The sequence below is a fragment of the Rattus norvegicus genome, chromosome 17 (assembly GCF_021556685.1).
Source record: "Rattus norvegicus strain SHRSP/BbbUtx chromosome 17, alternate assembly SHRSP_T2T, whole genome shotgun sequence".
Classification (NCBI taxonomy): domain Eukaryota; kingdom Metazoa; phylum Chordata; class Mammalia; order Rodentia; family Muridae; genus Rattus; species Rattus norvegicus.
This window is the reverse complement of record NC_141550.1, coordinates 29,585,547-29,657,635: the sequence shown is the minus strand read 5'-3', so window position 1 is coordinate 29,657,635 and position 72,089 is coordinate 29,585,547. Positions and strand designations below refer to the sequence as shown.

The 72,089-nt window shown below is 41.5% G+C and overlaps 1 long non-coding RNA gene across 1 annotated transcript; it reads left to right on the top strand.

Annotated features, from left to right (window-relative positions):
• The first annotated feature begins 16,510 nt into the window (after positions 1-16,510).
• Positions 16,511-38,569, top strand: LOC148000095 (uncharacterized). Its single transcript, XR_015641575.1, has 4 exons — positions 16,511-16,753; positions 27,576-27,714; positions 31,165-31,255; positions 36,692-38,569. It is a non-coding gene; the product is annotated as an uncharacterized LOC148000095 (long non-coding RNA).
• The last annotated feature ends 33,520 nt before the right edge of the window (positions 38,570-72,089 follow it).

Sequence of the window (72,089 nt, the reverse complement as noted above, 5' to 3'; positions counted from 1 at the left end):
TAAGTGTATCTGAGAATGGGAAGTTTCTTCCCACACGACAAGGATCATCAAACTTCTTTGTGAAAGACCGTGGTGGGCTGACTGCAGTACCAGACAGCTGGGATGTTAGTGTCTGGAAAAGCAGGAGGCTCAGTTAAACATTCTAGGCTGTCTGTAAGGGCAACATCAGAAGAGGTTAGCAGGCGAATGGCAGGTAAAACAGGTGGCTGCCCAAGGTGGGTGAGCCCTTCCCAAACTGCTGAGGGCCGAGATTCAGAGCACCAGGGAAAGGGCTAGAGGATTTGCTTGAGCTAAATTTCTGCTGCAGTGGTTCTTAGACCTTCAAACCCTGACTTCAGTTTATACTACGTCACCAGCTGCCCCAGGATGTTACCAGCCTCCCGGGGATGCCGCCAACCCTTCTGGGAAACCAGCTTACAGGTGCTAGGTTGCCTGCATCATCACCACGGCAAATTCCTCATAATAAACCTTTTCCTCTCCATGTTATCCCCATTGGCTCTGTGCTACGGGCGAGCCCCTGACTAAGGCAGATGCTGTGGCTTCTGAGCTTTTCCATGTTGAGTTCAGCTGTCTCAGAGAGAGAGAGAGCAGACACACTGGACTGGTCGAAGCAAGAGTGTGGGAAGGAAAGGATGAAAAGGAGCCAAGGCAGAACTAAGGGTAAAGGTGATTCTGAAAAGGAAATTTATGTGAATGGGGAGGGAAATACGGTTTCCCAGCAAGTACAGGCTGAGGGAAATGTGAAATGGCTTTGCCTTCCCCCAGAGTAGTTTCATTTTTGTTGCTCTGATAAAATACTCAGACAACAAGCAACTGCAAGAGAATGAGTTTATTTCAGTTAAGATTTCCAGGTAACACTCATGTTTTGGGGAAGTCAGGGTAGAGCTTGAAGCAGTTAGTCACATCCCATCCTAAGCAAGAGCACCAAGAAAAGAAGGGGTGCATGCATAGTGCTTTGCAGCCTTTCACCCCTTATACACACCAGTGTTCCAAAATAGGGATTGTCTTGCCCACTCGTAGGCTGGGTCTTCTCCCATCAGTTAAGACCAGACTATCCTCCACAGATGTCTCCAGAAGCCAATCTGATTTAGGAAGCCCTTAATTAGGCTTACTTCCAAGATATTTCTACATTGTGTCAAGTTGAAAAAAAAAACCCAACCATTATAACACTTTAATTCTTTGGAAGCCATAGTGGTTGGAGGAATTTTGAGAAGCAATGGATTGCAGTACTATCCCCAAGTTTTCACCTAGAAATTTTCACCTTATGTTCAGAGGGAAAGATACAGTTTTTAATACATTGTAAATCCCAATGCTGTCCGGTGCTGTTTAAAGGCATTTCTGTCAACAAAGGGCCACATACTTGATGCTGGTCTGATAGGATTATATGACCTAGTGATGTCACTAATACTTCATTTGATGTAACTCTGTGAAGAAGACAGTCTCTGGGTATTGTATAAAATCTCTAGTCGTTGTGGATTTCAGGAGTGATAAGACTCATTGATAAGCACCTTCAAACACAAAAGGAAAGACACCTGGGAAAGAGAGGCTTTGGAGCAGGAGTAATAATCTGTGAGGAAACAGTTTACCCCTTTGTATAGCAGGACTTTCTTGAACCACTAGCTTTTTAATATTTTTAAAGTTTAGGCCTTTTTAGTTAGGGCAGTCTCTCAGACAGCTGTCTAACTTAATCTGACCAATCCTGGCACTATGTTCCGACATATGGCTAGCTCTACCTCTCTGCTCTGCTTTGGTCTGTCCACTAATGTGTCCACCGGCAAATCTCCTGTGTCTCATTTCTTCTTTCAGCACCCCTCACTGCCCCCTCTCTTTCTTCCCTCCACTTCATGCCCAACCATTGGCTGTCATATCTTTGTTATAGCCAATTAGATATAATTCTAGATTCCTCTAGGCTAGTGAGGAAAGATGAAAATTTACAAGGTAAGACACAAGTAATTGGTCATAGAAATAACAATATCATGATCCTGCCAGCACTTAGCTCTCTGCTGGTACAGAATTAACAATTGAATATACAGAGACACACCTTCACACAATGTACCCCAACACCTTCCAACCAGGACTTCTTTTAACTGCCTCTCACAACCAGAACTGCAATAACATCAGACAGTCTACATCTTGACCTGGGCTGAGTACCTCCTATCATTCCCTAAAGAAATCTGAAAGTTTTGGCTCATAAAACCATTTATCACTTCTTTGCAGGGTGGCCACGTTGATTCTCTCTCTACTTTTCAGTTGACACGTCAGGGTGGATAGCAAAACTGAGTCTGCTGTGAACTCTGAATCAGGGCTTTTACCCTAAAACATTAGTATACATTCCACTCACATGTCTATAACCTGAATGTCATGATTCCCTGTTATCACCAGCATAGCTAGACTATAATGAAGACTTATTTCAACATCCCTGCACCCTTCTTTCTTTATTCATTCCAACCCTGAGGAAGGTTATCCTACCTTAGACTCTTGTGCTTAAGGGTCTGGTATGGTTGACCCTATCTTAGTTCCCCATAATAAATATATTCATATTAGTTAAATGAAGATTTACTCTTAATACCAACTTTGCTCTGAATTTGGTTTTCACTACCACATTGGCTAAATACCACCTTGGGTAGAGACAGGGGCCATTGTGAAAAGGACCATGATCCTGTACTATCTAGGTTGTCAAGGTGGTGCCACTGCCATTTTGTACTACTTAGGTTGTCAAGGTGATCCTGTACTATGTAGTTTATCTGGCTGAATTTTTTCCTTTTTACCCTAATCTTTCCTATCTTTGAGACAGGATCCTAGAGGTCAGAAATCCATTTTCAGGATTACCTGAAACTGGTTAGGTACAAAATAATACAGAGTGATCTCCAGACAACCTTTCATTTCATAATAATTTTGCAAGCTGAATGATACATGGCTACTGCTAAGACTGCTGACAATTTGCCATGGAATAACAATGAAAAGAAGAAAAGAGTTAACATCCAAATTCTTGGGAAACTCCACTATTCCAAGAAGACTTAAATATTATCCCCACTTAATCCATCCCTGTATTTATTTTACTTTTTACACAATCTACAACTTCCTGCTCTCTTGTGAGTTGAGAAGTTGATCTGAGAGTTTCTCTCACAGATCTTTTATTCTCAACCAAGATTGGAAGGTTCAATGTTGTTCACCCAGCAGCTAATCTTGTTGATTCCAGGAGGAGAAAGGGCTCATTTTAGTTTTCAAAAATTGATAAGAAAGCAAGAGCAGGGGAGCCATCAAGTTTGTGTTGGAATAGACCATTTCAGAACAAGAATAAGGAGAGATGAATTACCAGCTCCAACTCTCCATTTCCCCATAGGCGGCTGCAGCTTTGCACACCAGTGCTTCTCCTTTGGCCATGGGAAAACCAGACACCAGGCATCAGGTTCCTTCAGCTTGGTCCCAAAGATTACAGAATCGAGCTGTCCCAGTCAGTGCTTACCACAAAGATGCAGAGCACCAAATGGAAACGTGAGCCTCTCTCTAGAAGCCTAGAAGTCAGCCTCTCCTTTCCTGAGCCTATAACTGGAACAGGGAGAAAGGTGATGAAAAATGTCAAAGATGGTGTAACCTGCATGCTGGGACATGCTCAGTATCTGGCTCATAAGTGTCTGTCTGTGGCAGGCATGGCTAACACCATGACCTATTGGCAAACACTGACTCTCCCTCTACCTGTGTATAACATCCTGTCTCCTTCATAAGCAGAAGGCAACAGAGTTCATAGATCAGTGACTTAATAACCCAAGCAGATACTCCAGATGTTCTGAAGATGAGTGAGGCAAGGCCATAATGAGCTGAGGCTCTAAACACCTTGAATTATATCAGATTTCACTCATGGCACATCGTTAAGTCAAATGTGGGCTCCATCCCAGTGCAGGGCCATGATCATGTGATGGGCAGTCAGTTTTAACCTGCCCAAATGCACCCTGTGGCTTTAAAAGTGACTCCACCTATCCCAGTTATCTCAGTTTCAGTGAGAATAAATGATAGCTAATGGATACCACAGAATTTGGTGTGTGTTGATCGACAGCTTTGTTGTAGCAACAAAGGGGAATGGCACAGATTTTATTCTGAGAGCAGTGGTGCCTGAGGCAAAAGGCTTCCAAGTTCCAGACCTGCATGGGCAACTTAAAGACATTTAAAATCAAGGGCGTGTCTAAGGACGTAGCTCAGTGGTAAGGTGCTTGCTTGTCCTTCATGAGGCCCTGAGTTTGACTCGTCCAACATTCTAAAATTAAAAAGAAAAAAATGTACTCACCAATCTAAAGTATGTCTTTCTTACAGTGACTCTCAGCCATTAACCCTTGTAAAGTCTGCATCCCCTCAAGTGCACATGTAGCTCAGCTTAAGGACTACTGGTCTAGAGACCAAAAGCTATGGCATTTGGAGGGAGTATGTGAGAGAGGTTTATGGACAGCTCCAGCATCCTTGAGTTGGCCATTGTGGTGGAAGAACAAGTTCATAAACGACTATGAAAGACAACATCAGATATAGACTGGAGAATGGAAATAAGAAGTCATTACTAAGTCAGAAGCTTTCTAGAATCACATGGATTAGATGACACGCATTAAGGACAGTGCCACCTAGTGGCTATGCACATAGGCTTTAGTTATACAGTTGACTTGGTTGGACTCTCATTCTTACCTGTGGAGGAGACATGGGCCTGCTGTGTATCCTCTGGGGCCCTGTTCCATCTCATTTATAAATAGGGACATGAAAATACCTATTCTACAGTTTCTTCTGAAGGTCATCTAGCTAATCCATGCAGAAGACTTAGCACCTTGTCAGCATCTGATGAATATTAGTTATTACTATGTAAGGTGTTGGGAATCAGGTTTGCTATGACTACGATAGACAGTTGACATGACCTAGGTGACTTCAAATATATCATCTCATGGCACCAGAGATCAGAAAGCCAAAATTACAGTGTCAGTAGGATGTGCATCTTTGAAAGTTCAAAGAAGAATCTATCTTTGCCCCTTCCAGCTCCTGGTATTCTTTGGCCAGTGGTCACATGATGGCAGTCCCCCTTTTTGTGGTCCCACTGCCTCTTCTTCTTCTTCTTTTTAAAAAATATCATTTATTTAATGTATTGTACACTGTCACTGTCTTCAGACACACAAGAAGATGGCATCAGATTCCATTACAGATGGTTGTGAGCCACCATGTAGTTGCTGGGAATTGAACTTGGGACCTCTGGAAGAGCAGTCAGTGCTCTTAACCACTGAGCCATCTCTCCAGCCCACCTCCTCCTCTTCTGACTCTGTAATCTCCCTGTTCATTCAGATAAGGACACTTGTTAATGGGTGTAGAGATGAACTTTATCCTGTTCAAACTTGCTCCATATTGTATAAAACAAGGGCACTCAGTCTGTGCCTTTCCCTGAGTAACTCCATTAAAAAAATAAGCACATAAACAGCAGGTGTTGGGTCCAGTTCTACTACAAATCCGAGGCAGAATGACTCTAACTTGTGTGTATGTGTATGTGCGGGTAAATAATCACAACTTGTCTAGCATAAACCACACCACAGACTGATAGATAACTTGCTAAAATACCAAACTGAGTCAGGAGCACATGAACACATGGATGTGCCAAAATCATATGGAAGAATCAAATGAATCTATAATTGCCTATGGCCACATCTATCAGGCAAATTTACAAATACTTGGTCTATTATAGTCAACAAAACTGACATAATTGTGACTTTATTGATATTTTGACATTAAGGGAATTCACAATTGTGTTCATCTACATTTTTGACAGAGAAAACAGCACTAGGTTTAGGGGTCCATCTGGCCAACCCTCAATGACTTCCTCATCCCAAGATTCTTTATTATACCTGCAGAGACCCTTTGTCCAAATGAGGTCGTGCCCATAATTTTCAGGGATTGGGAAGCAGAAATGTCTTTGTGGAGGCCAACAATGAGTGCACTGGAAGCTCAGATGGAAAATGTTCTAGCTTTATTTCTATTGTTGTGATAAAATAGCCCAACCAAAAAAACATTTACAGAGGAGTTTATTCAGCTCACAGTTTCAGGTTATAGTCCATTACTGGGGAGATGTCAGGCTGTAGCTTAAAGTATCTGACCACACCACATCTACATGCTTAAGTAAAGAGAAATTAATGCATCATGTTACTTTCTTTCAGGTTTTGCTCAACTAGTTTTTTCCTCTTAAACACAGTTAATAGCCCAGCCTAGGGAATGGTGCTGCCCACAATGGGCTGGATTTTACTATCTTAATCAAAGATTAAGAAAATTGGACACATACATGTCCATAGACCGGCCTGATAGAGTCAACTTTTCAATTGACTATAGATTTTTGGATTCTAAGTTGTAAAAACATAACATTTAAAACTAATCATTGCATAAGTACAGTAGAAGCTATACTGACAGAAATTCCTACAGAAGAGAAGGTCCCTGGAATGGGAACAATGTGTGGAATGAGAGGTAGCATGTTCTACCTCCAAGGATATTGGTTTTTCCTTATCAAAGAATTGTGACAGGAAGTTCAGATTCTTGACCAATGACTTCAGAGAAATCACTTGAAAAAATGACTGGCTGATCACACCAGTTATTGATTTCCATTAACAATATACAATCGTTACTGCTGATGTTGTCCATATTTCAGATAATTTATTTTGTATTTTTTCAATAAAACATTTGTACATTCCTAATGCTGAATGCAAAAGCCATAGATTGTGTCCTGATTTCAAGTCAAAACACTTGGCATTTATACTATGATTCTGTTACAGTCAGGAATACAGTGCTGGCACGAACGGATGGGATGTTCAGAAGCAGCCTTTCCGTGGAATAAGAATAACTTTATACAAAATAGAGAAGTATCTAATTGTGTGACAACCTTTGTATAATAAAATTTTGTTTAAAGTTAAAAAAAAGACATAAAAGGAAACTAGTCATTACAGCACAGAAGGGCAGAAAATGTGGTAGACGATAAGGGGGCTACTTTGTACTAATTGGGAAGGTGGACGGACAATGGTACATTTCTCAGATGTATTGGGTTTGACATAGTCCATCCAAGTAGAGTGCTCCATAATGGCTCTGTCCAGGGGAAAGCCACATATTACCCAGGACAACATGACACCACTGAGTGGAGAACAGTATGTGATAAGTTCAAAGTTGGGGGGAGTGTAGCCAACAGAAGAGGCTTCAGATACCGGGAGTGTGAAAGCTTCCAGACATAAAAGGCTGCCAGGATGCCAAGGCTGGGCATCCAGCATCCTCACTACCTTCATCCACCTTACTGCTCTTGAGCTAACTTCCTGGGGATATCTCCCCAAATCAATCAATCCTTTGAAGGCTTCCTCTTCACACAAGCTTCATGGGCATCTGGGTGGGTCTGTTTCTGGTATTTGGAGAGTAGTTGAGCCTTTCCCATTCCTCCTCCACCCCCTCCCCCACATGTAGTATCATTATGCAGTTCTTACAGGTGAGAGTATGACTTTCTTTTCATAGTCAGAACACTATCTGTCAAAGTGGTTAAATATCTACTCAGTTCTTCCTCTGCTTTGTCACACAGGACCACTGTGGTAATAGGAGGATGTAAATCAACTCCGAAGGGAGTGATTAAAGTTTACGGATAATTGTGCTATCAATTGAGATAAGTTATCACATGTTATTTGCATATGTAAAGGCCACCCTAGGAATAATCCGGCTTCTCCATTTTTGAATTAATATTTGGAAAGAAGAGAGCAATTAAACTATTCCAGAGAGGGAAATCTGCCAAGTCCCAATGACAGTGTTTGGCTTTAAGTTCTGAAGAGAAATTAAGAAGCATAGTATCAGGTAGGTCAGGAGGACTGAGAAGGACATTTGGAGCAAGAGAAATCATCCATGGACTTGATTTCCAACCTTTTATTTGTGTTGGGGTGGGGTGGGGGTGGTGAATGTCACGAGTCCTTTTCAAGGTCTGTTCTTCCCTGGCAAACACACAGAAGCACATGGAATCCCCATAACACCTTGCAGTGTACTCTGCCTCCCTGAAGCCCACTCACAAGTTCCTGAAGGGACCTGGGGATGCCAGCAAAGCTCTGGGGAAGGCATACTCAGAACACTGGGACCACAAGCTTAGTCGGAACAGATGACTGGTATACAAGAAGAGTCTATAGAGGGAAACACTAAACAAGCCCTCTTACTTCACATGCTCTTGGTTATTTCTTTTACTACCAGGATTGGAAGCTGTATAGCCAAGCGACACATGACTGTTAGCATTGTGTTGGTCACACTCTGAACTTGAGGTGTAATGCTAAAAGTTGTCTAAAATATTTTTCAGAAACTTGGAGGTTAGTTCAAACCAACTGAAAATATCAACCCTGTCCCTGACACCACACAGGTGTTCAATGGGAGACTCTTGACTTGAACAAGCCAGACAGAACTATATCTCCATTAGAGCTTGCTAACGAAGCTTTCCCTGGACAATGTCTTATGAAAAACTAAGGGGTGTGACTAAGGATGTGTGCACCACTAATCTCCACTCTTTTCTCTGCACCTCCAATGAGCTCTCTCTACACCTTGGAACATGCTGTTTCTTTACCCCCATAAGGACTCCTGAACTGCCCTTAAGGAGGCTTACTTTCTCATCTCCACTCAGTTGGCTACCTCATAGAAGAGCTCTTTCTCTTATGAAATTATTTATTTCAATGACTAGTATTATGAAAGACAGGGTTAGTAACAGTTGGGAAGCAAGCTAGAGAAGCTTGGATGCTAGGGTAAGGGGCTATTGCCGTGTTCTGTATTGTTTTTCCAAGAAAGGCTGCTAAATATTTTGAGAAGAAGGCCCACCCAAGAATTGATCCTAGATCTGGGGGATGCTACCTTTCTAGCTTTAGTATCTCATCTTCAATAATGGGGATAATAAGACCTTGCTTTCCTATTTCAAGGGAATGGTCTCACATCAGCATGAGAACACATTGAGATGCGTTGGTAAAGGTCTTTGTGGGAAAAAACCTTCCAGGTTAATAAAGGATAAATGATGTTTTTAGAACATTAACTAGGTGAAACCTGATGGGTGTACTCACTTAAAGCCCTCAATTATGGGGAGGGAACTCTTACTGGTTTGATGTGATTATTCAAGGCAAGAGAATGAAAAATTCTGCAGACAGATAGCAAGGCCAACCAAGTGGTGAGAACTCGTTGGTTCTGAAGCACAGAAAAATAGTCCAGGCAGAGCATCGCCTTTGAATGTGAATGGAGAGGCTCTGGTTAAATGTATCAATAACACATACACCCTGCAAATTCTTTCAGTGGTCTTTTTTTCCAAAACCAGATGCTGAATAAATTAGGATCTCTGTGAATTATAGAATATTAAATTTTATGTTGGTCAAGTTGGTCTCTCATGCCTGGAATGAGTGAATGATTGGATCTATTGGGAGCAATGTAGATGATCTTCACCATGGACTCGCGAGAAAGGTTTGGGCAAACAATCTCAGGTAAGAACAAAAACCAGCAACAGCCTTTGTCATACTCTTTGAATGGGAAAATTTACCTGTCTGTTTCCCTGAAAACTGCCAAGTATACGGGACGTTTCTTATATTATATGTCAAGAAATGAATATCACTTGTTCACCACTGTTGCTTGTGAGGGTGTCCTCAAAGATACTTAATAGGACCTGTTGAGACTTCCAAAGGTCATATTTTTGGAAGAAGACAGGAGAAATTGAACCTTTTCCCCCTGGGAGAAAGAAAGAGGTTGAAAATATGCTACACACAAGAGTCAAGTGAGATCATCCTTGTAGTGTAGTGAGAGCGCTCATTGTTTGGGGTCTAGAGGGACCTTGATGTTGGAAACTAAATCATAAACTTGGGGGTTGCTGTCTATGCAGGTGAGGGCAGGCACAAGATAAGGCTAGAGCTTGTGATTGGGCAGTGAAAAAGGAAGGCGGGCTGAGAAGTTTACAGACGGCGCAGAGAGACAAGAGATCAAATGGAGGAATATGGAGGAAAAGAAAGATGATCCAGATTCTGTGTAGCTTTAAATAGCCATAGGTAGCTATGAGTATCTTATAAGGGATGGACAATTACAGGAAAATTTGTCTTATCTAGATGGGTAATTTATATCAATATCAATTGGCTCTGAGTTCAATGTGGGGATGTTTTGTGGTGTGAGAATTTACTGATATAAATCTGATTGATAAATTATAAGCCTCTAGAGTTTTGATTTTTACTGGGTTACAGGGATTTGTGACCGCTAACCATAGGGGGCAGATGGCTGGGAATGTGAGCTGAATCTGCAGCAAGAGAGCCGAGGGATGGGCAGACAAGACATGGGGTTAGCCATGGAAGCAGCAAGACTGCTGGGGTTGGACAGAAGCAAGTGTTAGTGTGGGATGATGCCCTTATTTAATATTTCTCACAACATAAACTAAGAAGTTAATTGGGCTCAGTTTTGATGATTGCTTTGCCCCCAAATTCCTGTAGCTAGTCCACACTTTATTCAGCTAAACATTGCCTCTAAAGGTCCCTGAAGCTCTTAAGTAGGTCCCCCTCTACCCAGGGACATTCTGCCACATTGCCCAGAATCACTTGTTTCTGTGTGTGTGCATGTACGAATGCACATGTGGAGAACAGAAGGCAACTTTGGATATTGTTCCTCAAGTATTTTGAGACAGAATGTGTAGAGGCCTAGATCCCACTAAGTAGGCTAGGCTGACTAGCTGAACCCCAGAGATATACCTGTTCACCTGTTTCTGCCGCCCAGTGCTGAGTTTTAATAGAATAGCATCACACAGACTGCTTTTGTTTTTGTTTTAACAAGGGTTCTGGGGATTGAACTTAGAACCTCCTGCTTGCAAGAACAGCACTTGGCCACCCCAAGTGTACTGTACCTCTAGTGCACTCAGCTGTCCAGGCAAAGACTTTTTGTTCTACTCAAAATGTGAAAACCAAGCACAGCCCTCTTCTTATTGACAGCAGATCTTACTGGCTGGGAGAGCCCCCAAGAAGTAGAGATAGGTCTTTGACGTCTTAGCCTTGACGTCAAGCCTATAAATTTGATGCTACATCATGAGCACAGCAAGGAACTAACTGTACCATGCCTGCTGTTAATATTGAATGGGGAAGTGCAGAAGTTTAATCAAGGAAAACTGGCAAGAAAGTATGGAACATTAATTATTGATAGATCTGAAGAGCCTCAAAAATATTTAAAATGAGGATTTTCATCAGGTCATTCTGGTGTCCATGCCCTGGATGAATACTTGTGGCAGGGCACTTGCAAATGTCACTGAGTTGAGAGGACTCTGAAGACCTAGAAGAGGACATGATCCCTAAGTGGACAAGATCAAGGCTCACCATTGTCACTGAGTAATTTCTCTGCCTGTTCTTAGCTGTGCAGTCTTCAACCACTGTGTCTCACACTGTTGAAATTATGTGGTAAAAAACCTGGTTCTTCCTTGAATCATTTTCTTTCCCCTTAGGACCACAGAAGAAGCTAGAAACAGTCACAGGCCTGATTTAGGACAAAGGGACCTTATAGAGGGCATATCTGCCACAGCATTACCTCCATTCTTCTGTCCTCTCTCTTCTCATGCTTCTGGAGCGAAGAGGCTCTGAGGACCTCAAAGAAGGCAGAGCCACAGATGAAAGGAGTCTGGGTTCTGAAATGCCACATGAAAGGCAGCCACCCCAAAAACTGTCTGTGGTTGTAAATAGAGAATGCTCTTTCATTGAGATGAGCCATTGATCTGCAACTGAAAATACGTTAACGTGGCTAATATGGATTTCTTTTCTTTATACCATGAAGGCTAATCATGACAACTGCTGCAGATATTAAAATATCAGAGGAAATTGTACAAGAAATCACTTGAGGAGCAACACCTCCTCCTCCTCTGGTGAAGCATCCTGGTTGCAGATTCACTGACACTCAACTACTCACCCCTGTCTCCCCACATGGCGAAATCCTGTGATTAGCTACATTTCTTTTATTTGATTATCTAGAGTTTCCCCCTCAAATGTTTCATTTTTCTGAGAAAAATCCTATTTCTTACTGCCTTTTCCCCCCTGATACAGGGTTCCACTTAAGCAGAAAAGAGTCCAGGTTCCACTTTCCTTTCTGCTGCCTTCTGAGTGCTTAAATGACAGGCATAGTCCACTAAGTCTGCACAGATTGTTAGGCTTTAAGTGTAGTTTATTTCACCCTCAAATCTTACTGCAATTTGACTCCTAGTACAGCAGTAGTGGTGAGATGGAACCTTGTGCAAGTGGTCAGGTCATGAGGGCTCTGGCTAACAAATCAATTGGTGTATTCATAGATTAATAAAGCGATGGACTAATTAATGGATGTGGCTTCACAGGAAAAGGTAGCTCTCTTCAATATGTCTACTCGCTCTGGAAGTTGATGCCCTGGCCATGTTATGGTGTAAGAATAAGGACTTCCAGCATCCATGAATGTGACCTAAGCAAATCTCTGTTCTTTATCATATTCAGTTGTATTCACTATTCAAATATTTAGCTGTAGCAATAGAAAATGGGCTAAGATCCTTACTTAGGGGAAAAAAACCCTTAAAACCCATTGAATGGAAATATCTCCCCACTGGAAATCATTGTTACATTCCGTATCTTTCTCCCCACATTTGTTTTGGCATATATAATTCTATCCTCATTGAGAATATAATACACATATGGTCTGGAAGTTTGTGTTGTGCATTTTCTTGCACCCATCATAAACTTATCAGCAAAAGTGCTCTAGAGCCATGGCCTTTGAGAGTTCTATTCTATTTCATTGTAAGGACTTCTCATACTGTGTTTTAAAAGTCTATTTCAGGGTTATGTTTTTTTTAATTGTAAAAAGTATTGCAGTGCACATATTTGTAAGCTTTGAATTGGTTCCTTTGCAGTCTGAATTCATTGTGCTATTCTGATTCTGGGCTTGGATGATACATCACAGACCGTTTTGGATTCTTTGGGTACAGTCTGGTTCCTGGAATGTGTCCTAGTTAGCTTTCTATTGCTGTGATAAAAACTGGCCGAAGCCAACTGGGATAGGAAAGGATTTATTCTGCTTACACATTCCAGGTCATAGCATACTGAAGGCAGCCAAGTCAGGAATAAAATGCAGGAATCTGGAACTGAAGCAGAGGTCGTGGAAGAACGCTGCTTACTGGGTTGCTCTCTATTGATTGTTCAGCCTGCTTCCTTTATTTTTTCCCATTAACTTATTTACTTATTCACTTCACATCTCAATCACAGCTCCCCCATTCTCCCTCACATAGCCCCTCCCCATGTTTTCTTCCCCTTCTCCTCTGAGAAGGGGGAAGACTACCCCCCCCCAACCCACCCTGGCATGTCAAGTCACTGAAAGACTAAGTACATCCTTGTCCACTGAGGCGAGGCAAAGCAGTTAGAGGAACAGAATGAACAGACAGGTAACAGACAGGGACAGCCTCTGCTCCAGTCGTTTGGGTACTCACACGAAGACCAACTGTACCTCTGCTATACATGTGCAGGGGGCTTAGGTCTAGCCCATGTATGCTCTTCGGTTGGTGGTTCAGTCTCTTGGAGCCCCCGAGGGGTCTTCCTGTGGAGTCCCTATCCTCTCTAGATCCCTCAATCCTTCCCCTAACTCTTCCACAAGACTTCCTGTACTCTGCTAATGTTTGGCCGTGGATCTCTGCATCTGTTTCTGTCAGTTGCTGGTACAGTCCTCAGAGCCTTTCAGAGGACTGTTATGCTAGGTTCCTGATTGCAAGTATAACAAAGTATCATTAACAGTATCAGGACTTTTTTTTTTCCATTTCTCTTCCCCGTGGGATGAGTCTTAAGTTGGGCTATTCTTTGGTTGGCCACTCCCCCAGTCCCTGCTCTATCTATGTCCCTGCACTTCTTACAAGTAGGACAAATTTTGGGTCAGAGGTTTTCTGAGCAGAATGATGTCCTTATCTCTCCACTGGGAGTCCTGCCTGACTACAAGAGATGGCCACTTCAGGCTCCATATCCCCCACTGTTGGAAGTCTCAGCTAGAGTTACCCTCATAGACTTCCTGGAGCCTCCCCCATCCCAGGTCTCTTGCACATTCTAGAGACACTCCCACCACCTGCCACTGATTTCTTTTCATCTTCTGACTCTCTCTCTCTCTCTGGCTCTCCTAAGACCTTATCCACCTCCCCCCCCCCAAACTTCCCTCTCCTCCCCCTCCCACTCTGTTCTTTCCCTCCATCTACTTCTGATGACTCTTTTATTTCCCCTTCTGAGTGAGATTCAAGCATCCTCCCTTGGGCTAGTAATCTGTATTGTGGCTGCAGCCTGCTTTTTTATAGTACCTAGGATCATTTGCCCAGGGGTGGCACTATATACAGTGAGATGGACCCTCTCACATCAACCATTAAGAAATCTCTATGCCCCACAGACACTTGCCTATAAACCAATCTGATGGAGGCACTTCCTCAAATAAGATTTCCTCTTCCTAGATATTTCTAGGTTTATGTCAAGTTGAGAAAACAAAACAAAACAAAACACAGCACAGCATAGACTGTAACAGCATCAGTATCCAAGGGCTCCTGGAAAGAGTAGATGAGATGTTTGGAGACCAGAGTGAAATCCCTTTTCACACTGGCTTGTTAGGTACAGGTGCATAACTGTCTGAGGATGAGGGGTGTGGTGCTTAATTACAGGTGCCAGCTTAAAAACTAAGAGGTCTAGGAATGCCTGGAAAAGTATTATTTCTGGGTATGCCTATGAATGTGTTTCCAGAAAAGAAAAGTTGCCACTTTAGTCTATAGACCAAGCTAGGAAGAGCCACCTTTATTCAACGCCATGTACTCCATCTAATCCATGTAAGATCTGGGATGAAACAGAAAGTATAGAAAAGGTGATTATTTCTTTCTTTCACTCCCTCATCCCTCCTCCATCTTCTCCTCATCTCCTGCTACCCCCCCTCTCTCTTCCCCCTCTTCTTTCTCTTGGCACAATCATCTCCTGACCTTCAGCATCAGTGTTTGAGGTTCTCCAGCCTTCAGATCTGGGACTTGCACAACTAGATCCACAGGACTTAGGCATTTGAACATGGATTGAACCATTCTACCAACTTTTCTTATTCGAAACTTTGTAGATGGATCATCCTGAGATGTCTCAGTTTCCAGTCATCAAGCTAAACCCCCCTAAGAAGTTTCCTGATCTGTCTTCATATCTGTCATTTATGTATCAGTAGTCTATTATCTATCTGTCATCTATCAATCATTCATCTATCATCTGTCTACCTAATGACCATCCATCTATCCATCCATCCATCCATCCATCCATCCATCCATCCATCCATCCCATCATTTACTCAGATACATGATTCTGTCCTTCTAGAGAAGTTTGATTAATACATGGGTAACGGGGTATTCTCTCCAATTCTTAGTGAGACAAATGTCATCTTTTTCCAGAAGAGTCAGAGACCATGGGTCATGAGATGATTGCTGCACCATTTGGCCAGACAACACAGCCCTTAAAATATTCTCTCACTTTTAAAACTAACTCTGAGCATTTTAATCAAGACATAATTAACATAATGTGAAATTAACCCTTTAAAAATGTACAGTTCAGTGAATTTTTATATAAATACAAACTATCCAAATATCCAAATAGAGTGTTGTCAGAGAGAGAGAGAGAGAGAGAGAGAGAGAGAGAGAGAGAGAGAGAGAGCATAAGGTGATGTGAAATGGATGGGAATGATATAAAGTTCTTGGCACACATGAAAAACAAAACACTTCCCAATACTGTAAAACATCAAATGTCCCCTTTCTACCGAAAGGTACATTTATTTTCTAGCCCAGTGGAACTTGGGCCTGTATGTGATCCACAAAAGAACACAGTCACCCATTCTTCCTGATGACACACCTGTTTGCCATGTAGACACAGCTTGTAATTTGAATTCCCACCTGACTGTAGACTATAGAGGATGAACCCTCTATCTGTATGTAGATTTGGCCTGGATATGGACATAGCGCCCATACATGGGGGTGGGAGTGTGACTGTCTCCTCTCCCCTGCCCACAAGGTCAAGATTTTTGGGTACAGTCATCCCTACTGGCTTCTGCCAAAAACTGAGGTGTGTATCATCCACCCAGGCAGGGTCTTTTTCATGGACAGCCCTCCATAGAGACACTTGTGTTTAGGATGCCAAATGGATACCTTGCACTTCTGGTTCTCCACCATGTGGGTGCCACTGTGCTCCTTGTTTCTGACTGGCTGTGGCAGCAGCCCAGGGCTGACATGCATTCTGGTTGTGTTGTTCCCTCTCAGCACCTGCTCCAATGTGGCAAGCTCCCCCATTCCACAACTGGTGAGCCTCTGAGGTACATACAGCCTCTGGGACTGAAGACAGACTCAGAAACGGCTAGTCAGATTGTGGAAGTGGGTCAGACAGGTGGCTGGTAAGGGGTGTTGTGTGCAGAAGTGGTAGGTCAGGGGCCTGCCAGAATTTCTCAGTTCCTCTTTCGATTTCACAGCATTAGCAGCTGCAGCATGTTCCCAGATATGTGCTTGATGATTCTAGATGCCAGGATGAAGAATCAGAGGAAGGGCTCTGTGAGTCAGGTCTGGAGAGCAACGCCACCCACCATCACTACCACCACCACCACACAAATACACATCAGAATGACTCCGGAAAGTCAGAGAACTCACAATCACATTTGGGAGGCAGCAATGTGCCACATAATGACACACATGAGTGTGGTGCTGCTGCGGGAAGATTGTGAGTCACGCCGGGAGAGTGTGTAAAGCTTCGGAGAAGAGGTGAGAGCAATTTTACCTGGTAATCAAGAACTGGAACATTTTTTTGTTAGAGGAAATGGGTGGGAGGGGCTTTGGTATCACCCAGAATCTGCTTCAGCATCCTTCAGGACCATGCTCAATTAGCATCCTGAAGTAAAAATAACGCATTTTGGCAGAGCAACTCCCAGTGGCCAGACAGCATTTGGGAGCCAGGAAAGGCATGTGGGAGAATTCAGATGAAGCCTACAATTGGGCCAGTCAGTTTGCATCACTCACCTCCACCCAGTTCTCCCTCCTCTGCATCTATTCTATCTTTGATAGCTCTCAGAGGAGGCCTTTCAGCTCCTCAGTGTTCTTGCCCTACACAGAGTTTTCTCACTGTGCCCTTACTCTTTTATGTTCTCATTTCCCAAAGAAGAAAGTCTGGCCTGGTTTGCAAAGTCCCCGAGCTTCAGCCTCCAGAGATCTGAGCATATTCTAAGTTATCTTCAGCACGCCTTTACCATCTCTTTCTTCCTTCTACCTTTCATTGAAATTCCCTCATGAGACACCTTTTTGTCTTAAAAGTCCTCCTCCCATTTATTTTCATATGGGTCTACTCTGGGTCGTGACTGTTACTGTAGACAACATTCTACTTGCAGAGAACTAGGGAGAGCCTGGTACTCTGAACACCTAACAGAGAAATGGCATCTCAATTGTATTACAACCTAGTTCTCCTTATGACACAAATGAAAGAAGAAACATGACTCAAATTAATAATACAAAAAATCAGCCAACAATCTCACTGTCTGTGCACAAATCCCGATATGAAAACACAACATGAAAAACCTAGATAACACATATTTCAAAATCTACCAATCCTCAAGTAACGATTCCTAATAGAGTGACTTATAGAAATTTTTTTAAAAATATGAAAGCATGAGAAGTTTGTTCAAAGAAATAAAAGGTGACAATGCATGCCTTAGAATCCAACAACAACAACAACAATAATAATAACATACAGAGAGAGAGAGAGAGAGAGAGAGAGAGAGAGAGAGAGAGAGAGAGATGAGGCATTCAATGTAGAATATAAAAATGAAATTCAACCAAGTAGGGAATACTGAAAAAAGAAATTTGAGCTGGATCATGGGAAGACAGACTATAAATGAAGACAACAAAGATTTAAATGTAGAAAGTGAAGAGTTGGCTCTTTGAAACAATAAACAAGACCGACAAAACTTTCTAATCGTATTAAAAAAAAAGAGAGAAAACCCAAATTTTAAAATGAGAGATGAAAAGAAAGACATTAATATAGATAACAATGAGAAATTATCAAGATGCATCTTTAAAACCTATATTCAGCTAAATGTTAAAATATTAGTGGACGAGATGAATTTCTAGACAGGAATGAAGAACCAAAGTTAAACCAAGATGAAAAATTATTCAAATAACAAGGAGCAAGATTGATACCATCATGAAAAGTCTGTCTGGTGAAAGATGTAAGCATAGATGGGCTCGCTACAGAATTCTACCAGGCTTCTGAGGGGGAACTAACACTAATATTTACCAAATTATTCCATAAAACAGAAGAAGCCACAGTTCAAAACAAAGTCAACATTACCCTGATACTCAAATTAGATAGGCATACAACAAAAAGGTGAAATTACAGACCAATCTCCTTAATGATGATAGAGGCATTATTTTTTTTCCAGCAGAATACTGGCAGACCAAATTTGAGAGCACATAAAAAAGATCACTCATCATGATCATAATTGCTTCATTTCAGAGATGTAGGGATGGTTCATTGTACGAAAATCAATAAATGTAATACATTACAGAGATGGACTCAAGGAAAGAAAGCACCTGATCATCTCAATAGATGTGGAAAACATATCTGGCAAAATCCAACTTTCCTTCATTATTAGCATCTCTTTGAGGCTAGTAATGGAGAAAATGTATGTCATAATAACAAAGCTATGAAGGTAGCTGTCTTACCAAGAGCAAATCTGTAGATCCAAAGCGTTTCCCATCAAAATTCCAACACTGCTTTCCCTAGAAATGAAAAAAAATGCTCTTAAAATTAATATCTGAGGCATAAAGACCTCAGATAGTTAGAGCAAGCCTCAACAATTGAGTGATGTTGGAAGTATCATGATATCAGACTTCAGAGGCACAGGAATGAAAATACCACATTGACACCACAACAGGAACATAAATCAGTGGAACAGAATGGAGGATCCACATATCAGTGCAGACAGCTAGAACCACTTGATTTTTTTTTTACAAAGAGGCCTAAAATTGTGCAAAATACAGTATCTTCCTCAAATGACTCTGGTCAGACTGGATAACTACATATAGAAGAATGAAACTTAGACTCTTATTTTTCATTCTGCATAAAACTTAACTCTATGCTGAGTGTGGTGGTACACTCCTTTAATCCCAGCACTTGAGAGTCAGCTCTCTGTGAGTTCAAGGAGAAATATTTGACAGTAATATATCTGACATAAGATTCCTATCCAGAATATAAAGAGAGCTACCCTCCTCCACTCAATAACAGGGAAACAATAATCCAATGTTAAAAATGGACTAAAGAATTGAATAAAATATTCTCAAAAGAAGAAATATAAGTGGCCAATAAACAATTTTTAAAAATATTGAACATTTTTAGCAACCAAGGAAATGTGAATTAAAACTACTTTGGGTTGACATCTCATCAGCAAAACAAATGACAACAAATGTTGCCAATGATGCAGAGAAAGGGGAACTTATTCACTAAATACATTATTTACCTGGTGGTGGAACTGTAGACTGGTGCAGGCTCAGATTTTTCAAAACCTGTTTAATAAGGGTTTTCAAATGTTTCCACTCCTCTTCTAGCCCACCACCTAAAGGAAGTGGAGAAACAATGGTCAATAGGACAAAGGGATGTGGACCTGCTTAGAAGTACTTTTTGAGGGGTGATTCCAATCTCTATCGTCAGGACACCAGCAGTCTAGTTCAGTAGTGTCAGGACACCAAAGATGAATCAGCAGCGGTGCACAATCCAGCAGAAACAACAGGGACTCTGCCAAATCAACATGAGTCAGCAGGAATGCCAGGAAAAGTTCTCTGCTGTGTCCCTCTCAATGACTCAAAGACATTAGACCAGTGAAGGGCTGCAAGACTAGCTATACAAGCATCCTGCCTCTTTAAACATCACAGGTCCTCTTATGGGTCTTGCTCCAGCAAAACATCACGCGAGTCTGCAACACATGACAGAACCAGAAATTTCTACTTCAGACTGATGCAACTGCTATAGAAAGCAGGTTTCTTGAAACCCAAAACATATAACTTCCATATGACCTTACTATACCATATGCTCAGAGGACTTCTATCCTACCAAGTAAACACCCATGTTTACTACTACGCTGTTCATAATAGTAAGGAAATGGAACCAGCCTGGAAATCCATCAGCTGATAAGTAGATAATGAAAAGGTGGTACATATGCACAATGGAATTTTATTCAGCCATAAGGAGACATGAAATTGTAGGAAAATGATGGAAGTGGAAATTAAATGAGGTAACTCAGACTTAGACAGGTTTAATTGGGACAGGAGGTCAGGGGAAAGGGGGTAAGTCATCCAAAACTAACAATGCATGTTAAGCCATAAGAAAATCATATTTGATAATTTAATAAAAAATAAAGTACCAAATTGTCTCAAGAAATATCACATGTGAGTGGGTGTTTTTTTTTCTCAGAAGCTATTGTAGGCTTAGATTTTTCAAGGCTAACTTTATTTAGGGTTCTTTAATGCTTCAACATTTCTTCTAGCCCACTGAGCAAAGGTAGGATAGAAAGATAGTTAATAGGACAAGGGAATGTGGACCTGTTTAGAAGTAGTTCTTTGGGGGCGATTCCAATCTTCATTGTCAGGATATCAACAGTCTCGTTCAATAGTGTCAAGATACCAGCAGTTCAGTTCAATAGTGTCACCAAACACAAATCAGTAGCAGTGGCTAGATCCAGAAGAAACCTCATAGCAACTGTATCCAGAAGAAACCTGTGGTTCTGTCTAATTGGCATGAGTTTGTAGAAGTGGCAAAAAGCAGTTGGAATACCATGAGAAGTTCTTTGGGGTTTTGCTCTCTATGAAGTCACAACAAATGAAGATCAAAGACCAGCAAAGTCTTGCAAGGTGTACCAGTGCAAGAGCGCTGTCAGTGAAGACCATCAAGGGTTGCAAGGAGAACAGATTCAAGAGCATATTCTCACTGTCTGTGGGGTGGTAGGTCTATATCATGCTTCCTCTCTAGTGTCCAATCTAGGAAAATATCACATGCCTTTTCACAAGACAACTTCCAGAAAAATATCATGTGTCTGTTCTTGGTAAAACATCCTCTCTGTGTCTGCTTCAGCAAATTATCCTCTCATAAGACAGCTGCCAGAAAAATATATGGCACACTGACTCACCAAAGTAACCAGAAATTTCCACTTCAAGCTATGTATTTTTAAATGAAAATCCCAGTGTTATAAATGGGCTACCTGGATACATATTGTTGGTCAAGAAGGCCTTGGAAGATGTTAATATAATACAAACAGTACTCACTACTATTGGCTGCTCAGTGGAACTAGGTTGCTCAAGGAGCCACATATGCTGACTGCAAGATATAATAAAGAAATTCATCTGGGACTAGGATGGGAGCTTCCTTTTTTGTTAGCTAGGCCTCTGTACTGGTTAGGTTTTATCAAGTAAGTAACTTGATATATAGAGTCATCTGGGAATTTCAATTGAGAAAAACACCTCCCTCAGATTGGCCTGTACATTAGACTGTGGAGATTTTGTTTTTCAGTATTATCTATTTTTTATTGTTTTATTTATTCACTTTGTATCCTGATCTCTGCCCCCTCCCTCCTCTCCTCCCAGTCTCACCTTCACATATCGCTTCTCCCATCACGCCCTCCCCTTCTCTTCAGAGAAGAAGGCCCTCGACCGTCATGTTTGCCTTGGCAATCAAGTAGAAACAGGACTAAGTACATCCTCTTCCACTGAGGCCAGACAAGGCAGCCCAGATAGGGGAAGGGAGGTGACATAGTGAGGCAACGGAGTCAGAGACAGACCCTGCTCCAAATGTTAGTGCACCTACACGAAGGCAAAGCTACTCATCTGCTTCAAATGTGTAGGAGGCCTAGGTCTAGCCCATTCAGGCCCTTTGGTTGGTGATTTAGTCTCTGTGAGTCCCCATGGGGGACTCTATAGGTCTTCTTGTGGTGACCTTGACCCCTCTGACTCCCTCAATCCTTACCCTCACTCTTCCACAAGACTCCTGGAGCTCTCCCTAAGTTTTGGCTATGGGTTTCTGCACCTAGTTCCATCAGCTGCTGAATGAAGCCTCTCAGAAGACAGCCATGCTAGGTGCATGTCTGCAATCATAACAGAGTACCATTAATAGTATGAGTGGTTAGCTCTCTCCCATGGGTGGATCTCAAGTTGTGCCAGTCACTGATTGGCTGTTTCTTCAACCTCTGCTCCATCTTTATCTCCACATATCTTGTAGGCAGGACAAATTTTGGGTTGAAGGTTTCGTGAATTGGTTGATGTCTTTCTCCCTACCCTGAAAGTCCCATTTGGCTACAGGAGGTGACCACTTCAGTCTCCATATCCCCAGCTGCTAGGAGTCTCAGTTAGGGTCACTCTGATAGGAGCCTCTGGTATCACAGGTTTTCAGCTAGTCCCAGCGATTTCTGTTCTCTCTCCCAGCCTGCTCCCCACCCCCACCCTGCTGATCCACCCACCCTCGTTCCCCTCCCTACCCGTTTTCCCACCCAGTCCTGTCCCTTCATATACCTCTAATGTGTATTTTGTACCCCTTCTGAGTGAGAGTCAAGCATCCTCCTACAAGCCCTCCCTGTTACTTAGCTTCCTTGGGTCTGCGAATTGTAGCATGTTTATTTAGTACTTTATGGCTAATATCCACTTATAAGTGAGTACATACCATGCATGTCTTTCTGGGTCAGGGTTACCTCACTCAGGATGATATTTTCTAGTTCCACTCACTTGCCTGCAAATTTCATGTCTTTGTTTTTAACAGTTGAGTAGTATTCCACTATATAGATGTACCATATTTTCTTTATCCATTCTTCTGTTGAGAGACATCTAGATTGTTTCCAGTTTCTGGCTATTCTGAATAAGGCTGCTCGGAACATAGTTGAGCACGTGTCTTTGTAGGATGGTGGAACATCTTTCGCATATATGCCCAGGAGTAACATAGTTGGATCTTGATGTAGAACTATTCACAATTTTTTGAGAAACCACCAAATTGATTTCCAAAGTGGTTGTACAAGTTTGTATTCCCGCCAGCAATGGAGGAGTATTACCCTTGCTCCAGAAACTTGCCAGTATGTGCTGTCACGTGAGTTTTTGATCTTACCCATTCTGATAAGATGGAATCTCAGAGTCATTTTGATTTGCATTTCCTACTGACTTGTGACATAAAACATCTCATTAAGTGCTTTTCAGCCATTAGAGATTCCTCTGTTAAGGATTCTCTGTTTAGCTCTGTACCCATTTTTAATGGTTTGTTTGGTTTGTTGACAACTAATGTCTTGAGTTCTTATATATTTTGGATATTAGTCTTCTGTTGGATGTAGGGTTGTGAAGATACTTTCCCGTTCTATTTACTGCCATTTTTTCCTATTGATGCTGTCCTTTGCCTTAAAGAAGCTTTTCAATTTCATGAGACCCCATTTAGTAATTGTTGATCTTAGTGCCCGATCTATCAGCATTCAGTTCAAGAATTTGTCTCCTGTGCCACTGTGTTCAAGGAAGTTCCTCACTTTTTCTTCTATTAGATTTAGTGTATCAGGTTCTATGTTGAGGTCTTTGATCTTGAGTTTTGCACAGGGTGATAAATATGGATCTATTCGTATTCTTCTACATGCAGATATCTAGTTAGACCAACACTATTTGTTGAATATGCATTTTTCCATTTTATGATTTTGAATTCTTTGTCAAAAATTAACTGTCCATTGGTATTTGGGTTTATTTTTGTGTTTTCCATTCTAGTCCATTGATCAACCTGTGTGTTTTTATGCCAATATCATGCATTTTTTATTACTATTGCTATGTACTGCAGTTTGAAATTGGGGTCAGTGATACATCCAGAACTTCTTATTGTACAGCATTGTTTTAGATATCCTAGATATTTTGTTTTTCAATCTGAAGTTGAGAATTGTTCTTTCAAAGTCTTTAAAAAATTGTGTTGGGATTTTGATAGGAATTACATTGAAGCTGTAGATTGCTTTTGGATAAGATGGCCATTTTCACTACGTTAATCCTATCAATCCGTGAGCATGGGAACTCTTTTCATCTTCTGATATCTTCTTCAATTTCTTTCTTCAAGGACTTGAAGTTCTTGTTACACAGATCTTTTACTTGCTTTTTTAGAACTAAACCAAGATTTTTTTTTTTATTATTTGTGGCTATTGTAAGGTGGTGTCTCCCTAATTTTTTTCCTCATCCTACTACTTGTTTGTATAAAGGGACGTTATTAATTTTTTGAGTTAATTTTGTATCCAACCACTTTCCTAAAGGTTTTTATTAGCTGTAGGAGTTGTCTGGTAGATTTTTTGGGGGCTTACTTATGTATATTATCATATTATCTGAGAATAGCAACATGTTGACTTCTTCATTTGCAATTTGTATCTGCTTAATTTCCCTTTAGTTACCTTATTGCTCTACTAAAACTTCAAGTACTATATTGAATAGATCTGAAGAGAATAGGCAACCTTGTCTTGTCCTTGATTTTAGTTGAATTGCTTTAAGTTTCTTTTCATTTAATTTGATATTGGCTATTAGCTTACTGTATGTTGCCTTTATTGTGTTTAGGTATCTACCTTGTATCCCTGATCTCTCCAAGACTTTTGACATGAAAGAATGTTGGATTTTGTCAAAGGCATTTACAGCATATAATGAGATGATCCTGTGCATTTTCCCCCTCATTTTGTTTGTTTATATGGTGGATTGCATTGATGGATTTTTTTATATTGAACCAACCCTATATCTCTGGAATGAAGCCTACTTGATTATAGTGGATAATGTATTTGATTTTTTAAAATTCAGTTTGTTAGTATTTTATTGAGTATTTTTACATCAATGTTCATAAGGGAAATTGGTATGAAGTTTTCTTTCTTTGAGTCTGAGTCTTTGGCTGGTTTAGGTATTAGGGTAACTGTATCCTTATAGAATGAGTTTGGTAGTGTTCTTTCTGTTTCTATTTTGTGGAAGAGTTTAAGGAATATTGGTATTAGTTTTTTGAAAGTCTGTTAGAATTCTGTGCTAAAACCATCTGGTCCTGGACTTTTTTTGTTTCGTTGAGAGACTTTTAATGACTGGTTTTATTTCCTTGGGAGTTATAGGACTATCTAAATTGTTTACCTGATCTTGATTTAACTTTGATAAGTGGTATTTATTGAGAAAATTGTCCATTTCATTTAGACTTCCAATTTTGTGGAGTTCAGGCTTTTGAAGTAAGACCTCATTATTCCTTGGATTTCCTCAGTGTCTGTTGTTATGTCCCTATTTTCGTTTCTAATCTTTTTAGTTTGGATTCTCTCCCCCCCCCCACCCCGCACCTGCGTTTTAGTTTGTCTATCTTGTTGATTTTCTCAAAGAACTAGCTCTTAGTTCCATTGACTCTTTGTATTGTTCCTTTTGTTTCTAATTTATTGATTTCAGCCATGACTTTACTTTTTGCTCTCTACTCCTTTTGGGAATGTTTGCTTCTTTTTGTTCTAGAGCTTCCAGGTGTGCTTGTAAGTTGCTAGTATGAGATCTCTCCAATTTCTTTATGAAGTCACTTAGTTCTATTAACTTTCCTCTTAGCACTACTTTCATTGTTTTTTTTTTGTTTGTTTGTTTGTTTTTTTTTTTTCGGAGCTGGGGACCGAACCCAGGGCCTTGCGCTCGCTAGGCAAGCGCTCTACCGCTGAGCCAAATCCCCAACCCCTACTTTCATTGTTTATGTTGTGCCTTCATTCTCATTGAGTTCTAGAAATTCTTTAATTTCTTTTCTGACACAGTGGTCACTGACAAGAGAGATGTTCAGTTTCTATGAGTTTGTACACTTTCTGTTGTTTTTGTTATTGTTGAGTTCCAGCTTTAATCTCTGGTGCTCTGACAAGATACAATGATTTATTTCAACTTTCTTTTATCTGTTGAGGCTTGGTTTGTGACTATCTATTTGGTCAGTTTTGGAGAAGGTTCTGTGAAGTGCTAAAAAGAAGGTATATTCTTTTGTGTTTGGGTGAAATGCTCTGAAGATATCTATTAGGTCCATTTGACTCTACCTTTGTTACTTTCCTTATTTCTCTGTTTATTTTCAATATTCATGACCTCTCCATTGTGAGAGTTGGGTGTTTAAGTATCCCACTCTTAATGTTTGGGGTTTGATGTATGATTTAAACTTTAGCAATGTTTCTTTTACAAATATGGGTGCCCTTGCATTTGGGGCATAGATGTTTAGACCTGAAACATTATCTTGGTGGATTTTTCCTTTGATGAATATGAAGTGTCCTTTTGCATCTCTTTTTATTAATTTTGGTTGGAAGTCTACTTCACTAAGTATTTTTGGGCCTCTTTGCTTGGAAAACCTTTCTCTGGCCCTTTACTCTGAGGTAATGTCTATGTTTGTTTCTGAAATGTCTTTCTGGTATGAAGCAGAATGATTGATCCTATTTTCACATCCATTCTGTTAACTAGTGTCTTTTTATTGGAGAATTGAGTCCATTGATGTTGAGAGATATTAATGATCAGTGACTGTTATTTCCTGTAATTTTTATGTTGTTGTTGGTAGTGCGTATACATGTTTCCTTTCCTTTGGTTTTCTGGTGTGGGGTTATTTTTTCCTGTGTTTTCCTGAGTGTAGTTAGCCTCTTTGGTTTGGAATTTTTCTTCTAGTATCTTCTGTAAGGTTGGATTCATGGGTAGATATTGTTTAAATTTGGTTTCATCTTGGAATATCTTGTTTTCTCCATCTATGGTGATTGAAAGTTTTGCTGGGTATAGTACTCTGGACTGGCATTTGTGGCCTTTTAGTGTCTGTAAGACATCTACCCAAGGCCTTCTGGCTTTTAGCATCAAGAAGTCTGGTACAATTCTGATAGGTCTGCTTTTATATGTTATTTGTTCCTTTTCCTTTTATATTCTTTCTTCAGTACATTGGTATTTTGGTTATTATTTAGTGGAAGGATTTTCTTTCTTGTTCCAATTTGTTTGGCATTTGGTAAGCTTCTTGTATGTTTATAGGCATCGTTTTCTTTAGGTTGGGGGAATTTTCTTGGGCCTTGTAATTTTGGGGAGGCCTTGTAGCTAGAAATCTTATTCTATTCTTATTATTCTTAGGTTTGTTCTTTACATGGTGTCCCAATTTTTGTGGATGCTTCATGCCAGGAACTTTTTAGTTTTAACATTTTCTTTGACTGATACATGGATTTCTTCAATCATATCTTCTACATCTGAGATTCTCTCTTCCATCTCTTATATTCTGTTGGTGATACTTGCATCTGTAGTTTCCGTTCTCTTTCCTAAGTTTTCCACCTCCAGGAATCCCTCAGTTTGTGTTTTCTTTGTTGCTTCTATTTCTATTTTCAGGTCTTGAGCAGTTTATTCATTTCCTTCACCTATTTGAATGTATTTTCCAGTATTTTTTAAGGGATTCATTAATTTTCTCTTTAAAGGCCTCCATCATCTTTATAAAGTCATCTTCTGGTGCTTTGGCTGTGTTAGGATGTCCAGGGCTTGCTGTATTATGATAGTGGGCTCTCGTGGTGCCATATTGCCCTGGCTCTTATTGATTTTGTTCTGACACTGGCCTTTTGCCATCTAGTTGTCCCTGGTGTTGACTGGATGTTCCTGATGCTGGCAGGACTGCTCGGGAAGGCAGTAAAACTGTGGCCCTGACAGTGGAGTTCAAGGAACATCAGTCCACTCACCTCTGCTGGATGTGTCCCAGGTGGACCCTGCAGGTAGGGGATTGGTGGGGAGGGATATAACTTGGATATTCCTGGAGCCCTACTGGTTACTTTGGGAAGGTAGACAGGGCCATGGACCAGATATGGAGGTCGAGAGACAGTATACAGCTCATCTCTGCTGGCTGTGCCCCAAGTAGGGAGAATTCTATTGATTAAAAATTGATGTGAAAGGCCCAGGCTACTATGGGTGGTGCTACTGGTGGTGCTCCTGGGTTATATAAGGCAGCAAATTAAACATTACTATGCATTGCAAACCAGTAAGCAGTAGTCCTTCATGGCCTTTGCTTCAGTTCTTGCTTCTAAGCTCATCTTTAGTTCTTTCTCTGATTTCTTTCAGTGATAGATTGCAATCTGAGAGTTGAAAGACAAAATAAATCCTTTTCTTCTCAAGTTGCCTTTTATCTCTGTGTTTATTACACCAATAGAAAGAAAAATAGAGCACTTGTATATTTCCAGAAGCTTTTATGCAGGCTACTGGGGAAGAACAGCCATCAAGAGTCTTACTCAGCTGTGGGCCTCACATGCAACAATACTGACTCATTCAAGCTCATGACATTGTCAAGATGAGCTTACTAGTACAATAGTGGCAAATATGTTGGGAGTGTCACCAAATACTTTATGATTAGAGCTGATGCTTGCTTTGCAGGAAGGAATACATGTCTGGTCCTATAAACCCAGTCAAAAGTGCAAGACCAGAGAGGTCATAGGCCCTAGTGGAGAAGCTAAGCCTGTTGTTTGCCAAATAGACATGTTATAGCTGTCAGAATACTTTCTTAATAACTATGTTTATTTTGTAGCATGATACCACTGTCATTTTAGTCAAAGGGGATCCTTTTATCAGTGGCCACCAGTGACGGCAGAAGCTCAAAAGTGGAGAGAGGGTAGTGGAGATGTATGTGAAGATATGTTTGGAATACATTATGTACTTGCACTAGAAGTCAGTAATGAAAGCCATTACTATATGCAATATGATAAAAATCAATGACACATTGCTAAGCACTCCACTTCAAGACTGTACCCTGGATTTGAATCCTGCACATTGTCTTGTCTGTCAGTTGGTATATGTGTGTGTTGAGGGGTAGGGGACAATGGAAATTGACTAGTAGTCTAGAAAAATTGGGACAGAAGCAAGACCATTTAAAGGTTTAGCTACAGAGGCAAAGACTTTGGCTTTGCCCTGTGTACCAGATGAAATTGTTATTTTAATCCTAGGGCTTTGTTTTGCCTTCTGTGGTCTCTAAGAAAAGAGGTGGAGTAGCACAGGATCAGGGTCTTCTGGGTTAGCATCAGGTTACAGCCGGCCAGTGGAAAACAGGCACTTGGCCTGGGTTGCCCCTTCTTTATTTGGTACCCCTGTTCAGCCCTCCCCTTTCATGCCACAGGAGACATGTAGTTTAAACAGCAGAAGGCTCTCCTCTTTTATACCCTTCTCCCCTTTTCTACCGTCCCCTCTTCCTCTTTTCCCTCCATTCCCTTGTGCTCTTTCTCCTTCCAGTGCTTAGAACAAAACTCAGGGCTCTGTGCCTTGCTAGGCTACTGTTCTACCAATGGACTAAATCCTTGGCTTCCTTAGCAGTCCTAAGATAACCTTATGGAGGATTTTTTTAAAAAAATGGTTTTCTTTTAGCCATGAGAAGGAAGTATAAATGCCTCTTCCCCAAATCCCTGCTTTTCTTATGCCCCTTAAAGCTAGGGTTGGTTGTGGGGTGAGCAGAACCTCAAATTCCTTAAAGGATTAAGTTTCACATAGACTTTTCAAGCTTCCTTCATGCCCATTCACCTCAGACTCAATGCAGTATCCTCAGCAAACACCGATTAATTAACCAGAAAGGAAATATTTACAAAGGGGTAATTGGGGAAGTGTTGTGGGAATGGAAGAGAAGGCATCCTCTCTGACCCCAGAACCGTATGTAGTCTACTATGGTCCTCTTATCTATTGTAATAACAGTTGGCAGAGGAGAGAAAAGAGAGACATAATGATTCCAATCTTAGTGCTAACATTTACATTCAGTGCACTGCTGGGTGACTGTGATGGCTTGAATAGGTTTGGCCCCCATAGACTCATGTGTTTGAATGCTTGGCCCACAGGAAGTGATGCTATTAGGAGGTGTTAAAGTAGGTGTGGCCTTGTTGGAGGAATTGTATCAGGCTCTACCTGGTCTGGAAGCAAACCTCCTTCTAGCTGTCTGCAGAAAATAGTCTCTGCTGGATGCCTTTGGATTACGATGTAGAACTCCCAGCTTCTTCTCCAACACTATGTTTAGCTGGATCCTGCCATCCTTCCCACCATGATGACAAGGGACTGAACCTCTGAAACTGTAAGCAACCCCAATTAAATGATGTCCTTATAAAAAGTTGCTTAGGTCATGGCATCTCTTCATAGTAATGAAACCCTAACTAAGGTAGTGACCTACCAGAGTGACTCTTGATCACCATTTCTGCAGCAGGACAGGATTGTGTAATGCTACTCCTCTGTCACACAGAGGAGACACGGGCAGTAGCATTTGCCTGGTGAGGAATCTCTTGTGCGACTGACGCCGATCACGGGCAATATGTTGCTCACTGATTCAGTTCATTCAACGCCACTTTTCAGCAGCTCACTTTCAAGTGAAATAATGCCCCTTTGCAGGTGTCTTGATGGCAGATGTCAACAGAAGCAGACACAAAGGCTTCCAATTTCCTGCTGAGCATTTGCTCTTATTGGCTCAGCACTTGTATGACTGCTGGCAATCAGCGGTGCTCCAGACTGAGTATAGTAAAGGGTGGCAGGGATTAGGATATAGTTTTACTCTTTTACTCAGCAAGTGCTTGGTCCAGTGCCTGCTCTCTGAGAAGCAGATGCTGGGTCCAGCATTAGAAAGCAAGAGTTGGTTGGCACCCTGGAAACCAGGAAGTAAAAGAACAAGGGGAGGCAGCCAACAGAGGGTGTGGCACTGTGGAATCAGCAGCCCTGGATGAGCTCAGCTGTACTTTAGCATCCAATCTAAAGCACATGCTGTTATCTCTCCTGAGAGGTGAGGGAGCCAACTTATATGTCCACCAATCACATCAATCTTTGTTTGAAGGCTACTTCCAGGGAGCATGAATTCTTTGAAATTCTTGTCCCGCTGCTAGAACTGTTCTAGAATGCAGGCTTTGGTGGCCAGAGGAACACTTTCAAGCAAGGAAGATGGATGCTGGTGGTTGAAGTTGGAAGAGATTGTCTCAAAGAGGAAAACATCCAAGGTTGTGATTGAAGCAGAGACAGAATACGCTGCATAGTCTTGTTCTGAGGGTGGGCAGGGGTTGTTTTGTTATTTTTGTATTGTTTCTCAAGGCAGGCCTGAAACTTACTATATAGCTAAGGATGGCCTTGAACTTCTGATCCCTGCTTCCAACTCCCAAGTGCTGCTGCATCCTCTCTGGGGACTTGCTGTGTGCTGAAATGCCTTATGACCTTTACAGAGATGGATTATTGTTTGTGCCGTCAGAGCATCTACAGCTTAGAAGAAACAAGGAGCCATGCAGAACCCCAAAACGGAGATATTATGTAATGGTAAGTAATGTTAAGGGGGATCTTCCTTTTTAGATGGGTCTAGGTTTCTGCTGTTCAATTACTTCTGTTCAATAAAATAATTGAAGCTGGATGCTTATAAAGAAAAAAAAACCACTTAAGCTCACAACTTTGGAGACTGAAACTCCAAGATCAAGGAGCTTCATTTATTAGGCTGCTAGTGAATGATCTTCAGCTATACACACCATAGAAGAGAAATGCAAAGGGAAACATCCAAACCCAGAAGAGATTACACTTGTAGAACAAGTTTTATCTAAAACAACCTGTTCTCATGAGAACTAACTTATCCCACAAAACCTGCATTCATCATTTCTGGGCTTAGGACCTCCAATGACCTCACCACCTTCCACCACACTATGTTAAGCAAAGTCTCCACTAGAAGGTAGCACCTAAGGTAGGTCTAAGTTAGAACCATAATTGCTTACTTATGTGGTGTGGGAGTGGCATGTACAAAGGTCCTGAGGAGAGTGAATTGCCTTCCATTTGAAAAACTACAAAAAAGTTTGCTATTCACAGATGGTAAAGGTCAAAGGAACAAGAGAAGAGAATAAGCATAAAAAGGGGGGCATAAGGATGGGATAGAAGTGTTTGAGGGGTCGGAGCAGAGAATGGGGAAGTCAGGAACAGTGTGAATAGTCCCTGGGGACTTTCTCTTTTTCTGACAAATTACTTCTGGTTATGATTCAGACCTTTAGATGATAGCCATGGCCTCACCCACACTCTTCACAGTATGGTCTTAACATTCCTTCCAGATAAAGAAGCTTTGTGTTCCTTCATGAGACTGGGTGAGGTGACTGCTCCAATGATGACACTAGACTTATGAAATATGACTTAGAGGCAGGGTCATGCAATGCACTGTGTTGTGAACTTGAGTTGAGTGTGCCCCCAAGGATTTGTGTGGGGGAAGCTTTGTCCTCTGTGGTAAAGTTCAGATGTGGTGGAAGCTTTAGGAGATGGGAATTGGTGGGAGGTGGTGAGGTCATTGGAGGATGATGAATGCATATCTTATGCATAAGTTAGTTCTTATGAGAACACATTGTTTTAGATAAAAGCCATTCTACAAGTGTGATCTATTCTGTGTATGGATGTTCCCTTTGCATTTCTCTTCCATGGTGTGTATAGCCGAAGAACATTCACCAGAGATCAAATAAATGATGTCTCCAAAACTGAGTCAAATAAATGTCTTTTCTTTATAAGTATCCAGCTTCAGTTATTTTGTTATAGCAACAGAAACCTGGACCTACCTAAAAATGAAGATCCTCCTTGTTTATTCTAGGGACATTTGTCTTTGGAGTCTTGGGTTTAGAATGTTTGAGATTGCCACACTTCGAGAAAGTTCAGGCCATACAAGGAGATCTTCTTAAATTGTTCAAGGCAACAGCTCAGTTGAGATTCCACCAGAAAGTTAACATCAGCTGTCAGGTACTCCTGCTTCCAGCTGTTGAGTCATCCTTGATAAAAGACTTACCCATCCATGATCCCTTCTGGATCCATATTCTGGAGCCCAGATAAATAATCCCCCAGTTTGCCTAAATAATCCTTGATCCATGGAATCCATAGTATATTGAGTTGGTGCTTTTAATGCATACTCTTACACTGAGAGAGAACATGCTTCATAGCCGAGTTACTTAAAAGATAGTCGCACACTCTACATGAAAGGACAGACATCTATGGCACACACATAAATACCATTTGGAAGGGAGGCCATGAAGTGGGAAATTTTGGGTTTGTTGGAGACACAGTTGTGTCATGTGATGTTTTTCTGGAAATGTCTTCTGATAGTATGTTTTACTGAAGCAGACAAAGTGAGAGGATATTTTGCTGAGAACATACATGTGGTGTTTTTCTGGAAGCTGCCTGGTGAAAGGGCCCATGATGTTTTGTTGGAGCGGACACATGAGAGGACACATGATGTTTGGAAAGAGTATAAGCATAACCCAGCAGACAGTAGATAATTCTCTTGTATTGATTCGCCTTGCAACTTTTTGCTTGTCTTTGTTAGGCTTCACTGATGCTGGTCTTCAGTGAGGACACTTTTACATTGGTTTGCTTTGTTTTCTTTGCTCATTTTCACTCGTCATGACTATGTAGAGAGAAATGCACCAAAGAACTTCTGATGGTATTCTGTTTGTTTGTTTGTTTGTTTTGGGGATTGTTGTTGTTGTTGTTGTTGTTGTTGTTTTTTTTGCCACTTCCACAGACTCATGCCAATTGGAGAAGCCTTGAAGTTTCTTCTGGATTGAGCCACTGCTGATTCATGTTTGGTGTTTTGCTAGTGGATTAGACTGCTGACAAGGAAGATTGTAATTGCCCCAAAGAACTATTTCTAAACAGATCCACAACCTCTGTTTCCTATTTACCTTTCTTTTCCCCTACCTCTGGTAGGTGGTGGGCTAGAAGGGAGGTTGAAGGATTAAAGAAACATAACTAAAGTAAGTTTTGAAAAATCTAAGCCAACCTATACATTCTGAAGGTGTGTCTGGCTGGAGTTTTCACGAGTGACTTCTTGAACTCAAGCAAGGTTAAAGGACTGTTGACCATATTGTATTAACTTCTAGTTGGAAGCTAAACCCTACATTTTACTAGGCATAGCACTGCTCTTGTACTCTCAGCCAGTTGGTCTCCCTGTCAGAGGCAGCCCAAGGATACATGATTGCATTAAACCATGATGATTGACAATGCCAAGCAACCAGAGCTTCCAGGGACTAAGCCACTACCCAAAGCCTATATACATGGACAGACCCTGGGCTCCAACCTCATAGGTAGCAGTGAATAGCCTAGTAAGAGCACCAGTGGAAGGGGAAGCCCTTGGTCCTGCCAAGACTGAACACCCAGTGAACGTGATTGTTGGGGGGAGGGTGGTAATGGGGGGAGGATGGGGAGGGGAACACCCATATAGAAGAGGAGGAGTAAGGGTTAGGGGGATGTTGGCCCGGAAACCGGGAAGAGGAATAACAATCGAAATGTAAATAAGACATACTCAAGTTAATAAAGATTAAAAAATAAATTAAAAAAAAGGAAAAACCCATGATGATTGGTTTAGAACCAATGGCTTTTGAGTTCACAGGAGTGAATTCTTGGAAAGAAAAGCCCCAAAGCTCCAGTTCTTGTCTGGATGCTTTGAGAAAACACTTAGGGAGTGTAGGGCATGGCCATTGATAGAAGTTATCAATGCCCTCAAGGAGGGCATACTTAAGAAGTAGCATGGAGTCAGGAAGAAACCAGGCCCTAGGTGACAGCTCTTGATTTGCTATATAAGCCCTTACCAGAAGACTGTCTTTGTTCTAAAAATTTCCACCCTTAGGCCATTAAGCTGTTCTATTGAATTTCTGTGGTTTGCATTAAGAAGAATCCTCATTGATGGACTGATAACAAAGGATAGACTTTAGTACCTGTCAATGGGTTACAGAATTTGAGGCAAAGGGAAAGGGGTAGTCAGTCAAGCATGCATACTGTAGAAAATATGATACAGAACTAAAGAACTGTAGTCTTATCTGCTTTCATGGGACTGAGAATCCAGTGGAAGACTGACATTAAAGTATCTATAAAGGGGATAAGATTATGCTACGGGAGTTATACCTAGAATCTTACGTAAGTTGGAGGGAGCTTAGGGAAGAGTCTCTGGGAAAGTGACATTTAGCCCAAGTCAGCTTGGAGGTGGCTCTGAGGATCCAAGGGAGGAGTTGGGGATAGTTTATAGGAATAACACACACTTAGCCCTAAGATATCTAAGGGCCTTCATTGTATAAGCATACATTGTGAACCCCACAAAGGCCTGAGATATGAAACATTTAACAAATTTAATAAGAAACACTGATTGGCTGGAGCTTAAAATAGGCACAAATGGCATAGTTACATAGTGTGATGACACACAGGAAGATAGGTAGAAAAGTGGATATGGTCTGAATGCAATTAAATTGCATAGTTATATAGCATGATGACATATAGAAAGCTAGATAGACAGACGAATGGATAGATGTTAGAGAGAAAGGGAAAGAAGAATAAAAAGGAGAGAATGGGAGTGATAGCCAGAGAACACATTTTCTGTGGCAGTAACTAAATACTTCTGTGTCATTTATAAAGCATAGAGGTTTATATAACTCATGGATGCCAAAGCTGGAAAGTCCAAAAATATAGTGTTGGTACCTGATGAAGGTCTTCTTCCTGAATAATTGCATGGTGAAAGGCATCACGTGACAGGACAGAGCAGGCATACCATGAAAAGCTGACTTTTAGAACAAAGCCATTTCCTGAACAATTCCTTAGACCAAGAATCTGTGAGCACCTCAGTCCACTCATAAGGAAAAGCCCTCATGACCTAGTCATTTCCATGAAGTCCTGCTTCCTTGTACCATTAGCATTGGTATTTCAGTGTTAGGTTTTGGCAGATGAAATAGGACAGACATGTTCATACCTCAGCAGAGAGCAACACTAAGAAGGCTGAAGAGTGGTCAAGAGCTGAAGGCTCTGAACGTCTCTGAGCATTGGAGCTTGCTGGTGTGCCTGTGTGACAGTCTGCTGCCGAGGTTGCTAGCAGAGGCCTGCAGCAGACAGGAAGCAGCCTGGCAAGAAAGCTAAGAAGTTAAAGTGCTGAGAGATAAAGGAAAGGGTTGCGGAGATGCACAAAAGGAATCAGAAGAGACTGTGAATGGATGGATTGCTCAGAAGGAAGCAAAAACCAGGAGGAGGAAAGTTAGAAATGGGGTTTGGGGAGGAAGCCCCATCCTTTAGGAGGAAATGAAAAGCTCCTCTCTCTCCACTGATTACTAGTTCACTGAAAAATGCCAGAAGATTTCGAAGTCACCAGAGCCAAATCATCAGTAGTAGAGCCCGGGGAAGCAGTGAGCAGTCACACACCGTGGTAAACAGAAGCTTGGAGGTTTCTGGCAGATTTTAATCACCCTGCATTATCCCTTTTGACCCCTGACTGCATCCTCATTTTCTGTTCACATTATCCCCACGAGTTCCACAATCTACCTTGAGCCTGCACAGAGACATTTCACTAATAAGAGGGGTAGAAATTTCCTATCAGGTCAGAGCATTGTGATGGATGAAAAGGAGAAGATATTTAAGAGAAAAATAACTCAGCAGTATACCATTAATCGAGTCCTCCCTCTGTCTTTCTCTGCCTCTCTCTTTCATCTTGCTGACTTAATCCCCTGAATCACATTCAATAAGAGAAGTGCAGGCAGTGTTGGAACAATGGCCTCACCAAGCATCTTCTGTGATTAATTTGGCCTCCACACTCTGAGGCTCTCATTCTAGAACCACTACTCTTTCCTTTGGAGGGATTGAAAAAGTGCAGCTTATAGGATCTGCCCTGTATGTACCCTTGGAAGTCCCTATGAGATGCCCTTGCCAGCCTTGAAAGAATGTTTGGACCCTCATGACCCCAATTTTTTTTTTGTTATTCCCTAGAAATTCCATAGGAGGATGACTGCTACCCTTTCCTCTTCTAACAAAGCATGATGCTGATGAACCAGAGTCACTCTGAATCTTGAGGATCAAGCCGGACACCAGACTACAATGAGCATTTATATTTAACGTTAAGATTCTCCATGGTACTCAGTACTGGCCACATGTAAACCAGAGTGACAGACAGTGACCACTACTAAAATCAGTCAGATTGTGGATTAGGCCTAGAGGGGGTGTGCAGAAAGAGGTCAGGGCATAAAGAGGGAGTTCTCAGCAATGTTAGCCTACCACACAGCTTAAGCCCATACCTTCACTTGTAGCCTCAGACTGTAATCGTGCTATGGAAGAGTTCCTCTAGAAACTCAACTTATAAAACAGGCAGATCCTGACTCACCCCAGGAATATGACTCAGTGGGTTCTGGAGAAAGGATACTGCTATGTGTTCAAAGACTTTCTGGGGTATTTAGATGATTGGTTCTACTCAAGGCAAGCTTTGTGGACCAAGGACTTTATTGGGGTTACTCTCAAGAATATGGGTTTCTCAAGTAGGTGTCTTAAATGCAGCTGTATCACTACAAAGTCCACCCACCATGGTATCATGAGAGTTCCCTCCACAACTTGCACAACTGGTGGCAATTGCTACCATTCATATAAGCTTAGGAAGGGGCCTGGTGAACCTTGTAACTGCCCTATGTGCTTTGTTGGCTTCCTCTATCCCTCTATCCACAAGGATAATAGCAAACGAATAGGTAGGCTTTGATGACAGAATTTACAAGTCTTAAAGGGCATTTCCTGTCTGCATTGACTGCAAAGCTCAGCTGTAATTTCAGTTCCCATCACAGCATAAGCAATGTTGGGTGGGACTCACCATCACAGAGCCTCTAAATCTGGCCCTATCATCAACTCAATGTCTGATTTTGGATGGCTTGAATGACCTGATTTTGTATTTTAATTCTTTGTGGTAGAACAGATGTCTCCTGAGACTGCCTCATTGTTGGTTCTTTCATTCATCAGTTCTGCTAAGCAATAGTTGAATCCCTGTTAATAGAGTCTGATGGGTTCAATAATAAAGATTAGAAGCCAATAGTAGCGGGCATGAGGAAATGGCTAACTGAGCAAAGTGCTTGCTGTGTACACATGAGACCTGAGTTTGGACTCTACCATCTATGTAAGAAGCTGAGTATGTGCTTGTAATATCAATGCTAGGGGTAGGATGAGACAGGGGGATCCCCAAGGCTCTTTGACCAGCCAGCCTATCCAATCATTGAGCTTCAGTTTCAGTGAGAGATCTTATCTCACAAAACAAAACAAATATACAAACAAACAAACACCAGTGTGAAAACAATAGGGAAAGACATATAGCATAAGTGTTTGGCTTTCACGTGTGAGTGCTTAGGGGAGAGAGTGCTTGCATATACATATGCGCGTGCGCGCGCGCGCACACACACACACACACACACACACACACACACACACACACACACACACACACACTTGTATTAGGAATTTAGTCCCATAAAACTAGATGTTTAGAAAGACAGAAATCAATAGTCTCTTATTTCTGCAGGCTAGATATTCAAAGCAAGGTATTGGCGGAGCTGGTTCCCTAACATCATAGGGAAGAAATAACATCAGAAGCACTGTGTAATTTGTCAGAAAGACCTCAAGTGAAAAGCTATCTCAAGCAACTTGCAGAGCTTCTGATGGTTTGCTGATAGTGTTTGACATTTTTTGGCTTGTAGTGTCACTACAATCTCTGCCTTGATCATCTTATCTTTGAATAAAGTCATACATAGGGTGTTTTAGCAATTTATTTTCCTTGACTATAAATGAATACTATAGGCTGGGTATTAATGAACAATAAATATTTACTTGTCTCAAGCTGGAAAGAACCCAGATGCCTCATGGTTCTTGATGGGAAGATCAAGAGCATGTTTCTCATCCATGTTGAAGATCACTTCAGGCTACATCATAATGAAACAGGGGTATTTCATGATGAGATAGGGCAAGGTGCTAGCTAGTCTCTCTTCCTCTTTATATATAGCCATTAATGTCATCACAGGGCTCCACCCTCATGATCTCATCTTACCCTAATTGGTTTTCAAAGGCTTCAGTCTCAAATAACATAAACATTTGACTTTGACAGTTAGGTTCCAGGACATGAAGTTTGGAGGGAGATATTCAAATCATAAAATAAAGTTTAGGGACCCACAACATTAATTTGGAATTAGATACTTAATAAAACATGTAACAAGGTCTAGATGAAAAACATTACTATGTTGAACCAAATGTCTCTTGCAATTGAACTGATTTTCTGAGTCAAAGAATATATGTTGTTAACAGAAAAGCCCATGGAAGTGTATGTAGGAGAAGATCTCGTGGACGGGTGGACATTGTGAATCCAAGAAGACACTGGCTTAGGGTAGACAACTATCACATAGTACACTGCCCTTGAGGTGGCTGTGCCCTGCTATTGAGCATAAGCAGCAAAATTCAGTGAAGTATGATCATTGGCCCACTGTCTCCTCAGCTTGGAGTAGCACTAGGGATCCCTGGGGAACCAGCTCCAACCTGCTACTTGGTTTGTTCTCCTCCTCACTAAATCTTACACAGCTCTGTCTTATATACTCTTAGTGGGATAATTTTGAAAAATTACACTGAAGTGGAAACTGTGCATATACTTTGACTCAGTGAACCCATTTTTCTGAAGCATTTTCACAAAAGAAATAATTTGGTAAGTGGACACACACACACACGCACACACACACACACACACACACACACACACACTCTCATCTGTTTTGTTTATATAAACAATGACACCTTGATATCCCCCTCTGGTAGTTTGTTGAATCGTCATACACATAAGCATAGGAATGTGATCACATAAGTGTCATATGAATCACCCTGAAGTTGATTTACAGGATGCAGTAGACTGTACCTGGGTTCTATAGGAATACATAATTCTTTGTATTGTACTTACTTTGGATATGGGATTTGATACATGACATCTGCAGGAATCCTAGGTTCCACCCCCTGCAGTTTTAGAGTCATAGCCATAAAGATGCTTGAATCAGGATAGCTCTTTCCTAAAGGCTGCCTTTGTGCTTGGTGGGATGTGGGATTGTGTTCCTAGTATTTGTCTATTGTATTAACTACTCTTCTGTTATTGTGATAAAATACTATGACGAAAAGCAACTTACTGAAGGAAGATCTTATTTGGCTTATGGTTCCAGAGGAATGAGTCCATGATAGCAGAGAAACAAGGTATCAAGGAGCAGGGAACTAAGAACTCACATCTTCAAACACAAGCATGAAGCAGAGAGTGAACAGGAACTGGGGATGAGACTATAAACACTGAAAACTGACCCCAGTGACCTACTTCCTCTAACAAGGTTCAACTTCCCAAAGGCGGTACAATGTCCCTCAACAGCACTCAACATGGAACCAAGTGCTCATATATCTGAGCCTATAGGGGACATTTTCATTCAGACCACATCCAGATAATGCCAGGAACCCTTCTCCTATCCCAAGATCTTTAGATATCACCAAATGGCCCCATGGTGGCTAAATAACCCTTGCTAACCAACCCTTGTTGCAAAAATTGAAAACTTTGGTTTCCTAATCCAGAAGTTCCATTTGTAACTTGTACAAATACATGAATGAGTTTGTGCCATAGATCCTGGTCTGCATGATAAATGGTGGGCTCTCACAGGATTGCTGGTAATAAAGTTAGAGATGTGGGTTGAACTTTCCTAGTATATTGGGCAAAAACATAATGAATGTGAGATTTGACTATCACAGGAAAAATTCTTTCCCTTAAATCTAGGAAAGAAAACATTACAATAGCTAGATATACCTGGCATACAGAAGCTAGATTCCACACACCATTGTCCCCAAGGAATGGGGCTCTTTTCCATTTGATCCTACAAGTCACTGAATGAATGAGTTCTCTTTTCTGGGGCTTGAATAAATTCTTGGTCCGTCAGTCTGTAGCTGTTTTAGCTCACTAACTATAGCATTCCCATTCTAATAAACAAAATATTCAGTCTAGTACAAATTATTCTGAACTCAATTTAAAGTTAATGTTTCCTGACTCCTGAGAGTAAAGGGAGGGAACCTCACTTACCTTGTGTCTAGCGTCAAGCCTGTGTGAGAAATGGGTGTGGAGCCATCCAAGCCTAGATTGTCTCTTCCGTTTTGATGTCTCTGGGGCCTGGCCCATGCTCAAAGTCCTCTTGGAAGTCAGGAAGCTGTTCTTTCTTGGTGACTTTTTGCGGTCACCACTGTGCAATCACAGAGATGATGTCATAGCACACAGATGATGTCCCCTTCTCACGGAGCCCCCTTTTAGCCTCCTTCAGTGAGTTGCGTTGAAGTCTACCCTCTGGATTGTTGCCCTGATCCTGCAGACAGACTCTAGTACTTTCTCATGTGCTGTCTCCAGCAGCTACTTGCTACGGTAGGCGAAGCTGCATACCTCATGACTGGTATGCATGGGAGCACAGGTTCCCTCACTCTTTAATCCTAGAGGAGGCATGCTAAGCCAGCCCAGCCAACTTGAAGGCCTCCCAGTTAGCCTAGGGTTTAGGGAAGCAACCTATATCTTCCCTATGTTGTTCTGGGAGTGCCTGAGGCTGCCAGTGGCTGACAGTATACAGTTACCACCTGTGGTGGACATTGCTCAGAGGGATTCATATTACTTAAAGTGTGGAAAGAGGTGGTCTCGGAAGCTCCAGACATACAAGAGGAAAAGATCGTATTTGAGTATGCCGATGGCCTCATACCCTGGGTCACTTGTATCACAATCAGCCTTTTCCGATATTCTAAAGGCCCAGCCACACTATTGGATCCCTCCTCAGGCTGTATCTAACATTCAGGCTCTTGGAAAGCCTGCATTTCATGGTTACAGACTTCCTTAAATGACCAGGAGAGGCTTCTTGAAAAAGTCGGCTGCCTGGCATGGTGCCAAATGCTGCTGGGTAATGATTGCTCGCCGCAGGGCTCCATCTCAGAGGCTACTAAGCTACATTCATGTGTGAGCTGGGGCTTTCCACGCCTGACTAAGTCATTGATTCTTAAAAAATAAAATAAAGAGTCCATTCAGACTGACGAGTGAGATCCAGTATGTTTGCAGAGGTGCAAGCAGATAGCTAGGAAGTACTTGAGAGTAGAGGATTGACATTTTCAATATTCTATGACAAGACATTATGAACTTGGTGAAGAGAGCATGGCCCCTGGGATCAAATGAGCATTGAGACTTCAAAGTGGGATACCTAGACCCACAACATCTGCCTACATCACCTGGAAATATCATAAGCATGCCAATTCGGAATTGTTACTCCAGGCCTGAACAGGACTCTGGGAGTGAAGCTTAGCAACTCTGTGTTGGTGAGGCCTCTAGGTACAGCCTATGCTGCTGGAGTCAGAGACTCTGGTTTCAAACATGCCTGGGGGAGGGGAAGCCAAGCACTCCTGTGATTTGTCAAGGTTTCAGAATATCCCTGGGATAGAAATTTGAACTGAGTCTGTAAGTGGTGTTGGCAGCTTGCTGCGGTGCTTGGAGAGTGGGAAACTATTTAATTTATCATGAATGGCTTTCCCCCAGAGTGTTCATGAGCTTGGGAAGAAGAGAAGTACACAATAAAAAAATAGGAGCATCTCAATGTGTTGGAGCCCAGACAGACAGCCTGCGTAACTCTGGACTATAGCTTGGGAGCAGCACCAGATGGTGAAATCTGGACTAGAGCATGGGTTAAGTACTGACCTGGGGAATACAGCCTTATGTCATCGACAAACATTAACTAAGCACTGGGAGGGTCATTCCAAGTGTGCTCGGCTTGTGGTGACAGTGAGAAATTAAGACTACCTCTTCTGGGGCTGAGAGTTTAGTTAGAGACATAGCTCTAAAGCAACACAATGCACAAAGTCACAACTCAGAGTCTATGAAGGAGCGGTTGCTGTGAGTACCCCAGAAGAGCTGAAAGAGTGGTTACAAGAGACAGAAGGGCAAGAATGACAAAGGCCAAAACTCCTACATATCTGCTGCCATCAACAGGTGGTGATGTCTGAACACAAGTGAGAGCTATGTGGTTTTGTGAGAATATGATGATACATTGCAATTGCTATTTGTTCCTTGACAAGAATTCATGTTTGAGGCCAGCCTAAAAGATCTTAAGTAAAATAAACAGTAGCATAGGGATTCAGTAGTGAATGCACCCCCACCACTTCGACAAGCCGCTCTGAGCTCAGTAGAGCAAACACACCCTAGGACTACAGTGTGTAAGGATGATGGGCAGATAGATGATTAGCTGAAAAAGAGCAAACAATTCTTAGGGTTTGCATTCATTTGTAGTCATCCTTTCCTCACTTTGCTCTAACTGAATGCATTTTTGCTTTCTCCAGGAGTGACATGATCCAGCATTCCCAGTGAATGTCAGTGTAGGATAGTACCTACTCCTATGTGGGCTATGGTCTACAGAGCAACCACAAGCCCCAGCGTTAATCTGTTCTTCCACACCGTGTGCCTTAACACCTCCTCAGCATCATTCCTCTTGTCCTTTGGGGCCATTATGAAGAAAATCATGGTTATACCTGTGCAAGCATTGTGACATCATGACAAACGATGTGATAGCTGAGGTGACTAATGGTCAAAGGGATGACTCCCAACTTGGATGGGACAGAACAGGACAGTGTGAGATTTTACCATGCTTCTAAGATTGGCATGGCATTTTAAATTTATGAACTGATTCTCAAAGTTTCCGTTTAGCAATTTCAGACTGAGCTTAATTTTGGGTAAATAAAATCTCAGAGAGTAGAACCAGCAGAGAGAGAAGCCAGCTGAACACATTTTCTGTATGACAATGCTGGGCCATCAACAAATGGGTGAATGGCACTTGTGCTGTGTTTATGTTATGATGGGAAATCACGAAATAAAATAGCAGCAGATCTGGGGAGATGGCTCAGTTAGTAAAAGTGTGTTTGTTGTGCAAGCACAAGAACCTGAGTTCAGACCCTAGAACCCAGGTGAAAAGCAACAGGGACATGCCTGTAATTCTCAGTGTTAGGGAGGCACAGGGAAGAAGCTGGGGTCTAGCTGGTCAAGCAGTTTAGATTAGTGGTTCCTGACCTTCCTAATACTGTGACCCTTTAATACTGTTCCTTATGTTGTAGAACCATAAAATTATTTCGTTGCTACTTTATAACTGTAATTTTTGAACTATTATGAATCATATTATAAATATCTGATATCCAGGCTATCTGATACGAGACACCCTGTGAAAGGGTTGTTTCATTCCCAAAGGGTTCAAAACCCACGGGTTGAGCATCACTGGTTTAGACAAGTCAGTGAGTTCCAGGTTCAGTGAGATTCTCTATCTCAAAATTGCAAGAGGACAATGCTAGCAGAAAAGACATATTATAAACCTCTGGCCTTCACATACACGCAGGTACATCTATACCTCAACATAGATGTGCAGGCATACACAGGTATTCACATGCACGTAGTCGTATATGACACACACAGAGAGGCACACACACACATACTCTCTCTCTCTCTCTCTCTCTCTCTCTCTCTCTCTCCAGTTCTTATATTTACCACTTAATCCCCTATATTTTATTTTAAAGAAACAATAAAAAGTGAAAGTGTTTGTGTCATTCCTAACCAGCTTGTTTTGATGGCCAGTGTCTGCTCGCTTGAAAACATCTGGACTTGCTTGTGAAAGCTGACACCTAAGCCATTATTGACTGTTTTGATTCAGGTGTTACTCTTTGGTTTACCACTCTCACTGCCTTTCCAGTGGGGGAAAAGTAATAAGTCCCTCTAAAGGTTTCCATTTATACCCAGATTATAAACATCTCTGGAAACAAGAGGGCATCTCCATGTGATTCATCTAATTTTCTCTGCATCATCATTTCTAGATGACTTCAAGTCTCCATTTAGCCATCAACACTCTCAATTAAAAATTGTCAGGAGTTTAATAATGCTTTCAAAACCCATTTAGCTTAAACAATGCATTATTGAAGGGCTATCTGTCAACTGCTACAGGAAGCACCAGGAGACAATGTCACTGACTGACCACGGAGGAAATGGCTTTCAATTAAGCGGCATATCCTTTGCCCTGGCACTACCATAAATGGGTGAAGCATTTCCTAAAACAGGCCTATTTGGGATATTGTTCTCTTTTTTCCATTTCTGTATGAAATAAGGACATTTATCAGATAAGTTGGCCCTCCTTGGAGGATAGTTACCTTGTTTGGACATCATTGGTGAGATCTTGATTGTTTTCCAGACTTGAGCCCTTGACATTTGAAAGTCTAGACATCTGCAGTTCTTTGAGTTTAAAGAACATCATGAAACTAATAGCAATGTCTTTTTAACTGACAGCACCTTTTCAGGTTAGGCACCCATGTTGACCTTTCATACAAATGCCTCTCTTCTTCAGGGTGTAAAGTCTGGCCATGAAGTTCACACCTATTTCACTGAAAGAACACAATTTTATCACTATTAATAGTTTTTAGATGAAAAGATCCAATTCAAGTCCTATTCCTGGAGCATACAGTATAACTAAACTTTATAGCATTTCAGTGATATTGCACTTAAATATACGGAAGCTTTCACACACACTGCTCTATAATATGATAGAAGGAACAATAACATTTTTCTGGCCACACCTGGGGCTCACATTCTATATCATGTAGTTAATAAGAAGCAGCATCATACTTTTCTTTCTAAATGCAAGGTGTCTACTCTCATGCTTCACAGATGGTATTCAGGTAGGTCAGGAAGATGAGGTAAGGGGACCTTGGGGTGATTTGTAATAGAACTCGAATTCCACGGAGGACACACTGAACTACTTGGTAGGCTATAGTTTAGGCCTCATCTGAAGACCATAGTCAGGTTCTGAGACTGGACAGGTTCCACTGTGCGGCAGGCTAGGAGAGAACTACACACAGGGTTTCTACAATCCCCTGTAGTAACTGCAGCATCCTACTGAAGCATGATGTTGTCTAGATGGATACAGCATTATTTTCTTGCCCTGGGATTGTAACACAGCAAAGAGAACCATCAAGATTGAGCTGATATTGATACCAGGTTATGTAGCACCTGGTGGAGAAGTAGGAATATGTCATGTAAGTCACAGAGAACCTATGTGATAGAATCCAGGACCTGGCTCTGAGGTAGGTAGTGAAGGGGTAGGAAAACAGCCCTATCTGGACATCCTAGTTAAATTTTGTTTGTTTTGTTTTCTTTTGGTTTATTTGATTGTTTGTTGTCATCCTGACACATGCTAGAGTCATTTGAGAAGAGAAACCTCAATCGAGAAAATGCCACCATTAGATTAGCCTATAGGCAAGCCTATGGGGGTATTATCTTTTGATTGATGATTAATGTGGGAGGGCCGAGCCCACTGTGGGGTGGTGCCACCTCTAGGAAGATTGTTGTAAGTTCTATGAGAAAGCAATCTGAGTGAGTGACGGATCAAGCTGGTACCAGCGTTCGTCCATGGTCTCTGCTCCATTTCCTGTCTTGACTTCTTCTGATAACAGACTATAAAACTAAATAAAACTTTATTTCTCCAAGTTGCTCTTGGTCACAATGCTTTATCACAGCAATAGAAAGAAAACTAAGACACTGACCCAAGCAATCACAGTGATGCTAATGCATGGGAGCCTAGATTAGCCTAGGCCTAGGAATCACCATCGATGCTGTGGTGGGAGATTTTTAGGCCTTGTCAGACACATCTCCTCTTGCCTGTCACCTGTCACAGTATTTTTTCAGCCCCCAGAATAACCGGTCATCACTCCTAGGAAAGGTGAAGATTTTGGGGCTCTGTGATCTAGTGAGGGTATAACTCTTCACATGTGCAAGTGTGTTTGTGTGTGTGTGTGTGTGTGTGTGTGTGTTTGTGTGTGTATTGATATGCAAAGGTGTATACACATGTGCACATATGTGTACTTGTGTGTGCATGTGTACACATGTGTGTGTATATGTGTGTATGCATATATGTGTGTATGTTTGTATGTGTGGAGGTCAGAGGTTAGCATCTTCCTCTGTTTTGCTCTCTATATACCTGGAGCTCACCAAGTTTGCTAGATTGGCTGGCCAGCAAGCTCCAGGATCCCTGTCTCTGCCTCCCACTGCTGGTGTTAGAGGAGCATACTGTTACGCCTGGTTGTGCTCGAGACGCAGATCAGGACCTCCTGCTTCTGTAGCGAGCATTTTACCCAAATAGCCATCTTTCAACCTGGGAATATTTCTGTATTATTTTTCACACCCTGCATTCTCTTCCTAAGTGCTTTCTTTGTCTTAGGACAATCGGTCCTTTTGCTTAAGATGCTTCATCTGATCTCATCACTTGTAATAGCTGTACTAGTTTTCATATGATGCCGCTGGTTCCCAGCATCTGACACAAGATCTCATCAGAGGCTTGAGAACAGATGTTTAGAAGGAAAAGTGGGACAGGAGACACAGGAATTGGCTCTGTATCAGTCACTTTTGACTGTCACCAAGATTTCTGACAGAAAAACTGAAGGCAGGAAAGACTTCTTCAGCTCACTGAAAGAGCTTCAGCCTCTATTGACAAGGCTGGGGGAGGCACGGCAGAGAGCCCTGTCAGTGGCAGTGGCAGTATAGAGGTTGACGTTGTTTCCATCAGGGCAGATTAGGAAGAGAACAAACAGCCTGAGCCATGGGTGAAACACCTACTCCCTAGTGATTTACTTCTGACAGAAAGGCCCCACCTCTTGAAGACTCCACGGTCTCAGAATAGCTCCAGTGACCGGAGAACAATCAGTATGAACATGTAAGGTATGTTAAGGCTTCAAATCACAACTCTGCCCCAGAGGAGGGTGACCATGATCCTGACAGCCTCCACTTCCCCTTATCGTGCCCCATTAAGGGCTGAAAGTGTCCTCTGTATTCAAGACCTAGTATGGAATACCCCGAGGACCCAACATCATCCTCTCAACCCTGATGTTTTTATCAGCACCAAAGTAGATCAGACCCACAGCTTCTGGGAGTAACACCCTACTTTACCCCTTATAGCTTATCCTGAATGTGAGCCTCAAAGAGTGTAGAAGGGATTTTCTTCTTTTTGTTTTATGTCCCTCCTGTTTCCTTATACAATGCTCTGCATGAGCTCTTGCGCTTCTGTGTCTCATGGATCTTTATGATATCAGGGGGGTGCTAGAATGAAAAGCACTCTGAAGGGGACAGGCTCTAGTTCTTCCCCTTAGGAATGGCTCTTAGACTTCATTTTTGGCAAAAGCTGGGAGACACTCTTATCTAAGTGTGTGTCACAGCGTGGGTAAAATCTACCAAGATGTTTTTTTCAGTCACTCTAAGATCTTAGCAAAGTCCTTCTAACACTAAAACAATATTTAAAAAACAATTGAACTCCTAAGGATGCCAACACAGGCCAAACACACACACACACACACACACACACACACACACACACACACACACACACACACACACTGTTTTATCTGGGGTAGAGTGGAGGGAGATACTAGGGGAAAGGGGTGCAGACTTAAGATGAAAACAACAACTCCATATCCACAGTGGGAGAGAATGCCCTACCCCTAGTTTCTGTCCAGTCATCTGCCAGAGAGACAAAGCACCAGGTCTTGGGTACTGTGTGTGACCCATAGAACTTCCACTCTAAGAAAGCAAGGCAAGCCATCCTGTGATGTTGTGCTGAGCAATTCCAATTTTGCTCTCAACAGAGTAGCTCTGTGCACGTTTCCATAGACAGACCGATTCACTGCTCACCACGGTGACTTTCCTGTCACTTGCGATCTGTTCTCCACAAAAGTCAGTCAGCCCCCAACCAGGGACAAGTCTCAGAACCACCTTGGCTGGTGCTGAAGTGGCCTCTCGGTGACTAAAGTTATGAATAGCTCAATTCCCAAAGCAAGGGTTTCTTGAGTTCATCCTGTGCACTTAAGGTGGGAAAATTATTCTGAGTAATACCTATTTCCTTTCCCTTAAGCCCCCTGCAATGAAAAAGTGATAATTCCTACTTAGGACTTCATGTTCAGTAAACACAGCTCTCTGTTCTGGAAAGAAAAATAAATTACTTTCTGAAGGGCAATGGGATTTTTGCTGCCTCCACTGATCAGGCCTTTCACTCCTAGGAGGTTTTCCTGGACCTCAGAAAAGATCACAACCCTCCGTCCCCAAGACATGACAAGGCCTGAACTTTCGAAAGACGCTAAGTGACCTTCTAGGTGGACTGTGAAATTTCCCGGTAACTAGGAAGACACGTCACTCACTCAGATGGTAAAGTGGATGCTATTTGGGACACAGGGAAATTGCCATCGGAGACTGTTGTGCCCATGGCCTTGCATACTTTGGACGTTGTGAACCCTAGCCTTTCACCACTGTACGGCTCTTCAGTGTTACCCCGAAAGGTCTGAGCAGGAACTCATGGAGAGTAAATTTCAAAGTCCTCAGCTACCTCTGGATGGAGACCTGCTACAATCCCAGGTGGCTCTGTTGTAGGCAGCTGTCACACACAGATGTCTTGTCCCAGGGGTTTGTGAATGGCAAGAATGTGAGGCAGTTCTATTCAGGCCTAAGGGGAGCATCGAAGGCTTTATTGTTAACACCAGGAGGCATTCCTGAGAGGACTGGATCTCATGATGATCACAGAAGACCCATTAGGCATTCAGTCTCTCCTCTGATCCTCTCAACTTGTAATCTTCCTCATCACCACAGGAAGAGCCCTGGCAAAATCCATGCTCCTCAAACAAGAGACTATGGAAAACATCCAGGCTATGAACTGAATATGAGAACTTTAGGGCTCCCAGAAATTCTGCTTTTAACAATCCCAGAAACAGAGGAAGTGGAGAAAACACAGAGAAATGGGGAAGCGAAGATAATTAAAATATACTGTATACCACTATTCACATACAGTAATAAGATCTTACAAATTCGGAAGTGATGGCCCAGTGGCCCATACATTTCCCAGCATCCATATAGACATATATGTCTCCCAACCATCTGTAACTCCAGTCCTAAGGGATCTGCCACCTTCTTCTGGCTTCCTCAGGCACCAAGCATGTAAATGGTGCACAGACATGCATGCAGGCAAAACACCCATACACATAACACAAAGATAAGAATAAAAAAAATTAAAGCTCCTTATTGGCTATTGATGCTGGTGACCTATACATAAGCAAAGTTGGAAAAATACTAGCCCATAGAGCATCTGGCCTGAATGTCTGTGTTAGTGACACACCAGTCTATTTCTATCTTAGATGTAAAAACCATCTAACAGTAAAGACAAACTAGGTCCATTCTTGTTTATGATTAAATCTGTTTCTCAAGGATCGGGCTATACCCCATGTGTAATCTTAACTCTAAATGGTACTGTGTTGCCTGTTCCAGCAACCATGTCTTTCTCTAAAAGGTTATATAACCACCTATGACTACCTTGTTAGGTCTACCTGTTGTTATGACTACCTTACAACTGTGTTTTTGTTTTGGGAGGTCATTAGGACAACCTTTTACTCAGCCTGTTTTGCCTGCCAAATCCCCCATTAGGAAACCCCCCACCCTGATCCTGAGCTATAAAAACTGTGTCTTCTTCACATCCAAAGCTGACCGCTTGAACCCATAATGTGTATGGGTGTTTTAGGAAGAGACAGCCTGCATACAGGAACAAAAAAGCTGGCTTTAATTAATTGCTTGCTTTAATTAATTTTGCTGTGGTGATTTGAGTTGGTGATCTTTCTCCTTGCATCTTTGGGATTAACATTAGGCTTCACTGTAGTATTAAATTTATTCTCTATAGTTGGCTTTGTATCCCACTTATTATCATATTTGTATATATAATTTATTTATTAATTGTAGCTGAACCTACAGTCTATTGCAATTTCATTTAGACACAGTTCAGAAGGTAATAGCTCTGAGTTGGTGAGATGGCTCAGCAGGTAAAAGATGTTTGAAGCTCAAGCCTGACCACCTGCGTTCAATCCCATGAACCCACAGTGGGTAGACAGACAGCATTTGCAAAGCCACAGAGCACAAAATAGGAGGTTATACGCAAATGGAAAAATACCTAATGGTGGAGATAGGAAATTGTACTTCCCAGACCCCGTAATAGAGGGAGAGGTCAAAACAGCTAACTGCTTACCCAGGAGCCCCAGGAAGCTGGAGCAATGTTTTTGGACCATGCTACCCACCATGGACACTGGTTATTGACTTGTGTTGCAGGAAGTTTAAAGCACATGCTGTCTTATTAAGAGTTTCCCATTAAGCTTCCCTTTGACTCGCATTTCCAAACAATAAGCCAAATGTTGCTTAGTTTAATTTTCCAGCTGATGAAGCTTCCTTTCCTGTTGCTAATTTAAATCACTTTAAAGTGAATTTTGATTAATCTGGGACGGGAAGTTTTGTCTTTCTTAATTGAAAACATTCCCAACCAGTAGACTGCTTCTCTGTATTGCTCGAGGAACAGCAGGTTAGTACTAAGAACATTTTTGTTTCTTTCCCTCTTGTTAAAAAAACAATCCAGATTTTAAAGGACTACTTTATCCAGACTTCCACAACAACCTCAGTGAAAGAGCTCCTGGGTGCTCAGTTGGTCACAAGAGACTAAAACTTGCCACTGGGATTCAAACCCTGCCTGGCCTCGTGTGTTCCAGTGCACTGTTCTAATACTGGTGATGTATTTATAGCATGCTAGCATAACCCTTCACCAGACTTTCTGCCTTCTTTAAACTCCCTAGTAGCCCAAAACTGGCAGATGGTAGGGAAAGGAAGATCTCAAAGAACCATAAATAAGACTGTCCCATAATTTAAACCATAAAACGGGTATCTAAGACATCAGAGCTGAAATATTCTTAGTGCAAGAAAAGGAAAGATTGAATGTCAGTCATTCATCTCAGAATGTCTTGCTATAATCCTAGGCTCAGGAGACAGAGGAGGGAGGACTGAGTGCTTAAGGTCAGCCTGCGGTTCTTAGTGAGAGCTTGGCTCTAGCTCTCCTCACCTGGCCCTAGAAGAGAGAATGTCTGTATCAATTAGAAGAATGGAACTGAAGGTCTGTTCTAAAGCCCAAGCTTGCTCCAGCATGGTCTTTCTCCAGTTCCACTTTTGCTCTACAGCTGGTGTTCTCAACCCAGCCACACTGTTCTGTTTGCTGCTTCAAGGACACAGGCTCAGCCTGCTGCTGCATCTACATCTTGGCATTTGCTATTCTGTGTGCCTGGAATGCTCTTCCTCTGTGGAACTCTCACAGCTCAGTTCCTCCCTCACTCTAGGTTTCTGCAACAATGCCAATTTGAAAAGTTTCATGTGGAGAGAAAGCCACACACCCAGATCGCAAAGGTCTCAAACGTGAGACTAAATCTGTCAACGAACACTGTGCATTGTTTTCACCATCAATTCCAGGAATTTCAAAGGCCAAGGGGAACTTCATGTGGTCATACAGAATGTCAGAGTCAAATTCAGTTTCCATTTCTTCATTTTTGACACCTCTGTGCTATTGGTTTTTTTTAAATGATTTTATCTGTCTCTATTGTGTGTGTATGAGTGTTTTGTCTGTACACACTTATGTTCATCTCATGTGGCAGAAATGTGCAGAGGTCAGATGAAGGGAGAAAGGGGAACCCACAGATGATTGTGGACCACCATTTGGGTTCTGAGAAGTGAACCTGGGTCCTCAGGAAGAAAAGCAAATGTCTTGAATGCTCAGCCATCCCTCCAACCTCCAACCTCCAACAACTCCTTAACATTTAGTGTCTGGACTGGACTAGAAAGTAAGTTGTATTCCAAGGATTGTAGAAGATCAAACTGAGTGTATCAAGGCTTGTTATAACTATAAATTCTCTGAGTTCACATCAGCACAGATAAGTAAGGAAAAATTAGTGCAAGATCAGTCCTTACCCACAGGTCATTCACAAAACAGCCACTTGGCAAGTGATTGGAATTGACTGTGAAGGGGGAAAAATTCTTGTTTAGGGACATAAGCGACTATATCTTTATTTCCAATTGTCACATGGTGATAGTAGAGATAAGTCACCTCTTAGTTCTTATTGAGTTATTCTCCACAGAAGATACACACTCTCTTATTGCCTACATCCAAGGTTGGTCATTGCCATGTGTCCTCTCTTTGTACCTTCTCTTGATAAATTAAAAAATAGAATTAGTTTGCATAGGTAGAAGCTGGGGGAGGTGGTGAGAGGTATGATGAGAGAGCTGAGGTTAGATAAGTGAGGGGTGGATGAGATCAGGCTCGAATAGCCTGAGAACCTGTGGTCCATTCACCACAGTGAAAGGGCCAACCCTATGGTGATGACTTTGCTACAGTACTGCTCTTGGACCATATATCAACAAACAAGAGTTAACAGAGTAGAAAACAGCAGGCAAGAGACATGTGAAGGAGCTCTCAGAAGAGAAACCATCACCAGAAAACTACAAAATGCTTTAATATTATGTTTCTACATTAGAGATAAAAATTAAAAAAATAATGAAAAGGCGAGGTTATGAAACCTTGATGGTAAATGAATTCTCATCTAGTGCTGCCAGAGTTTGGTCTATTGGTATAATATGTATGACACCGTGACTATTTGTCCTTCATGACAAGCTTGTCTAGAAGTATTGGAATTACCCAACAGATGGGCAGTTGTGGCCCATGTACATTCTGAAGAAACATAAACAACAACATCAAAAAACATGCTAGGTTTGATCGCTTGTGTTTTTAACTTAACAAATCTAGAATCATCTGGCAGATGGCCTTTGTCTTAGGGTTCCTATTCCTGCACAAAACATCATGACCAAGAAGCAGGTTGGAGAGGAAAGGGTTTATTCAGCTTACACTTCCATATTGCTGTTCATCACCAAGGGCAGTCAGGACTGGAACTCAAGTCGGTCAGGAAACGGAAACTGATGCAGAGGCCATGAAGGGATGTTATTTACTGGCCTGCTTCTCTTGGCTTGCTCAACTTGCTTTCTTATAGAACCCAGGACTGCCAGCCTAAGGATAGTACCACCCACGATGGGCCCGCCCACCGTGATCACTAATTGAGAAAATACCTTACAGCTGGATCTCATGGAGGCATTTCCTCAAGGGATGCTCTTTTTTCTGTGATAACTCCAGCCTGTGTCAAATTGACACACAAACCCAGCCAGTACAGCCTCTAATAGTGCTGTGGGTATTACCCTAATGACATCAATTGAGATGAGAAGATCTGTCCACTCTAAGTGTCACTATTCCCTAGGCAGGACATTCTAGACTGTATACGAGTGGAGAAAGGAAGTTGAGCACTAACATGCAAGTGTGCATTCGTTCATTGTTCTCCGCCTATACCTATGGGTGTATGTGACCAGCTCCCTCAGGCTCCTGCCACGGATAGACTCTAAGTTAACTGTAGGCTAAAATAAACTCCTTTCCCCTAAAGTTGCTTTAATCAAAATATCTTGATTTAAAACGGTTTATTTTAGCAACAAGGAAAAAAAATCCTGAACTAAAACAGGAGTACATTCAAGTGACCATTTCTTGTGTATAAACAAGGATGGGATGGAGACCACAGGGAATAAAAGCTCCAGAAGCACAAGATTTCCTGGCACAGGTCCCAAGGATACCCAGGCTAGAATTAGGAAGTATTCAGCCCAGCCTCAATAAATGGAAGAAAGAAGGAATGAAGAAAGAAGGGGAGGGAGAGAGGGAAGTAGGTAATAAAAGTCTAGAATGGATTGCTCGCTTTGAATCTAGACTTTGCTATTCACAGACTGGATAATGTTTAATATGTTTATTAACTTCTCTACCTTTCAATTTTCTGATCTATACAAGAACAGAGAAACTTCTGACTTCATGAGCTAAACAAAACACATACAGCAGCAATGTCACTGTCAGGTCGAGCTGCCAAAACTAATACCACTGGTTGACTTAAAAAATAAACACCAGCTTCCTTTAGTTACAGAATCTGGGAATTCTGAGATCAATAGATCTTAGAATACCTAGATACCTAGACCTAGCTTGCACATCTGTCTTCTCCCCATGTCCTTACATCACTGAGAAAGAGTAAGCAAGCTTTAAAGGGTAGTTTATTTTCAGGGCACTAATTTCATTCTTAGGAGCTCCCTCATGACTTAGTCACACACCTCACCCCCACCCCCAGGTTCTGTCTTCACATCCATCATTCTGAGGTTAGAATTTCAGCATATAAAAATAAAGGGGCCAGCCCTTCCCCAGTGCCTGGGGTGCAGCAGGCCCGCCATGGCTGTGGCTACTGATCTTACTGCACAGTACTAAGGAGCTGTGCATCTAAGCTCACCTGACTGGTAGATGAACAGTAGAGGTCCTGAGCACGGCAAGTGCCAGGCAAGTGCCAGGCTCAGAGGCAAGGGGACTGCACAGTTTCCAGGAATTGTGAAGAAGCTCAGAGAGAAGAGAAATGGCACGTAGTATTTTTCAAATGCTCGTGACACAATGTGCTATTTATTATTGCCCCAGTATTTTGAAGCAGTTGGTGCTGTCAACAGCACTTAGATAAACCTGAACATTCCTGCCCTTACTCCTATGGTCAAATTCTAGCAGATACATAAGACTTGAGATCTGGGAGGCTTGTAAAACTGCATTATGCCTAAAATGATTCTAACATTATTTTTACTCTTTTCTCTTTATTGTTGGTATCTTATAAGAAGTGTCTGATTTAGCTGTAAAGAGCTATAATGTGTAGACAAGTACTGTTCAATATACATGCAATTGGAGCAACTGTGTAAATTTAATGTTTTTGTAGCTCCAATTGAAAAAGAATGCTAGTTTTAATTGTACATTTTATTTAAAGCAGTAAACTTCATGTCAACAGATAACTGTTACATACACTACTGAGAAGAAATTTTGTTTCTTTATATCCACACCAAACAAAATTCTGGACTATCTCCATTTAAACTAGCTACTTTGAAAACAGCACATAGACTGTGCTGGTCAATTTCTCATCCCAGTGACAAATACCCAACAGCACAAGTTGAAAGGAAGACTTTAATTTCACTCATAATTCAGCTACTTCAATCTATGAACTCTATTCTTTCTGGGTGTTGGTGAGGGAGAACTCCATGGCATGAGAGTCTGTGGTAGATAAATTTATCCATTGTGTGTCAGCCAGGAAGTAGGGTCACAGTCAGAAAGGGGCTAGGATAAGATATATCTTTACACAGGTCCCTGTGACCTGTCCCTTCCCACCAGTCTCTACTTCTCATAGTACCACGACCTTCCAGTGGTCAATTCAAACTTTGAGTTCATTGCTTCCCCAAAGCCCTACCTCTGAATTCTTACCTGCTTGAGTATAAAACCTTCAAGTCCCATGGTGGTTTGAATGAGAATGTCTCCCTTAGGCTCATAAATGTGAATACTTGGTCATCCGGATGCGGCATTATTTCTAAGGATTGGGAAGTGTGGTCTTGTTGGAGGAATTGTGTCACTGGGAGTGGGCTTGGAGGTTTCAAAAGGCCCATTCCAAGCCCCCATCTTATTCTTCCTGTTGTCTGTGGCTCCAGATGTAGAACTCTCAGCTACCTCTCCATGTTTCCCTGCATGCTGCTACGCACCCCACAATGATGATAGTGGACTGAACCTCTGAACCTGTAAGTCAGCCCCAATTAAATGCTTTACTTTATGAGAGTTACTGTGGTCATGCTCTTCCGAGCAATAGAACACATACTAAGACACAAAATATAATAATTGAGAACACTAGTACCAGACATTGTGGCTACAGAGACTATTCAAACACTGGAAAGTACTAGCAACATGGGCTGGTACTTAACAAAGTGACATATGAATTTCCTAGCACATAGTAGCATACAAACTTTCTATTTCCTAAAATGCTATGCACATAGACTTTGTATAAAGCACATGATGAACACACACTTCTCACTTTCTGTTTTACTAGCAAAGGGGAGTCAGGAATAATGCAGGAAAGAGCCACATTCATATCCAATGGATGAAATCAATAACTTTGATCCTGTCTTAGTGCTCAGAAACCTTAGTCTTAACCGTGTTAATACTTGAATAATAGTGGGAAGAGGGTGGAGTACGCTCTAACAAAGCATGTTCCATTAACAAAAGTTGAATACCAGGAAATAAAATCGAGAGGCAATCCAATGGCCATTATTTTGACTTTGTTGCCTGACAATAAAGCACCAAGTTGGTACAAAGCATCTTCATGCTCACCTTCTTCTTCGAACAGAACATCTGACTCCTGGAATTCATTACGTCACAGGCACATGGTTTACACCTGAATTCTAAATGCCTTTGTCCTAAGTTGAAGGTGAGACAAAGCACAATACCGTTAGAAAATTTTATTCCAAAATTAAAGGTATCTCAAATAATAAGTGAGGTTTGCCAGGTGTGGTGGGATACACCAATAATCCCAGCATTTGGTAGGCTAAGGCAGGAGGATTTCAAGTTTGGGGTCAGCCTGTGTTCCATAGGGTTATCATGTCTTGGGAAAAAAATAAAAGACCAGAGCCAGTTTTATCCAGTTGTGAACCCTATGACCAACAACAATGACTGCCCTAGAGATATGCACATGAGTTCATTAGTGGCACAAATTTTGGGGGGATGAGCAACTTCTTTCTTACTAGATTTAAGGCCCACTCCATAGGCGGAATCTCAAGCCTGACACTGTAATTGGGCCAACAAACCCATGACCAGGGAGCTCAAACATTTCAAGTATAAACCTATTATCCTTTTCTTTATGTTGAATGGACATAGTCTCAAACTGCCTTCTAAATACACATCTTGGTTCTCAAAGATTAGTATGTTTCTCAGTCATCAGAGTAGCATCTTCTACTGTTACAGAGACTCCTAACAGGCCAAATTTCAGAGGACAGTCTTTGTAAGTTGCTCTGCTCTAAATGGAACATATGTAGTAGACCTCTCCCACAAGGCTCAGGGAACACTGCAAAGCATAGAGCAGAAAGACTGTAAAAGCCAGACGTTAGGGCAGACTGAGATGAAACAGTATGTTCTGGGTATGACAGCTGCAGTCATGAACTCGAAGCGCCTGCAGTTGCCTAAGACCTGCATGAGAACAATCCAGTCAATAGTCCAGCATGAAATGGAGAGGAGCACACAAATCCCTATCCCTAGATACGGAGCTATTGACAGTTGATGGTTGCTAAGGAAGAAAGAATCAGTTTACTTTGGGGGTATGATCTCCCATAGGTTGTCTGTAGTCTAATTGATGGCCCATACCCATGTGTATATGGGAAACACTAACAGAATTCAGTGGACTACTTATATACTTACTTATTTATATTTTTATGTATATGAGTTTTTTCTTGTTTATGTGTCTGTGCACCATGAATGTGCTTGAAACCCAAAAGAGGCCAGAAAAGATCTTGGATCCTCTTGAACTGGAGTATTAGGTTGGTGTCAGGGCTGGGCAGCAGTCCTTGGTCCTTTGCCAGAGTAGCAAATCTCTTAACTGCTGAACCATCTCTCTAGCCCCTATGTGGATTATTTGCAAAGAGAAGACATTAATTGAGAAATTGTGAGGAATCTTAGAGGAAATGGAGTATAAGAGTGTAGGGGTGAATATGGTTGAAATACTCTGTTAGAATTTATACCTAAAAACATTAAATTAAAAACATTAAATTAAAATCATTTGGACTAGTTCTGTGGGGTTATATTTACATTATCCTGTTCTATCAATTTATCCTTTTGATAATATCATATGGTTTTGATAGTAATGTGATTAGTCAAAGTTTTTTCCAGTTTAACTTGTTTAAGTTGTCCAAATTATTTCAATTTTCTCCTGATGATTGAATCAGCTCATTCAGAAAATATACAGCTGAAACCTTTTGGAGATTGCTATGAACTCTCTAGATTGTCTGGGGAAAATTGACATCTCAGCTGTGAGGTCTTCTGACCACTAAGTATGGTGTGTTTCTTCTTTTATTGAGATTTCTGCTACTTTTTTTTGTATTTTATAGTTTTCATCATGCAATGTGGATTGTTAATTTTCTTTTAACATTTCGTTTTTTTCTTGTGAGCTGCTGTAAATTTGTTTAAATGCTATTTAATTCCTGCTGTAATGTAAGGATGAATAAATTTGCCTCCCTTTCCCTTGAGTCTAACTTATTATTTTGAGTTTTTCCAATTTAATAATTATTTCTTGTAAATTTTGCATATGTACACAGAAACCACTGAGCGACACCACCCTGTGGGCAGACAGCAAAGTTGGCTGGGGGAAGAAGCTGCCGGGAGGCATCGGAAAGATGTGGACAGCAGACAGTGGGGAAAGTCTTGCTTGTTTAGCTGGGAAAGCAGTGGCTGGAAAAGAGGTGCAGGTCAGAGCAGCCTGGGATTTAGGCTTTGATCAGTTGTAGGCTGTCTGTGTTAGTCAGGAGCTAAATACCCTTGCCTGAGGTGGGTGACTTTTGGGTGGATGAGGGAAGTCATGACTTTCCCGGTAAACAGAAACCCACTTTACAAAGTTCCTGAGAAATTCTGAGTTTGGGTTTCTGTTTACAACGTCAGAGTCCTGTTTAGGAAACTGTTACCAGCACTGCCACTTTGAGAGTCCCATTGGACCTGACATATGCCATGGCACACCAATCACTCTCATTCCACCTCTCCTTGCATATATGTGTCTTATACATGCTCATGTAAGTTTATTTTGTGACACACTTAAGCAAAAGTAGTTGGGGTGACTTGCTTCTATAAAGCATCCCCAAAGCACTTTCTTTTTAAGATTGACTTTTTACATTTTTATTAATTCTGAGAATTTTATGCATTGTATTTTAATTATATTCTCTTCTCTTCCCAAACTCCTCTAAGATCCACTCCACATTCCAACTTTATTTAGATGTATTTGTTTTTATTTTGGGTTTGTGGATGTTTTGCTTGTATTGTAGGTTGTACCACGTGTGTGCCTGGTGCCAGGAGAGGCCAGGGGAAGGTGTCAGATCCCCTGAACCCAGAGTTACAGGTGATTGTGAGCCGCTCTTATCCCCTTCCTAGTCTCTCCAAACATTTCAGTTTGTACTCATACATATAGCGAGTCTTTCCACAGATTTTGTTTCTATGTAGTATGTAACTAATTGTGTAAGGAATATCATGTGTCCAAATGGCTATCCATTGGGGAAATGACATCATCAGACTCCCAGGAAGCACACAAAGGAAGCCCCTCAGTGCATCAGAATCACCAGCTACCGCCCTCTGCAAATGTGTTTTGCTTTCCTGCAGAGACACAGAAAAAAATGCCTGTCTTCCCCAAGCACAGGAGGCCGCTGAAGAACAAAGTAACATGCAGGTCCAGCCTGGTGACTTTACTGGGAGAGAGATTTGGGCCTGGTATGAGATTTTGAAACCTCAAAGACAACCTTAGTAACAGACGTCTTCCAATAGGACCACATTTCTATTTGCTCTAAACTTTCTTAAATAGTGCCACTCTCCTCAATGAATAAGCATTCAAATATATGAGCCTATGAGAGCCATTCTTACTCAAAGCACCACACCCACTGTAATATGTGTGACAAGGCGTTCCCTGCACAACTTGAAGGCAGTTCCACTGAAGAGTTTTCTCTCACCACACCAATTATATTACCTGGTTGGGGGGGGGGGTGTCTCAAGAGTTTTGTAAACTTCCTCAGTCTCCTCTCTCTAGGAGGAATGTTTTAAGCTAGAAGAAGCAGTCATATAACAGCAAAGACTCAGCATGGTGGATGGAAAAAGAATTCATTCATCCTGAGAGTTAGTAAGTGGTTTTTTGAGAGACCTCCTATAGAAAAATCTAGATAAAAGAGACAAGAAAGACATAAGAAGGCCTAGTATGTATTTAGTATTTAGGAATAAAATGGATGATGTATCAATGTCTTAAGAACATAAGCTTGCATTTTATACCATTCATGATATTCCTTCCAAATGAACATTTATAACAAAGCAAAAAGTCATGATGATCATGTTTTTAAAGAATAGCTAATGTAGTAGAAACTTTTAGTATACAAAATGTTAAGTGATGTGACCCTAAATTGTAAAAAGTATTCTTAATTATAGAAAATAGTGAATAATCCTTGTCATATTTTCAAATATTTATCATAATTATCTGGGGCTGCTGGATCGTAACAGCTTTTTGCTTTGTTATAAATGTTCATTTGGGAGGAATATCATGAATGGTATAAAATGCAAGCTTATGTTCTTAAGACATTGATACATCATCCATCTTATTCTTAATTAAATACAGTCACATACTATAGTTGGAGGTCCCCTCCCCTCTTCACATGTTAAGCAATTGTCGCTATGGCTATGCATCAAGAAGGAAGATTAAAATCAGAAGACAGTAATTCTTTCTCTACTTTCTTGGCTTTATTCAAGTGTCTGACAATAGTATCCACCTTGTCCTCCTACTTGAAACTGTAAACATTTAAGATTTTTGGTATTTTCCAAGCTTTTTAAAGAAGCAGGAGAATTGTAGTGGTTTCTACTATTTGGTAAATTACATTAATGTGATGACAGTCATAATCACAGTGTTTGCAAAGTTATTTATTTAATAGAATCATCACTATTGCAATTTTATGAAATCACAAGTGAAGATCAGCCAACTTCACACATGTCTCTTTACAGTCATCCAGTTAAGGACATAAGCCCCACTGGGATAGAGGGCCAAACCAGAAGCCATTAAATGAGTCGTCTTATTCTTCCTTCTGGATTCCTTGCATGGGTTCTGCTTGCTAATAGGGGTTAGCATTACAAATGATGTCAAGTCTCTACTAGGAGCATTGTAAAGAGAATCACAGCATTGACTTCTAAGCAATTCTCAAGGCCTATGCCTCCACTCCTAGTCATGTCTCACAGGGTTACCTTCTCCTGGGTCAGAATATTTCTCACTTCTAAGCAATGGACATTAAAAGCTTCTTAAATTCTTTCACCACCAAATTCATACTCTTCTCCCAGTCTGTACCCAGTCCATGGACTGTGGAAGAGACATGTTCTTCTGTTTGGTCTCCACTAGTGGCCCTAATTCAAGCTGACCGTTCTAACCTTTACTATGCTGGAAGATGCTAGACTGGTGTCCCTGAATCGAATCTTTTCTCATCCCTCTTCCATGCCAATGCATTGGAGCTGTTCTACGAAAAACAAACCTTCTTGCGTCCCCCAACATTATTGAGTGCTTTTATTTTCTCTGGTTAGAAGGAAGGTGGTGATATTTTATCAACCTCCAATAGGCAGAGAAGGTCAAAGAATGAAAAAGTTGACCTCATGTACAAAGTGAGAATGTTTACACACACACACACACACACACACACACACACACACACACACACACACCTATCTTTGGGGGTCATGAGACACTGTAGGGTCTCCACTTCAAAAGAAACTCCATTTTCTAGGATCCATTGTATGTGGGTCTGAGGATCACTTTTGGTCCATGCTCTCAGCAGCAGCATTCAAAATCAAAACAGTAAATACATCAGGAGCACCAGAGGCTGCAGGGTCATAGTCAGCAGCCATTGTAACTGGAGGCAGCTGAGCTCTGGAAAGGCTGGAGGGTGATGGAGAAGGGTGGAAGGGACTCCATGCTTTATTAAAGGTTCTCAAGATTCCCTGCACATCAGAATCAGATAGGATCTTTGAGATGTCCTTACCCCATCCACTCCTATGGACTTCAAATCTCGAAGCCAGGGTTAGGTGTCTGTATCCCTTTTTAGCCCCAGGTTACGGCAGTGTTCTAGAAACGTACTGTTTCACAAAATTTGGATTTGAAGGTTTTCAGATCGAAATGAGGGCAGTTGATCCCTTTGCCCTGTTAGCTAGTGTAAGGTCCATGATTCAGCTAAGAATGACACCCAGACTCAAATAGTATGTAAACTCAAAGAGTGTTTTATTCTGTAGAAGTCGAGCATGCAGGGGTCTCCCTATTACCAAGATAGAGAGACCCCAAAGTGATCTCACAGGCCCAATTTAAAGCACCTTAGGGGAATCCCAGAGTAGGTGAGCATTGTGTTACTCTATCTCTAAGAACATTCCATTATTTGAGCAAGGGGGCTGGCTGAAAACTGCTGATCCATTGTTTTGTTTCAGGCCAGGTGGTGGGTCAGTTTCTAACTAGCTGACTGAAGCCTGGGGGTTTAGGTCTAGTCTCCTTAACTGCCAATTTGAAACCTGTCATGGAATCAGCCTAGTCTTCTCACTAGAAGTCACAAGGTGCTATTGTGTTAGACTTGCATGGAGTCTCTGCAAACCAAAGTGTTAATTGGCATTATATTACTATAGTATACATGTAGCACACATCTAATATAGATTATTAGATTAGCAGTTATTTTCACTCACAGTTTTGGAGACTTCAGTGTATGACTGATTGGTCCCATTGATTTGGATTGAGGTGAAGACATGTTGTTACATGTTGTGACAGGAACTTGTGGCAAAGCAAAAGTAGGCCGGGGCAGAGAGAGAAAGATATATCTATCTATCTATCTATCTATCTATCTATCTATCTATCTATCTATCTATCTATATATATATATATATAGAGAGAGAGAGAGAGAGAGAACAAAGGGAAAGAACAAAAGGGGCCACTGAGTCCACAGTCCCTGTGAGGCACACCCAGCAGTCTAAGGATCATCCATTCAGCCCTACATTTCAAAGGTATCACAGTGCCCTAAGAGCAAAACCATGGGGATCAAGTCGTTAACACATGGGCCTTTAGGGGGACACTCAGTATTCATACTATAGCATCAAACTGGAAATCACAGTTGGGTCACCCACTCATGATAAAGTTCTGTGTCACCATGTTGGAACACAATCTGACTTTCCAAGAAATGATAACAGGAGACAGCATGAAATCACATTTCCCAAACAGGACAGTTTCCATTGGCATATGACATTTCCTTGGCCTTAATCCTTTTGAACAATGACGACAACAACAACAACAACAACTCGATGTGTGGCCAGAGAACTGTGGGACTGAGAGGAGCAGCCCTGGAGCAAAAGTGGTGTAGAGGTCTGTCTAAACCCCTGAAATCTCATCCTGAGATCTGCACAGTAGGATTACTGTCCTCTCTCCCCCAGGCCTATATGTACTGGTGCATGTAATCTAGTGCACCCCCAGTTCCTCCCCCCTTACCTTACCAGAGGAGGTAAAGTAGCCAGTAGCCAGGTTAACCGTCCTTTCCCCTTATAAGGTCATGTCCAGCAACACCTGGGATTCCTCCTTATGCAAATAAGGCATCCCCATCATCTTGTCTCCCACTAATCATGTATTCTTACCCTGATAGCCCCTACTTACCCCTCAAAGGTTTAAATACCTTTTGTCCTTCCTCCTTAATAAACTGAATCAGTCTCTGAAGCTATTCCTGGGTGAGTGTGTTCTTTACCCACACTCTCACCTTGGACCAAGGCCCTGCATGGCACCTGCCACCCCCAAGCTTCCCTCCCTTGAGCCCAGCCCAGTGCACAATAGGCTGGCTACCCCAGGGAAGAGGGGCACGGTATGGCAAGGTAACTTGACATAATCCTTTGTTAGCACTCAGTTATTTTTCTATTTTTCTGTCTTCTTGTCCCCATCTTCCAAGCAGAGCAGGAAAGTGTTAGTCGGACTTTTTGTCATGGATCTCAAGTGAGAAGGGATTTGTTTTGGTTCCTGGTTTCTAGATGTTGATGATGTTGACCAGGACGGCAATGTTGGATGTCAGAAGGGAGAGCAGTGGAGCAGAGCCCCTTACCTCACAGCAAACAGGAAGGAGGAGGTTGTGGGAAGAGGGACCTGGTGGGAGGAGTGGGGAAGGGAGGAGGGAAGGAGAAAAGCTGGGGTGAGGGGTGGCAAGAGAGAGGATTCATTAACAGGCAGTTCTCTTCTCCAGCTCTTTTTGGCTCCAGGCTCCAAGTCTGTGACCCCATTCGATGAGGGTAGGGTCTTAAGTCCTAACCTCAGACACCTGCAGAGGGTGCTTTCTAACCCAGTTATCTCTCAGTCCAATCAAGTTAATGATCAAGATGAGCCACCACAGAAAGTGACTTGGAAGTGGCCAATCTGATTTTTTTCCTCTTTCTAGTTTCTGTTTTCAGGCCCTTTCTGTCTATAAAATGAGCATCTTTTGCTCCTGGGAACGTATTTTGTCTTCTGGGTGAAGTGTCTCATGACTGTAGAATTAAAACCAAACGAACTAACACAGTGAGAAAACCCAGATGTCTGCTGCTGACTAGGGCAGGTCCACAGACCTTTGTCTTGGTTCTTTTGGTGATTATTATTATTTTTTTTTTTTTGGTTCTTTTTTTCGGAGCTGGGGACCGAACTCAGGGCCTTGCGCTTTTGGTGATTATTTTTATAAAGCTTCTTATTCACTTCTCCCCAGCATAAGCATTCCCATTCATTTTATGCTTGATGCACGCACATTACCTTCTAAGAAACTGGCTAGTGCATGGGAGGCTATGAATCTGGTGCCACCTGCTCTGTCAGTGTGCCCCAGGGCGAGGAGCAAGGGGAAGCCACAGGCCTTAGCAGTTCCAGGAAGCCAAAGGATGAAGACAGGTCATGCTTCGTCCTCTCTTGGCCCCTGGCGCTCCACCCCCAGGTCTCTGCAGCTGCTAGAGTAGGTCTTTCAGATCACTTCCTTCTGCCTGTTCTCCAAGCATACTAACCAGCCACACCGCTTCCGCTTCATGCTAGACATCTGCAGAGACTGTGTGGTGGGGCATGGAGAGAGAGAGAGAGAGAGAGAGAGAGAGAGAGAGAGAGAGAGAGAGAGAGAGAGAGGCACAAAATCAGGGCCCCAAGCTGTTCCACATCCTCTATGGATGGCACTCCTTTCTGAAAAATTGGTGGAATAGACACATAGCAGCTGAGATACAGAGGTGAGGGTGTGGGCGGCAGTGGGCTTGGCTTCCTTCCTGCCTGGCATTGAAAGCTCTGTTGGAGGCTGCAAGGCAGTGTGATCTGTCTTCATGGAAAACAGAGTAGCAGGAAATGCTGCCACCAGGAACACATTAATCACATTAGTTTGGCAGACTATCATCTGAAGAGTCAGTCAGAACTGTGAACACAGCATGTCCAGTCGGCTCTCTTAGACAGTGCTGTTACCCTGAACAACACTGGCTCCTTTCACACAGAGGCTGTGTTCACAGCTTGTGGCTCCTGGAAGGAAAAATCACATAATCACATGCATGGATACACACATGTGCATATGCACACGTGAGTGCCCACACATAATAAAATCATCAATCTTAATGTATTTTGAATAGATTGAAGTCAAGGTTCTATGGATATAACCTGTTACATTTCTGGGCCGTTACAGATACTAGAGATGACATGGTTGGGGATGCTCAGTGATATGATTCCATAATTGATTATGTTTTCTGAGTTTTTTCTTGTGAAAGAGGCAACAATTATATATATATTGAAATATTGCATCTGTTCTTTGTAATTTACAAATATATATCTATGCGTGCATGCACGTGTGTGTGTGTGTGTGTGTGTGTGTGTGTGTGTGTGTGTGTGTGTAATGTATAAATAAGGGCACCATGGAGATTCTTTTGTATTTTTATGTTACATAGTTGTCTTATGAAGACAAAGAGGGCATTTTGCCCATGCCACAAATACATTTATGAGAAGAAAAAAGAGAAGGCGAAAATAAAGATGAAATGAAATGAAGGAAAGAAAAGAGAATAGCTAAAAGCCTTTTTGATCTTAATCCGATCGAAAAGAGATAAAAGGGCTAGGTCTGGTGGCTTAAGCCTGTAATCCTAGCTAGTGGGAAGGCTAACACAGGTGGATGGCAAGTTCATGGCCAACCTGGGGAAACTTCATGAGATCTTGTCTCAAAGTGAAAAGAGGACTGGGGATAGCTCAGAGGTAGAGCATTTGCCTAGCAGACATGAGGCCCTAAGTTCAATCCCTCACACCATAAAACAAGCCAAAAGAATGCAATCTAGAGAAGGAGACGACAGAAAACGTCTGCAGAAAACCACCCCTGGCTCTTTTCCCCTAATTGACCACCTGAACCAGTATAAACCTGTTAAGTTTCAGTTTCTTCATGCATAAGGTGAGACTCTCTTTGAAAAAATTATGCAAGGATCAAATCGGCAGAGCTCAAGGCCACTTACAGCCCGGTGGAGAGCAATGGACACAATCTGCACAGCCAGGGCATTTAGCTGAACACCTATCTCATGAAACGGCTTGTAGATTTACCTTTTGAAATAAATTACACAGGCCTTTCTCCATTTTTGAGACAGGATCTCCTTGTGTTGTCCAGGCTGGCCCTGAACTAGTGATACCCCTACCTAGGCTTCTGAAGTGCTGGGATTATAGGTAGGCACCACCATGGCTGCCTTCCCACCTCCATTCAATAGTAAATAACAGCGTACAGCTACTTACCTACACCCGATAATTGGTGATCCGGCTAATTTTTATTCCTGCATCCCCCACACTTTTTTTTGTGCCATAATCCTTCTTTTGAAAAGTTTACAGTGTGATGATAATTCTGTAAATTTTTAAAATTTCAAACCATAATGAAAAGAAGTCCAGGAGGCTAACTTGGGATCCAGGCAACTTGAGAATTATCAGTGGATTTGACTTGCCAAAGCTCAGCTCATTATTAACCAAAACAATTGAGATACACCCAGACCTTATTATCCAAGCCTGAACACCATAAAAATTAAATCTATCAATAAACATCAAAGTGCAAATTTTGCACTACAGAAGTGTCACAGTACCGTGACAGCTGTCCCAGAACAAATGAATTGCTTTATTATCAGGGTAAAATTGGCCTTTTGAGTCCCTACACTTTAACTCTTCAAGGACTAACACCCTATAAAAACTGGTCTTGTATTGTGACTTTAAACACCTGGATTCTGGTGTAATTTAAACACTGTTGGAAAAGTCCCATCGTGCGGGATCCTGTGCAGTCCTAAGAGGAGAGAACCCCTGAGGGATGATCTAGCTTCCCTGGGCTTGGAGTAGCAAGTGTATACTGCCTGCTCTGATTTTCTATTGTGAGGACGTCTTGCAGATGGATAGGTGTCAAGCTTTTCCAGAAGGAAACGGCTCATTGGACACAATTGGCAATCACAGCTTCTTCCAGGTGCCTGCCTAAGAATTATTTTCTGTCTTCCCACTGGGCTGAGCTAAGAGGAGTCTGGACTTGTTTGAGAGTATGATCCCATCAGTCATTTCAGGTTATCTGCAGAACACCAGTCCCCCACAGTGATCCTGCAGATTCAATACTCATATATCTTCGGGGGTTAAAAACAAAGTAACTGAGACAGAGACATGCATGGAGAATGCCCTCTTCTCCCCACCCCCACCCCACCCTGGTATCTAAATTGGGTTAATACTGATTCTGGTTAGAATAATGAAAAAAATAAGCAGTTTAGTTTCTCAGAAGAGATTTTATCAGATCCACAACTAAATAAATGATCTGCCCTTCACAGCTAGTCAATGCCTCTCCCCCCTCCACACCCCTCCCCACATTGCTCAAGTTCAGATTGCCAGTCTTCTGCCAGTGACTTGCTCTTGCTTTGCACCCCTAATCATACAGTTTCTTAGGTAGACTGTCTCTGGAATTAGTGCTTATCTGAGAACTGCCTCAGACATGAATCATAGTAACAGGTCTTACTGTTTACGTAGCAATGAAGATTATCAAGATGAATGGAGAGAAGCCAAACTACCTTTCTATCCTCCGTATTCATCACTAAGTCATTCGGCCTTGTCATTTTTCACGCTGAGAGATTCATTGCTAATTATTGCAACAGATAAGCTGTCTTGAGGGAGCAAAACCCTGCAGGGCTTGGAGCTTTTCTGATCCCTAGGGAACAAAGGTGTGTGGTAACCCTGATATCGAACTAAATAGGAGAAATGCAAGGCTCCTGTTTACAAAAGCAGGAATCCAGTGTGTGTTGATTGTCTCAATCACGTTATCTGTCCACACTAATCTACCTGATATTCAGGGAAAAAAATACATCATGAATGCTAGGGGAATGGATACATCTGGCTTTAAAAAGTTTAACCTAATAAATACAGCACATGTACACATATATCACTCATACCTGATACTTTCAAAGTAAAATTCATTTTAATTTCCTCAGTTCATCTAAAATACTGGGGGTGGATGGGAGAGGTTTTCACTGATACTGCTTAAACGTTGACATCAAGTCAAAGAGTAGGAAATAGAGACAAGATGCTGACTGCTCAATATAGCCATCCATCAAATATCTGGCTCAGAACCAAGACACACATGTTCCATCCCCAGTCTTGTCTCTACAGCCAACCTGCAGAGACCCAGATGGTATTCTTGGCCAGTCCTCTAAATGTCCAATTAATAGAAGTCTATTAATGATCTATTATTGGCACAAATGGACAAGCTGGGAATTGGTATATAATTCCTGCCTGCTATGGTGAATGATGTATTACAAGAGACTGTTGTGCTAAAAGACAAAGGGAGAGAGAAATGTCTCAGGTCAACTAAAAGGATAAGTTATTTTGCTTCAAGTTTCAGATTAGAAAAAAAACCAGGTAGCTCTTTCTCTTTCCCTTCTTTGTGACTTAAAAAAATAAATAAGATGGCTAAACCATAGAGACACAGAGCAAGAGGATGTCTCAAAGTCCTCTACCTGAATGTAAATTAGTACAGCCACTGTGGAGATGCCTATGTGCTCCAGCTTTACTGCTCTTGATAATAAATCCAACTCCACCTACAAAAACATTGTCTACACACTATTGTTTAGTATACACAGTATTTATAACAGCCAAGGTATGGGGCCAGCCCATCTGCTCACCAACAGATAACAGACAAAGCAAATGTGGTGTATATACATAAAGGTTTAGTCAGCCATAAATGAGAAAAAAAGGCTGCCATTTACAAGAAAATGTGTGGAAATGAGGGTCATCATGTTAAGTGAAAGAAGCAAGACTCAGGCAATAGCACATGTTTTTTTCATAAGCATAATCTAGATTTCAAAATTATACTATAAATAGAAATAGATCTATTTGGAAAGAGGAAGGGGACCAGCAGGAGAGGGGAGTGGACAATAAAAGAGGGTAGAGAAAAGTGAATACAAACAAAGAAATACATACACTCACACACACACAATCAACACAATATGTATGAATATGCATTGTCAACACACTCTGTTAGTTACTGCTTTTGTAAACACTTGTGACCCTTTGCATTTCTCTTCTTTAATTTGGTGTCAGGGTTACCACCCACCTTAGTTTTCTTGGAATCAGAAGAATCCCACTGTTTGGATGTTTTGCTTTCTAAAGACAGCTTATCCATCTTACCAATAAATCTCTCAGTATGAGAAATGATAGGGCCGAATGACTTTATGATGACTATGGAAGATGGAAATGTAGTTGGTTTCTCTCCATTTATTTTGATAACCTTACATAATCAGTAAGACAGACAGACAGACACACACACACATATATCTTGGGGAAAAAGAATGTAATACCAGCATTTTGAGGGTAACCAGCAGTCGCTTAGTTAGACTTAAGGTCCACTGACTAGGATGGAATTCATGTCTGATACCGCAAACATAACTAACAATCCATGACTTATGAGGTCATGAACCCTAAAGGAAAGCCTGCTACTGACCCTTTCCTAAACCAGTATAATGTCAAATCACATTCTAAATATTTAACCTTTATACCCACAGGTAAGCATAGCTCTCACCTGTTACATAAATCTACAAGTTGAACAACTGAACCTGGGCTGTCCAACCCCAGTTGACTATTTACAGCACAATCTGTACACCTAAAACTCAGAGAACATCTAAGAAGAGAGGGTGGAAAGACTGCTAGAGCCTGAGGACCAGGATGTCTGCTACAAGACAGTGTCTTTATATTTGACATGGAATATACACCTATGAAAGTTCCATAATATGGTCACCTAAACAAGACAAATACAATGTCAAGACCAGATGGCAAACCACTGTGCATAGGGGAAATCTCACAAGGTCCTACCCCTAGATGAAGAGCTATAGGCAACTAATGACTGCAGAGAGAGAAAGAATTTGTTTTCTCTAGGAATAAACCCCCTGATAGATGATCTGATCTCAATATTGTCAGCCCTAAACATATCCATTTGAGCAATACTAAATACAGTTACCAGGTTGAATTTATAAATGCGTGTAAATATGTATGTGTGTGCATACTGATGTGTGCACTAATAATAAGGAAATGGTTATGAGTGAGAAAGAAAGACACAGGAGAAGTTGGAGGGAAAGAGAGGGGGTGAAAGCGATGTTCATACAATATTCATGCATGAAATTCTGAAGAAACCAACCAAACCAATGAAATTTTAAAAAGATACTTGGGAGGAAAAAGTCTTCCACCACAATTCAGTAATTGCCAGATTGGTGTGAAATGTGTGTGCTTTGCACAATCAGTGAAGTTTGACATGAAGAAACCAGGATGAGAGGTGGGTATTTACAGTAACCAATCAACTACTTAATCTTGAATGCCCTTTGAGAGATGACCAGAAAAGCAATGGTTGAGTTTGCTTCGGCAGAGAAGGTTGGCCTGGGTACTGTGTTTCAAAGACTCAATTAGGAAGGTGTTTCTTGGGAGCGGTGTATTTTGCATTGCTTAAATCTTGAGATAATCCACCACTGAAGTACTCAGAGTGCTAATGTAGCATCGCAAAGTTCAAGATCTGAGTTAAACTTCAAATAATTTTTTCACTATTGCTCACCCAAGGAGAGTTCTCAACAACTTTTCATAATCATTCCATCCTTATGAAATTTACCTGTGCATCTTTACCCTGCATGCCTTTTAATATACAGATTGATGTACTAGTTATGTTGTACATTAGTTATTACAGTAAAAGGTAATGTTGTTCATCTCTCTTGGGTCAATATAAGTCCTACTGAGAATTCATGCTGTAAACCTTAACTGCCTTGTTAAATAATTTATCAAATATTGAAGTATGCTCTTTGTAGCCACACATATACATTTATTTTGTTGAATAATGAAAAAGACAAAAATCAGAATTTTGAAGAAGCTCTTGGGAGGTGGAAATAAAACAATTGAAAGTTCCAGGCTACCAGTGAGCTCAAGGATAGCCTAGGACATGGGTCACTTTGTCTCAAACTGTTCATGAAATAACTCCAATAGAACCCAAACATGAAAATTTTAGAGACAAATTTGATATATGTTAAAATTTACATCCTAAAAGCTATAATGCATTGACGAAAGATATTAGAGATGCAATTTAAATAAAATGATGTCCTTCTCATGAATGAAAGAACTTCCCTATCACCATGGTATCTGTGCCCCTCCAAACTTATTATTGAACTAATATGACTCCAACACATTTTTATCTATAAATATATGTATGTTTGTATATATGTGATATATATATATATATATATGGCAAACATTATATAGAAAAGTGAAAAGACTCTAAATAGACAAGGACATTTTGAAAGAGAATAAGTCAATATGTGTGGTA